This window comes from Lygodium microphyllum, chromosome 1 (assembly GCF_053477565.2).
Source record: "Lygodium microphyllum isolate KBCC chromosome 1, Lygodium_microphyllum_v1.1.10, whole genome shotgun sequence".
Lineage (NCBI taxonomy): Eukaryota > Viridiplantae > Streptophyta > Polypodiopsida > Schizaeales > Lygodiaceae > Lygodium > Lygodium microphyllum.
The window spans coordinates 53,597,107-53,669,195 of record NC_141135.1 but is presented as its reverse complement, the minus strand read 5'-3'; the positions used below and the strand labels follow the sequence as shown (position 1 = coordinate 53,669,195).

At 40.6% G+C, this 72,089-nt stretch overlaps 1 pseudogene; it reads left to right on the top strand.

The window, feature by feature from the left end:
* Nucleotides 1-49,640: 49,640 nt before the first annotated feature.
* LOC148041125 (asparagine--tRNA ligase, cytoplasmic 1 pseudogene) lies at nt 49,641-50,889 on the top strand (annotated as a pseudogene).
* Nucleotides 50,890-72,089: the final 21,200 nt, after the last annotated feature.

Genomic DNA, 72,089 nt, shown 5'->3' with positions numbered 1-72,089 from the left:
TTCCACACCTGGGATACACAGCAGTACGACATTGTAGGCCAGTTGTAACAGAGACTTTACCTCCTCTGCTCATGTAATAATATTGTCTACATTAGCAAGAGCAACACTATTCAATTGTACTTGGATATTGAAGTCTAATCCATGTAAAAATTATTGCAATTGTGCAATAAGTGAAATAGGAATAAGATTTGCAATTTGCAAAACACATAGTTCAATTTCTTGGCATAAGCTTGAGCATTCTCATGGGGCTTTTGAAATATCACACTGAGAACACACAACCAATATTTTCCACCGCTCTCAGGAACAAAATCTCTTTAGAAGGCTATAAAGAATAAGTTGACAGTGGTTATACTCTTAGCTTCCAAGCCGCTAGACCACAATGTTGCATCTCTTCCTTTCAAAGTCATATTAAAGAACATCGTAATATGTCCTTCATCCTAAATTCGGAAATTGAACTTTAATTTCTAGAACTCACTAATGGGAAGCTCTGCATCTTTCTCTGCTAACCCATTAAAAAAGGGTAGAGAGAAACCTAGGAGTTGCAAATGCGACGTTCCTACAAACATTGTAATCGATTGCACCATCATGACAACAGAGTTTTCTCTAGGGGTTTGTATCAGAGAGGGGTTATACTCCCATTTAAACTAGATTAACTTTTTAGGAAAGGGAAATGCTAGAGCTTCCTCCTCCCACTAACGAATTGACTAGGATATTGATTGGGTCAACAAGCCCCTCTTTCTCAAGGATATAGAACCACTACACTTAGGAGAATATATCCTAATGATTTTAGCTTGCAATTAGCCCTTTTAGCTCTTTCTTACCATTGAATCTCACCTTAATGGTGTCCATCAGGAAATAATGGATCTATTTTAATGTTCTTTGGCATATACTGAATAATTTGTCCCTATTAACCAAGATTCAAAGAAGGCCACTTATTAGTGGCTCCTAATAAATACACCACCTCTGTCGGGATCTAAAACGGGCCGACACTGGCTCTAGGGCTCTAGCCGGCCTCCTATGATCACTAAACCACCCTAATAGCCTTGCGGCCAGGAGCATCTGGAGGCTGTATACTACTCTAAATAAATAGCGCATTTGTATCGATTGCCCTTCTCGATTCCACTAGAGGGAATATATAAACATACAATTGATCAATACCTCAATTCACATACATAAAGTCCTCTCCCCACAATAGAATTTTATGGCTCCCACAACTCTCCTATACTCCAAGGATTGGCACAAGATGCACCATCTTACACATATCATAATGTAAACGTAACAATCTAGGAGATTGTATATATTCCTCACTTAATCCATTTCCTAAGATATTGCACTACCCTATATCAAAATGAAATCTTACACTCTCAATGTTGGTAGTCACCTAAATATACAATTGCAATGCATCTAAGAATTTATATTTTGATACCATATTTAGATTGCATATCCAGAGTGTATGGTGTTGGAAACTGCGAGGAAGACGAGAGATGAAAGGAAGAGAGGAGAGAAGAGAGATATGAGACATCGGAAGTGGAACCCCAAAAGTGTGTCAATTGAGCACACATGATAGGAATATATAGAGGGGACCTGGGGCACTATATATAGATAGACTATATATAGCTAACACCCCCGCTCAAATAAAGGTCCCTTACTATGGATGAAAAAACCCTTGGGGGCTCAAGGGAAAAACCCACAGCTCTATATAGGCCTACCATTATATTAATATTCAAAATATAAAATTACAAAGTTGAACTTACAAGAGCCTATTCATAGACATCAAAGGAGCTACATCACTCCTGAATTACAACAGCCTATTCAGAGGCATCAAAAGAGCTTTATTACTCCTAAATATACAACATGTAAAATAAGGATAAGCGACATCACTGCAAAAGATAAAATCTCCAAGAAATTCCTTCAACTGAACTTGGGATGTAAGTAGTATATCTGTCACACCAAAAGAAAAAAGTTACAGTGACATTAGAACAACACAAGGTCTAGAGAGATGGTTCGTGACGTCGCTCTATAGACAACATAACACATGTGGGGCCCCATGAACAGAATATAAATAAAACAATTTTTCATCAGCTAGAATATAGACACTCATCAGCTGGAAAGAATATAAAAGAAATAATGTGTGATCAACTGGAAAATAGACGCTCATTAGCTGGAAAGAATATAAACAAAATAATGTATCATCAGCTGGAATATAGACGCTCATCAGCTGGAAAGAATATAAACGAAATAATATGTCATCAACTGGAATTTAGATGCTCATTAGGAAAGAATATAAACGAAATAATGTGTCATCACGTGGAATATAGACCCTCATGAGCTGGAAAGAATATAAACGAAACAACGTATCATCAGCTAGAATATAGACGCTCATCAATGGAATAATGAACAAGGACGATGATGAAATATAAGCTATGAAACATATGAAACAATGACATGACAATGAATCCATAACATAAGACATGACATTGCTATTGTTGGTTCTTTTTGTAATGTCGATGCTATCTTGCGTATAATAGTAGGTCAGCATTTCAACATTAACATCATCTCGCTTATCAATAACAGAATAGGGTAGTGTTTCAACATCAACATCGTCTTGTTTAACAATGTCAGTATTGAGGAATAGGAATAGGATGTTCTAGAGAATCAAAAGGCGATGGCAGTAGGCTTCGCATTGTATCCATGAATAATGTGCATGCTTTTTCATGAAACACTAATTGGAGAGGAAAGACGGGCAACCGGTACTCTAAGAGAAAAGTACAGGCAAGCCGTTGAGTAATAGTGGGATGAAAGTGCTATATTTGGACGATGGGAGGAATTCAGCGTGACACCCAGCGTGATGAACATGCTTCTGTTCACTACTTGGGCATCTCTTATGCTTTGGCAACGAATTGATGAACACGCTTCTGTGACATCAGCGGATCCACTCAATCCCGCCCACAAGCATTGCTTCTCGAGTGTTCTCAGGCGGCCTACCATGACAAGAATTTTAGAACCAGAAATGTAAAAGCAGACGCTCAAAAGTAGGCACGGCACCACGAGGGGGGATTAAAAACAAAGAAATCCCCATCGACGTACAGAAAACGTATTTTCTTTTATTGCTAGGAGATCCACCCCGTGAGCACACCCCTAGGGGAAATATTTGACTGCTCTTACCTTACGTTACTGGTGATACATAGATACATCAGGTAAACTTGGTGTAGTAGTAACAGAAAACCTCCATCGCAAAGGGTCTGCTGTTATACAGAGGTGCACGGCAAATCAAACCGATCTCCTCAATGCGATTATGTCGTCAGCATCACAGGAGGTTTTGCAAACCCAATTGTCGTCGCTACTTCCATCTAGCCTCCGTTCCTCGCCCTTGCTCTTGTGCTTTCTTGCTTTCATTACTGTTAGATTCTGCCATCCTCTCTCTCTCTTCCATGAATGTCCTCTCTCTCGCTTCCATCAATTAAACCATGAGGCATAAAACATCTCTCTATTCCACAAAGCAAACCACGAGGCATAAAACATCTTAACAATCTCTCGCTCCTCCACGATTCAAATCATGAGGCATAAAACATCTAAACAATCAGATGGTGTGGGTAGAGAAAGCCTTTTAATAGCTTGACAAGAGATATGCAACACGAGCTGCATGAAGCATAACTCAAGCCTAATACCATGACGGGCTTCACTCATATCTCAAGCTTCATAACTTATAACAAAAGATGAAAAACTATTACCTCAGCTTGAAAACAATTACCATGATCGAAAGTGGCATGACCCATCAATAAAATTGACAAAATGTCATGAAACAAAGGTCTGCTAATGAGCAAAGAAATAAAATAATAAAGAAAATTTATCTTTTTGATGTTGTAGAACCTCGCTCTAATACCATGTTGGAAACTGTGAGGAAGACGAGAGATGAAAGGAAGAGAGGAGAGAAGAGAGATATGAGACACCAGAAGTGGAACCCCACAAGTGTGTCAACTGAGCACACATGATAGGAATATATAGAGGGGACCTGGGGCGCTATATATAGATAGACTATATATAGCTAACATATGGCACTCTATGCTCAATCAACTTAACTAAAAAACAACCAACATGAAAAGCACATACAATCTTTTCATTATTTTCTTTTTACTAATAGCATTGCGTTAACTAGTGCTACTGAATACTTTAGAACTTATATGAACCATGGCCTATATGCTAAGATATGCAAAGAAATCAATAACTTAATCAAATGTATTTTTATTTTAGTCTCACACCCCCTATTGTTTATCTTTAGATTAATTGCATAAATGTAGAGAGATTTTGTGATAATTTTTCATATAAATAAGTCTTAAAATACACACCTTCAATACATAAATAAAGGCAACCTAAGATAAAACATCATAATTTACCTTCATTATACATTCACAAACATTCTCCTAATTTTTTATGTGCAATTTTTTTAAAAAATTTCCTTCATTGGACTATTTTTCATGAAATTTTCTATTTATTTCAATATAAATTATTAAATTTTCTAACATTTTTTATATGTATGACTTATGTGAAGTATGATCCATCAGCATATTCATTTTCATGCCATATGAACATCGTGTGATCCCTAAAACCTAAGAACAATCTCATTTTCCATTAAATCCCGTGTTTTGAGTTTTGCGATCTCATTATTTTTAATATACGGAAAGGAGAATGAATGAGTTTTTGAAATTGCAGACATCATCTTTCAATCAGCTACAACCATATTTCCATTATATGTACTAATAATTTATCATAAAAAATTAAATACAATTTGCTTACTCAAAACTTTGTATATGTAGATCTTGTATTTCGAGACAATGGAGCCGTTGATGCAATTTTCCAAAAACTAATGCATCCAAATCACTCAATCTATAGCTGTTATGCTTCAAAATCATCATCCATCACTGATTCTTCAAATCAGCCCTCCCTCTCTCTCTCATAAACAACCATGTGAACAAGGAATAAAGATCAGGAGAGAAAAAGACTGAATTTTGATCTTGTTGATTATTACACTTTTCTTTCCAAGGATCAAAGTAATGGAGAGTGAGAAATTGATGCAACCTAAGTCTAGGAGGAGGAAGATGATAACAATTCAAAAAATGACATTTTGAAAATGGAGAAAGGGACACCAAAAAAATGCATCACTCTTCCTCCCTCCCCCCCCCCCCCCCCACGTTGTGTGAAATTTTGGTGACTTTTGGCCTTAAGCACGGTTAAGTCTCTAACCTACAAACTATTTAGTTTACATTTTTTACTATCACACTTGACCTGAAGTGGTTTTGATCTAGTTGGACAGGACCTCAGAATCATGATCTAAGTGGACAGGCGGCTTTTTCACATCAAAATCTATCATCTTGGCCTTTGTCATATGTTTTTCGGCTTTCAAATCCAGTAGCTACTTCATAATGCCAAACCTTATGGCCATTAAATGGAGGGTCAAATGAACTCTGATATTGATGAATGGACACTTGTGGTTGGATTCTCGATGTCGAAATGCATCTAGGATAACTCTAGCTCCTTGATCCATAACCATTTTCTTTTGCACCAAAAATGCATCTTTTATGGGTCTCGACCTTCTTTTACACTTAAATTTTGGCCTTAAAATCTGCTCTCATTTAGCACTCGAAAAGCTCAATAGCATTGTTTGGGGGTTGCCAAGGGGTCCTAGGTGTGTTGGATGAAAACATCCTGCCACAACACATGATTTAGCTAGACAACCACTGTGGTGGGGTTTTTATATTTATTTATACAAACCTTCATAGCAATTATCATTAAGAGTAGTACGACAAGTGTTAAGTGCATTCGATTGATGTAAGTGAAAGTACGTATAATTACTAAAAACTCATTATCAAATGGAAACAATATGTACAATAAAAAAGAATTACATTTCATTGAAGAAAAAAAAAGGCTCTGTAAATGGATTACAAGCTAGGTTCATCATAAGAAAATTTCAACTAGAATGACTCTAGTCCTATTTCCCTCTAATCCTCCTACCTAATTACATATATTTGTGCATGATAGTCATATGCTTTGCATGTACCATACATATGTATCCATCATCACACAAGCTTACTATGTAGGCCTCTATTACCTCTTGCAAGTCCTCTAGCACTGCATGTTGCTTCCACTTGTCATCTCCATAGCTCCATAGAATTTCATTTATAATTCGGGCAAACAATGCTTTGTGTATTAGAAGGTCTAAGCTCTTCTAATATTTCCTTATCTATCTAAGTGCCTTCACGTTGTAATTCCTCCTCCTTCTCGTCTATTGTCATAGCATTTGTGTTGTCAGAGGTCTTCTTTAGTGTCATTGGGGAGGTGGTGGCCTTGGTGCAACCATGAGGGCTAGTTGTTTTTGCTGAGGGGGTTGCTACTATGGTGCAGGAAGTCCTACAAATTGCTACATAGGAGTGGGGCCTTTACTCCTAAGCATTCACTCCATGAGACCTCATATGATGCAAGGAATGAAAATCTCTTATTTTAGTATTTCTCTCTCCTCTTTGCACCTTGTTCCTATGGCTCAATCTATGTGAGAGAGGGTTGGATTGAAGCGATAGATTTTGGGCGTGTGATGATGTTGAAGTGTTATGGAGCATAAAAAAAAGGTTGAGGATGCATCACAGAACATGGAAGAGTGTCAACGGCTTCTCAACATTTAAACATGTGCAGATTCGCATTAAATTAAACACGTAAGTACTCAATTTTACAATTTTATGATGAATTTGTTGCACATATAATGGAAAATGGTCTAGAATGTTTGAATATGATTCTAGTGCTTGAAAAAAAAGAATTCTTAGTTGTTTCTTACTGTTTGTATTATAAAAATGAAAATCAAGAAAACTTGCAATGTGAGAATTGTGGGATTTTGGAAAATTTGAGGGTTTTATGTGTTTTTATGGTTCTTTTGGTGTACACATGGAGTCATATGAAGCATAAAGTTGTATCTTGGTTCATGAAAGCTCTACATGTTTGAAAAGCAGAACAATAATTAATAAATAATAAGAAAAGTCAAGAAAAATTGAGAAAAATAGGTTTATATGGGACAAAATAGATTTTATGTGCTAGAAAATTATGAATGTATTCGTGAATGTATGGTGGGGCTAGGCTGTGAGGTTTAGTCTCAGTTTATCCTTGTTGTTATGTTAAAGTGTATATTTTTTGCTTTTTATTAAAGTGCATATTTTTTTCTTTTTATATTTGAAGGACACATGAAATATACTCCTTATATCCACCAACAAATGCAAAACCATAACAGTAGGAGAAAAGGGTTGTGAGGAGTTAAGAATCCATTGAAATTTGATTTTATGCATATCTTGACATATAGGATTCATTCATTTCAAATTTTTAAAGGAAGGATAGTAGCTCCAATCACTTTGGTGTTGCCTTAGCGACAATGACACACTCTATTAGAGTGAAGTCAGTAAAACAATTATTTGTGCACAATGCATGCTGTTTGATCTATAAGTTTACATGTTTTTGCACTTAAGAGCATTGACCTTTGCATTGTATTACATATACATGGTATCAAAAAAACAAATTCTAGATGCATTGCACTTGATTGTTATAATCATTGACCCGCGTTGAGAGTGTAAGGAGTCCCATATTGTAGAATAGTACGCTCGTTTGCTTTGGGGCTTGATTTGGTAAGGATTGAATTATCTAATGGAATGAATATAAAAAGATGACTATGTTTTGCATGTGCTTTATGTTGGAACGGTGCATCCTGGGGCTAATCCTCCTGGGGTGTAGTAGAGCCGTAGTGGGGCCACAACAATCAGTTGTGGGGGGGTGCCCCCTATGTATGTAATATGAGGTGCTAGTAAGACAGTGACCTGTTTGGGTACTCCAATTGCTTAGAGTTGGGAAGGGCAATACGTTTTCTAGTATTTAGAAATTTAAGCTACAAATGCATCCTTTGGTAAAATTAGTTCATAGTGGTTATACGCTCCTGGCTGCGAGGCTATTGGGGGGAGGGGGGTGTTTTGGTTGAGCATAGAGGCTAGAGCCCTAGAACCCGTGTCGAGCCCATTTTTTATCCTGAAATCCTTTATGTATTATCGCCAAACGGATAAGGGAAAAATTTTTCTTCTTTAAATTAATTATCCCCTCCTTCTCCCCCAGTTGATGTTGCACTCCAAACAGATAAGGGGAAAAATTTTCTTCTTTAAATTAATTATCCCCTCCTTCTCCCCCAGCTGATGTTGCACTCCAAACAGATAAGGGGAAAATTTTTCTTCTTTAAATTAATTATCCCCTCCTTCTCCCCCAGCCGACGTCGCGCTGGAGGGGAGGGAGGGAAGCCACAAGGAATGAGCAGCACGGTGGAGCTCATGAAGGCGCCGAAGCCATGCGTGCTGCCGCATAGACCTCCCCCTATTTAAATCGCTGCTAGGAGAGGCTCTGGGGAGGGCATCGTGAGGTAGAGAGAGTTATCACGCCGTGCTGCTGCCATTAATACCAGAAGGGAATGCAAGCAAAAAAAGGAGTGGAGGCGCTGAGTATCACTGTATGCCAGGCCATTGTCGATCTCTGCCATCGCAGTCCGCGTCCCACCTCGTCAGCATGCCGTCGAATCAGCTGTTTTTTCCCTCCCTGCCCACATGTAGAAGCTTCTAAAGGGCTTCATAAGCCCCATTTCACCCCCCCAAGGTCCTTGTTATTCCTTTGTTTTTTAAAAACCCCCCTAAGGACCCCTTAGACCCCCTTTCCCATAGCCTTTAAGGCTACCCCTTTTCCCCCTTGGAAACTTCCCCTTAGGCCTCTATAAGATTCCCCCCCCCCCCAAAATTCTCCTTGGACGGGCCTTTAAGAGGTCTTAGGCCTTTTTCCCCCCAAAAGTTTTTTTCCCTTAAAGGGCCTTATTTCCCACCCCTTAGCCCTTTTTCCTTTCCCCCCCCAAATTTCCCGTTGAAGCTCTATAAGCCCTTTTTCCACCAAAAGATGTTACCTTAAAGTCTCTTCCTTCCCGGATCTTAAATCCTTTTAAGAGCCCCCTTAGGCCATGCAAAAATAACCCATCTAGCTCTCCCATACCTTGTTTTTTTCTCCCACATGTAAAAAAAGAAAGAGAATGTTGAGGATCTTTTGACACCTTCCTTTCCCACTCAAAAGCCCTCGTAAGGGATTCTACACCTTTTATTCCCCGTTCGTGCAAGTCTTTATAAGGCCATTAAGTCTTTCCCATGGCTTTAATGGGTATTGCAAAAGGGAGCCACGGTGGAATTTCAAAAAAGGGTTGTAAAGCTGCATCCATGATGGAAGGACTGCATTTGCGATGCCTCCTAAGAAATCCCAAGGCACAGCCACAGGAGGGTCGTCTCCTAGCATCCACGTGGACATCTCACCCCAAGCCTAGGTTTTTCTTCCTAATTTTTATTTGGTATTGTTGTAATTCAATCATGCAAGGAAAATTGTTGGAAATAGGATACATTTTTTTCCTAAATGCTCACGGCGGAGGAATTTAGTCATTAATACTTTCAATAAAAAAAGCAAAATAAAGAAAGCATAAATGCATTTTTACCAAATAGCTTTATGCATTGCAATGAATTAAAATTAGATTAATGTCCATTAAAATAGTATACTTCGTTTAAGCATGGAAGTATAAACTGCATATCTCACTATTAACCCATATCCTCTTCGCAATGAATCATCATGGAAAGTGCTAGGAATCCTTAGGAAAGTGAAAAGCATGAAATGATTCTTACGATGCATTACTCTAGGAAATTATCGTTTGTCAACTGCATAAATTATCAAGTAAAAGGTTGCTTGTTTAGGATGAATTTTTTTCGCAAAGTTATAGGAAGATTAGTTGGAATTAACCTAACCTATGCCTGGCCTTAAATCCATAAGTTAGGGTTGAAAAATCAATTTATGCATAGACAACGAGTCATGTGGAAATGATAACGTAATTATCTTCTAGAGTTAAACAGATTGGCATAAACCTAAAACACCTAAACTGCAGAGTACTCGTTTAGAATGAGTTAAATTCCAAGAAATTCACTAGGAAATTAATATGTGACCTAATCGTACGTATTGCTAAAATTGAAACTCCTATACCCTAAATACTTGCCCACATTCACCGAATGTAGAGACAATGAAACATATTTGGGAAATGATCTAGGGTTTGTCCTTAAGAATCTTACAAGATGGAACTTGGAACCCTAGGACTGACGACGTCGGCCCAATGTAATTCGGAACAGATTATTTTGTAACTCCACTCCATGAGTGGAATAGTCTCATAGTTCAATGCGACACTTACGCAACAAGTGCGGAGTCATATGATCTTGTGATTGGATCACAAGGGAATGGCCGATTCTCGCAATGAGGTTGGTAGGTCCTTACGCAAGTTATCTTGCAAGATGATGAATAATCATCCTAATATAGTATCTTTCTTGAGTAAAGACAATTATTTGGAAGCAAAACACCAGTCGATAAACTGAAATAATCTATGAACTTAAGATTTGACCAAGTCGGGTTAATAAAGGTACACCCTAACCTAGGTTATAGGGGATCTTGCCAAGTCGCAAGCCATCCCGGGTCGAGTGCTGAACGCATTCGAGAGGAAGGATTCATTCCTTAGCAGTTTGCCAACAAAAACGACCAATGGATATGTTTGTGCTTGTTATAGATTTAAGAGCATTATTTGGCTTTGTTTGACCAATGAATTAAAAGATAAATGAATATCTAATACTTTAGGTTGAAGGCCTGAAGGGAGAGGCAGCTTCAGTTACCCCCGACTGCCTGCTTGACCCTAACCAAGGGGGTTGTTAACTGTGTCGGGAAAGTGGACCGAACCTGCCGCGAGAGGTCTCTCCGTTGAGCACTACTTGGAGCAGAAGGACGCTTGGGTGCCAGGGGGGCTCTCGTCGTAAATCCCTCGCCTTCCGCGCCCTGCACAAGAGGGTAACGTGACTCGGGATTGGATCTCGAGGCCCACATAGTAGTCTATGGGCAAAAACTTGGATTAGTGATCCCTGTGGATTGCTGGATAGCCTTCGGGCGGATTGTGGTTAAGCCTATGGACTGGAGTTTTTGTATTTCAAAGATAAATATGATAACCTGTTAATAAGGAACTTGTCTGATATTGTTTTTCTATGTCAAGTGATATGATTACATGAAAGAACCAGTGTCTAACGGGTTAATTAAAGAAGCTGATTGTTACATGTTCATCTAATGTGTTAGGTAATTAAATAACTGAAACAACCCAAGGAAAGTGAGGTGGATGTGGCCATAGGTCTGTCCTACGGATGGGTGGTCTCCGTTGGCTAGGAACTTTTCTCAAATCACGATGGACAACAGGAAGATTGTCAAAGAACACGAATAACAAAAGCGTTGACCTAGAGTTATGATTGATCCTGATTTACGTTGTTTTAGGGGAACGGAATGGGGCTATGCCTTATGGTAGAGAGGTTGAGCCTTGCATCCCTCTCGTTTTCCATTCTCCTTGAACCAAGTGCAGCGTGAATCTGCTTCGGACCTGGCGTTTCTGCGTAAAGTAGTTCGCTTGGGTCCGACGCTAGTTGCCGTTAGGAAATGACTAATAAGAAAAACCCTAATTCGGGTCGATCCTAAGTGGGAATGGCTGGAATACTTCTGCTATGTGGTAGACATGGAAAGCCCTAGATCGCAAACCCCGTAACATTCCTTGGGAGTGCCAAGCGGAGCTTTCTAGACATCCTTTCCGATGGATTGCTAAGACGTGTCCTTAAGATACAAGTGGACACATTACAGTTGGTATCATAGCCAACCAACAACAGAATTGTTTTTATGAAATCTCAATAAGATCAAGTAAAGCAAATGTTGATGTTCCAAATATTTTCTTACTTCTAATGTTGTCTTACAAAATTACGAAGCGTGAAACAAGTTCTTAGTGTTCCGAGTCATGTTTATGACTGCAATGCATTCTCCGCATTATCGACAAAGGGTTGAGATGATGAACATCCTAGTGCAAATCTATAATCCATCACTCTTGTACATGGAACAAAGATGGACGGGTGCCTTAGGAATCTACTATATAGCTGCCCATTGGTTTGCTTACCTACAAACCAACCTAAAGAGGATCAAGTGGTTGGAAGACCTGAAAGTCGTGAAGCTGTTCATTTTTGTGGAAGCTCACGTAAACTCAACTTTACATATTCGAGGTCGGAGGGTTGAGATGAACTCATATGTATATGAGGAAGTAAGCCGTGTGATCCCCGCTGACAGGATTAAAGTGTTGGGGCACCATGAGAAGAATGGATTCCAAAGGAAAGGATACCCTGAACTTCCAATGACTTACCAATTCCTGAAGATCCATGACCCGAAACCATACTATTATACAATTCCTATAGATAAATGTAATACAACATTGTTCTCCCCAAACTAAATGTAACAGTTGGCTTATCATCGCAAGAAATGTTGTATTCTGAAAGGGCTATGCCCATATAAATACAAATAAGACTTATTTTTATCAATGTCTGATTGTGCATGAGAATTGATAAAAAATTAAGTGGTTAGATTGCTTAGGTGATAGCGGAATTGAAGATGTAATATAAATCAATAACGTTTATCGTATAATAATGTTAAGAAACCTTTATCTAGGCACAACCCCAGGTACAGGTTCCTAGTTTGCCTCCTACATCAAGTATTGCTGTAATCCAGGAGAAGAAGTTTCTTCTCAAGCAGATTAAGCTGCCTGAATTTGACGGGAGAGGCAGGTCCATCCAAGCAGATGTTGAAATTTGGATTGAATCCATGGATGATTACTTTGAAGCAGCCGGTACTACACCCGCCAATCAGGCTACGCTCGCCAAGCTAAAGCTCACCGGCAAAGCCAGGCTTTTGTGGAAGCAATGGTGTAGGGATCAAGGGATCATGGAGGGATCCGTTACCTGTGAGAAGCTGAAGAAAGCCATGTAGGGAAGATACTTACGACCTGCATATCGCACGTAGAAAATGAATGAGTTCTACGAGCTAAAACAGCTGGGACTCACTCTTGATGTATACTATTCAAAATTTATCTCACTTCTTAAGTATGCGCCACATATGGACATGACACATCAGGTGTCCAAATTTTGTGATGCTTTATATCCCTGAGTAAATACCCTTCTCGAATCTATGCATCCGTCAGATCTTCAGGACGCACTCATTCAAGTTGTGCCTATAATTCAAGAGGTGCAGGCTAGACCAAGGGGTAACAAAACTTGGTCTTATAATGACCCAGACAGAGGATCATTCAGACCTCAAATGAAGAGAAATCAAGGTCATAATCAGGGACAAAGAAAGAAAGCAAGGACTAATAATGTCAACAACTTTGTTCCTACTCAAAGCAATGGCCGAAACCTCCATTGTTTCCATTGCAACGGGCCCGGTCACTTCAAGAGACAATGCCCCAAACTTGGAGGAGGACAGTGCCAAGCGCCTTTCCAAGGAACGGGCCATGGTCAAGGAGCCACTACCTGAGGCAGAGGAAGAACCGCTTGCGTTGCCAATAGGCCAATGTGTGAAGAAGAATAAGAAGAAGATCCGACCATGGAAGCAGAGTTTGAAAGGGCGACAGTCCATGCCACTCTACACAAGAAAGGGCCGAATTGCCAGTTCTCAGTGATTCAGACACCATCGGACTATCAAGGTAAAAGTTTCAAGACCTTGATTGATTGTGGCAGTACACATTCCTTTATCTCACCAGCTTGTGCAAAAAGACTAGGAATAGCCACAGTAGAAGCACCTATCTTGCTTGTGGAATTGGCAAATGGTCGTGAGGTTACTTGTACCAAGCAAAATGCTAAGGTGGAATTCTTTCTGGGAGGAAAGAAGACTTCGGTTATATTCAGAGTCATGAATTTAGGTATCCATGAGTGTCTACTCGGAATGGATTGGCTTAAGCCCAATGATGCCCACATTCATTGTGGAAAGGGCCAAGTTTCCTTTCGAAACTCTGAAAGGAAATTAGTCACAACTCAAGGTGAGGCAGGAGTGCTAAAAATCCAATTGGCCAAAGCATCTCAGATCATAAAAGGAGTCAGAAAAGGATCACCTGTCTACTTAATTAAGCTCAACAAGTTAGATTAGAAGCAAGAGTCTAGTGAAGGATTTTCTTGGCTAAAGGAATTTGCGGATATATTTCCTGAAGAGTTGACAAAATTCCCACCTCAAAGAGAAGTGGATCATGCAATTAAGCTAGTACCATGAGCTGCACCAATTGCAAAAAGACCTTATAGAATGTCTATACCGGAAGCAATTGAGCTGAAGGAACAACTCAAGGAACTGCTAGAACAGGGCTACATCCGTCCTAGCAGCTCACCATGGGGAGCTCCAGTACTGTTCCAGAAAAAGAAAGATGGAACACTGCGACTATGTATTGATTACCGAGGATTGAATCAATCAACGGTCAAAAACAAGTACCCTATTCCTAGAATAGATGAGTTTCTTGATCGACTTCAGGGTGCAAAGATCTTCTCCAAGATTGATCTCAGGTCGGGTTACTATCAGATAAGGATCAAGGAAGAAGATATCCCCAAGACGGCCTTCAATATGAGATATGGGCACTTTGAGTTCCTAGTTATGTCATTCGGACTTACCAATGCACCTGCCACATTCAACAGGTTAATACAAGATATCTTTAGGCCATATCTTGATGATTTCGTGCTTGTCTTCTTCGACGACACTTTAGTCTATTCCAAACAGGAAGAAGATCATGAATCCCAACTTCGGATTATTCTTGAGACAATGAGGGCACATAAGCTGTATGCTAAGATGAAGAAGTGTGAATTCTTCAAACGTCAGATTGAATATCTGGGATTCATAGTATCAGCAGAAGGAATCTCAGTGGATCTAGCAAGGTCAAAGATGTGCTAGAATGGACAATACCAACATCTGTCAAAGAAATACGCAGCTTTCTTGGATTGATAGGATGGTATAGGGTCTTCATAAAAAACTATGATTTGATTGTAGCACGTCTAACGGACTTACTGAATAAGCAAACAGCCATTGCATGGTCAACTCCCGAACAAAATAGCTTCGACAAATTGAAGCAAAGTTTGGTATCAACACCTATTCTAAAACTTCAGGACCTTAATAAAGAGTTTGAGGTAGTAAGTGATACTAGCACACTTGCCTTAGGATGTGTGCTCATGCAGGAAATCCATTCTGTAGCATACTCTTGAAGGAAACTGAAGAGTCATGAGAAAAATTATGCTACGCATGATCTAGAATTGCTAGCTGTCATCCATGCTCTAAAGCGTTGGAGACACTACCTATTGGGTAACAAGTTTACACTAGTAACTGACCATAAGAGTCTCAAGTGGATCTTTACCCAGAACGAGCTCAACATGAGGCAACGTGGGTACCTTGAAGAAGATTATGAAGAAAATTGGCTGAAGATTGGCCAATATTTGAGCACAACGAAGAAGGAGGAGTCTTGGATTGATGAAGAGTTTAAGCATATTAAGAGGAAATCTTATGACTTTTTTCTTAAAGAATGGCATCTATGGAAGCACACAAAGAAGAAGAAAGGAGTGCATGTCTAAGTTTTAGGTAACAAAAGATTGCAACAACAGGTAATGAAGGAATTTTATGAAAGCCTATGGGCTAGCCATAGAGGCATATGGGAAACCTTTAGTAAAGTTAAAGAAAAATATTGGTGGAAAAACATATATCGGGACATAGCACATTTTGTTGAAACATGTTATGTGTGTCAGATGTATTCTATGGTCAAGCATTGAGATGGGTTACAACCAACTTATCCTTTGTCTATACATTATAGATGGGTTATTGATCTTATAACTATGCCTACATGAATATGGAATATGAGATATTTAGTGCTTGCAAGAGAGGATCTAACCAATCAAGTTCAAGGTGAAACCTTAACAACCAAGACCACTCAAGCTGTTTGTCATTTTTTTCTTGAAGAAGTGTTTTGTAGATATGGTTATGTGGGTAAAGTAACTGTAGATAGAGGAGAGTTGGATGTTGATGAGACACACAATTTCTTTTCTCAATTGGGTATTAAGTTGGCTTTAACATTAGCCTACAACCTTGAAGGCAATGGGAAAAGTGAGAGAGGGCACCAACCTATTCTCAAAGCTCTAGCAAAGTCTTGTAGAGGAAAGATTAAAAAATGGCCTAAAATGCTACATTTTGCATTATGGGCTGACCAAACTACTCACAGTACAGTAACTGGCTATATGCCAGCTAAAGTTATGCATGGACAACAACCAATTATGCCAATTGAAGAATATATTCTCACATGGAGTCTTCTCCCTTGGGAGGAAGGCATCAGTAGAGAAGAGTTGTTGACTTTGCACATATGGCAGCTAGAAAGAAGGCTTGAAGATGTTCAAGCTGTTATTGAGAAGCTAAAGACAACAAGACTAAAGAACAAAAGAAGATTTGATAAGTGACATCGACAAGAGCGATTTAAGAAAATGACTGGGTGCTTTTCTGTGACAGTTGCCTAGACAATCAATATAGTACTTCTAGGAAGATGGTAAAGCGTTGGTTTGACCTGTATGTGGTAAAGGTCATTCATGACAATGCCACATATTCATTGGTTGAATTGGATGGGACAAGCATGAAGATACCCGTAGTAGCTGGAAAAAGAATCAAGCTCTTCAAATGAAGAGAAAGTTCAACATATGAGTTAGAATACTTGGATGTAATTCAAGAGCATGAAGACATAGAGGACGAAGAAGAGGCAGAACATGAAGACGTGTGACATGGCAAGAGATACTTCTTCTAACACTGCAGATCCGTAAGACTTTGGCACGTGCTAGAGGATGTGTAGGTTAGGAGGGGGTGGATGTCATGCCGCTACTCGCACACTGTGTAAAAAAATCTAGAGTGTGGCTTTCTTATTGATTTAGAGAGCCAATGACATTTTAGACATTAGTATTAGTGTCCATGGTTCAAAAATAGTAGCTTTTTTGACAAGTTTTAGCCAATTTTTGATATTCTAGATATTATCTCTTGTAAAAATCCATAAGACTATAGACAACTTCTAGATTAGGGTGACATGTAAAAGAAAGCATGTAGCTTTCAACCAATTTGAAAGGATTTTATGTAAAAATAGATATTAATGAAATCGTACGACGCACGATCGCTGTTTTCAGGCAGTGAATAGCACTTCGAAGGGGGAGATGAAGAAGGAGTGATCTAGTAGAATTTTGGGCAAGTGTGCTGGTATTTTACCCCCCTTTCAGAGCCCATGGAAGCATCAGATTGGCGATCTAAGTAGCATAGAGGAAGGAACTCAATTTGAAGCTCCCTTAAAGGAAGTCTCTTTGCCCTACAAGCCTGTAACTAACTCATAAGCTTTTGTCCCTAACAATCTACATTGAATGTAATCATTCAAAGTCGATTTATGCTATGGTATCATGTATGAATGATGGGATGCAGAGTTGTTTATGATACATGACAGCATATTGTACTTGATTTTATAATTTGTGACTACTCTTACAGTCAAGAAAACAAGCTTGATTTGAGATAATACTCTTGTGATATTTGCTAAGGACATGCAATTGGAAGCTCTATTAACATCTTCAAGAACTTGCCTTGAAACCTTCAACCCTTCTCTTATCTCTACCATCTCCAGAGTTTAAGCTCTTGAACCCCCATACATTCTTCTCTTTCAATCCCCTGTGATTGACCATGAAGTACCTCTTGAACCTTTAATCATTCACATTGTAATCTACTTATCTCTTGAAGACACATCTCCATCTATCTTGTCCGATTTTCTTGCCAAACCCCTGTGGTGACCTTCAACCCTACATGTTGCGACACCGTACCAAGAGTTGTCTTATGGAAAAATATGCAAGAATTAGGAATTTCAAGTGTACTCCACTTCCCCATCCTACCCCCACTACACTTTTTCACACTATCCATCTCCAAGCACTACCACTCCTATTGCAATGGCCAAGAATGCCTTCACGGATAAGACACATTTTAACAGGTCAAATTTCACTACTTGGTTGAATTTCATGCAACAAGTGCTTGAGTCTCAGGGTCTTTGGGACCTCATCATTTGTCTAGAGCCTATGTCGGCGGACCCTCGACTAGCTCACCCTGACTACATCTATCAATGGAGAGTCCGCAATGCTATAGCCAATGTTGAGCTAATGCAGGGATTGCTTCCTGAGTTCCACTCTCAGTTGCAGCACTTCCTGCTGCCGTCAGAGTGTTGGAGTCACCTTCTCGACCGCTATGCGGCTCGTGATCATACTCAATGCATCAATCTTGACTTTGAGCTTCAAGAGTTCTCTATTAAGGAAGGGGATGATCTCAAAGTCAAGCTGGCTAACTATAGGGGTGGTTACTTGCCGAGTTCGCCACTACTGGCTCTCCAAAGTTAGATGACGATCATGTTACATTCTTCTTGAATAAGTTGCTCGCAAAATACTTTGATTTCATTCAACATATCATCTCCCAACCTTGATTGCCAACCTTTTATGAGTTTGAGTGCCAGTTTTTTTTTACGCAAGGCCACATGATCAAGTCCATAAGAAATCCTCATCACAGCCTTATTCAAAGCAGAGGGGGTTGGTTGCCTCTTCTTCGGGAGGGAAAACCACTAGTGGCAAGAACTCACTAGATGAAAAGGCAAGCCAATCAAAGGGTGACTCCTCTTCCTCCGATGGAACCAAAGAATCAAGACCTATTTGGCAGTAACTCCCTAAGAAAAACCAGATTTGCACACACTACTAGAGAGCAAGCCATGTGGACGAGGAGTGTTGCTCCAAGGCCCAAGGTCTTCCACCTAAAAAGCCTCAGCAAACCGCTACGTCTTCACAATCCACTGGGGCTACGCCTTTCACTGTTGCTCCATCTGCTCCTCTAGCCCCCACAGTGAGTGCTGGACATGTGGCACCCGGACAGCCTCAACGGCCATCCTTCTCTACTCCTGAAGGATTGGTTGATTAGTCTGTAGGTTCTGATCCCGTTGCACTTCATGCATCTATCTCATCTTCCTCCCCACCTTGTTAGGCGTTCCCTTGGTAGAGACCTGCTATTTGACGTACGCGATGGTGGCCGCCTTAGACTAGAATGTCTATAGGTCCTTTCGGATACCCTAGGTGAGTCTAGCATTCATTTTTTGCACTCTTAGAGTCGGGCCCATAGGATTTTTGTCTCTATATTTTAAGTTTTCCGCTACATTTACTCACACACACATACACATTTGCATCTTTGCACTTGTTCCTTCAGTTAGCTTTTCATTTTTGTTTTGTTTTGTTTTTGGAGCATCTCACTACTTACCTCTGTGATTGCACACTTCGATCTCCTTTGCAGGTTTTGTTTTTCAGTATAGGGCTAACATGCAGGTTTGCCCAGTCCTACCTGGTTTGGAGACTTGGGATGCGCGTCATTCCTTCATGGTTTCATCATCCTTGGAGTTTTTCTCTTCTACTAGCATGGAGGCTTCCCCTCTCGAGGTAGATCATGCAGCATCTCTCTTGATGCTATCATGGCGGTGACTTCTACCTAGCTCTTCTAGCTGGGATGCTTCCTCGTCCTCTTCATTCCTTATGGTTCTCGGCACCACATGAAGACCGACATCATGCTCCTCTTCCTTCTTCGGCATCTATATCCAGGTTGAGAGGGGGTTCCTACCCTTCTTGCTATTCTACAGTCTTCATCACTTTATCTTCGACATCGGCTTCTTTCCCATGTTGTACCTTACCCTTTGCATTGCATGATTTCATCATCTTTGTACTAGGGCTCTTGGGTAAGTGAACAATTTTCCCATGAGGGACACTGTCCAAGTGGCACATGCTGCATGAGCATTCTTCAGCATGTAGCATACTTTGCATCTCATTGTGCAGAGCACCACTTGAGCGGATCCTAAGCTGTTTCCATCGGGCGGTTGTTGTTACCACACCACCATCCTTCTTCATCACATGGATACCTCATCACCTATTTTTCCTCATCATCGACACCTTGAGTGGCTGGGTTAGCTTGTACTGTTTTGTGATGTGTTAGGTGTACCCTCCCTACTCCCGTTCTTCTATGTCACTATTACTCAATCGGCCGCATCCCATAAAATTTACCACAATTATTCACAAAAGAAGCACACAAAAAGTTCAATGTGGTTCCATCCGCCTTTTAGGACTTGGTAGGCCATTGGGCAGCCAGGGAGCGATTCGAGAAAGTTTAGTAGAAACCCTAAATTTTGGGGTGCCCTTCCACATCTATAAGTAGATAGGCTACCCCCATTCAACAATCATCCTTGTTTTGCGGGTTACACTAGTCCACACACCCTCTGCTACTATTGGCACCCAGTTTCCAGCCTGTAGCCCACCTCCATCTACTATCCATCCATCATCGACTGCAACCACATCATCTTCAGCCTATCCATTGCTATAGGTGACAGCTCTCAGCTGCTAGCGACTACTCCAAACTATCCGAGACTACTATTCAGCCTGTTATCCATCATCTCCAGGGTCAGCCAACCTGCGTTTTCAGCATTACAGGCCTTGATACTCTCAGACACTATTTCAGCCTGCTATTTATAGTAGACTGTGCACAGTTTTTAACCCTCGATAAGTGATACACTACTGCATTTATCACTTTCCAGCCTCCAGCCTACTGCATTTTGGTGACCAGCCTACTGCCATTCCCTATTCAACACTCCTACACTCCGACTTGTGGTCAGAGACTTGGGATCTGCCTTTGGTAGACGTCACACTCTGACATTGCTCTGCCCTTGAGCACACTATACACTCTTACATTCATTTACATCATTCATTCACTTCGGAGTTGTGTTCTCTCTCTCCCTTCTTCTGTTTGTGTTTGAGTTTTGAGTTTTGTGTTTAGGGTTTGAGTTTTCCCCTCTGTGTTTGTGTCTATGTCTTTGTGTTTCTGTCGTGATCGTACACTCTGTGTGCCCTTAGTGCAAACCCTAGCACTCTTCTTAACACTAGTTACTACATCAACTCTTGATCCCTTCAATGGACTTGGATGGTGGTTTTGCATCAGAGAGGGAAGCTAACCTCTCCTATGGCATGGATAGGCTAGTCTAGTGCTTGATAGGTTTGTCCATGAGAGTTTTGGCATTCCTTGATTTTCTTTAGTGTGACATCTATTGTCCTTTAGTGTGTCTTGGCACGGAATGGAGAGATCCCTGTCCTACAGTAGTGGAGGTGTGATTCTCATGTATCCCTATGCCAAAGAGGGATGATTGTGAGAGGGCAGAAGTAGGGCATATTGGTACCTACCATACATTCATATTATGCATTGTGAAACTGATCTTTCTTTTTAGAAAAGGGTTATAGAGCTCTAGAATGTATAATTTATAATCATTTACAACAATTTGCCACATTGGGCTGGATTGCCCTTAAGCAAATTGAGACGAGTTGATACTTGATTGGGCCCAAAACAATGGCGCTTCTTGCAGTATTTCTTTTTATATCAATTCTAAAATACCTCTTGTACAACTAAGAATTGATTAAGCCAATCTTGTAGCAAGATTTGGAATAATAAGGTATCCTTTGTAATCAACAACCACCACCAAGGTCAACTTGCTCCTTGATCTTATGTACATCTGAGCATAGATTGAGTCAAGAATACTTGCATGCAGATTTCAATGAAAAATTGCATCAAGCCCGAATTTCCCTCGAATAATAAGCACATGTAAGTGCAAATTAGGTGTTGAGCACTTGCATGCAAGTCCCAGAGTCTAGGAATATCAAGCCCAAATTGCCCCCTAGTTGTTGCATGCAGGTTTTTCCAATTGTATCTCACCTAGTTGGCTATCCACCATTAACTGAATTTACAGTACCAACCTTCTTGAATCATTGAGGTTGGCATGCAAACATTCTAGTGTTGTCATGCAAACCCTAATTCTTATTGGCTACCTATCAATGCACAACAAACTACTCTATTTGATGTTGGGCTACCCAATGGAGGAGAAATCAACTACACTGCTGTAACACAAGTTTATGATGCTTTGTACACTTTGTAGAAGGCCCAAACAACATAGAAAATCAGCATTCTTCACCACAAATCTACACCAAATAGCTAGTAGAGTGTGGCCTCCTCTTTGCAGAATCTCTAGGTCCTCTCTTTTGGCTCTAATACTATGTGAGAGTGTATAATGGAAGAACATTAATACGGAGAGAGAAGGGAAGAGAGAGGTTGATGAAATACAAAGAATAGAATGAGAAATTTGCATTTGATTGAAATGAAATGCTGAATATAAACAAGGAGTTCATGCACGAAACCCAAAGCATGAATGAGTGCACTAGATTAGGCTGATGATGGAGAATGCATCAAATGATGGAGAGAGCTATGTTAGTAGATTAGTTAGCTCAAGGTGAATCTGTGCTGCAGAGGTTGTGGACTTTTTATAGTATTTTTTCTAGCATTTTTCGGTGCCCTTTTTAGGGCTAGGGAGCATTTAATGCTAGTCGATTGCATTTAATGCTCCCCCCATTTTATGCCTATATATTGCTAGGGCTCCTCCTCCTCTTCAGTACTTCAGCCATCATTTGTGGATTCTTTTGAGAAGAGAGGAGTCAGTGCCAGGGTGCTGACAAAGCCAGTGCCTCATTGTTGTATGTTGCTATCTTGTGTTCGATATGGATTCCGTTTCCGGGGCATACATTTGAGTTCTCATATGTATTTGAGTTTATTTTTTCTTGTCTTTTGTTTCAACAGTTTATTTCAGCATGTTGTTTATGCTTCCATTGCTGCACCACTTCTGACAAGCTATTAGATGATGGAGAATGTGAAGATCTGCAAAAGAGAATAATAAGCCATATGTGGGGGTCTACCTTAAATGGGAAGTTGGCCAACTTGACATACAAAATCTGACTGGTTCAATTGGTTTGAATGTCTAATTGTCCCAAATGGTTTGAGTAGTTAGATAGTTTGGTAGGTCCAACTATTCAATTGGACAATTGGTTTGATTGGACCATCTATTTGACTAGTAATGCAAGGGTGCCATCTTTGTCAAAACATATAAAATGATAGATAGACTAAATGTTAGAGCTCCTAATAGACTCATCTGGCTTTAACTAAGGTTCACAAGTTGTAGATGATTGTACATGATAGAAATGTGCACTAATAGCCAGCAATGTCCACTAATAGCTGCCTAGCTTGCAATTATGATATGGTGCTTTTGGGTGATGACATCATGGTGGGTTTGGTTGGTGATGTCAGCAATGATGTTAGCATAAGCTTTTTATGTTGCATGAGAGCATGGTCTTGTATAAGGAGAGAGACTTCTATGTATGCACTTACAACTAAATATTCCAAGGTAGACCAAATCCCTAACTTAACTCAAGTTAGCTAACTCTAGAACTAATTCTAGAAGTGGTGATACAACTCATTAATGCAGTCTTGTTCACACTACAACTAACAAAAACATTGGGCATTGCAAATAGAATTAGCAAATTCTAACACCTCTTATAGTGCTAATGTAGACATAGAAATACATGAAGATCAATCACCAAAGGGTAGCAAGCCCAAGGACTTTCAAAAAGCCTCAAATTTCTCATGAGGAAGTGCTTTGGTGAAAATGTTTGCAACATTCTCTTGTATAGGGACTTATATCAAACTGATCTCTTCTACATCTGACCATTAGAAAGAATGGGTGTAGAACCCTCCAAAGAAATCTATAGATCAGCCAACAATTTACATTAGCTATACACATTCCACTGTAGCGGTGAAGGTTGCCATGTATTTAGCCTTTATCTCCCATCCACGAAATAATAAAGCATATGACTAAGTACCTTGCAAATGTTTGAAGATCTGCTCGATAGCTCGCCAATGTATTATTTGTGGGCTGTGCATAAATGTGCTCACTTGAGATATTGCATATTGTATGCCAAGTCGTGTGTTTCAAAGATAAATAAGAGAGACTGTAAATTGTATCATTAAACATCTCTTCACCATTATGCGTGGACAGCTTGACTGTTGGCTCCATAGGAGTGCACATAGGCTTGCAATCTTGCATGTTAACCCTATGCAAAATCTTATCCACATACTGCAATTGTGACATGGTGATGCTGATCCAAGAAAATCACAAAAAAATATTTGTCTAACACTTTGTTGATTTTTTGTACATTTGGAGCTTTGAAATAAAGAAGAGGGTGGGAATAACCTCTTGGGACCGGTTTACCAAGGGGGGGTGAAGAGTAAAGATCAATGAAGAAAGGTGAAGGAAAAATGTATAATGTGAAAAAAAAAGATATGAAATGGATTTGGAGCCATCCAAAGGGCCTGTGAGGCTCATAATGTCATGACTTAGGAGACTTATAATAATTCAACCAAGTGGGACCCTTCTTGGAAGCGTTAGTGGAAGAAAAATCAGGCACATGATCTTGTAAGATTTTTAAAAAATAATTCGACTTTGATCCAAAAAAACTCTTCAATATGAAAGTTGTAGCGCGTGAGTAAAGTTTCAGCTGATATTTTTTTATAACTTTTTGGAGCTACGAGTTGGGAGATATGGCCAAAATGGTGGATGCCAACTTTTTCCAACTGCGGTGGAGAGCACCTCCCAATTTTATACACGCCCATACTTTCTTCTCCACACTTAACACTTCTATAAAACATCATTCATTAGACTCCCAACCCTTTTCCCTCTCTTATCCTCTCTCTCAAGCTAGTAAACCATTAGAATTCTCCTCCTAAATCACCCTCAAATCATCCTTAATTGTAGTAGTAATGTATGAACTCCCACTACTCTCTTTCTATTATTGCTAGATATGATCTTATTCTATGAAGATTCTCTATATTTTTTTTATAGGAGAGCTCTTGGACTCAAGCTATGGGGGGTAAAATGGAGACAAATCACCTATGATGGAGCTTGATTAAGTACAAATTGGTCAACAAAACATCTAGATGGAGCTTCAATATTGGTGGAACCACCTTAATGCAGCTTTGATGGTGTTAATTCCTATTATATCTTAACCTCCTCCCTAAACACCCTCAAGACCTATATAAAGAGGCCTTCTCCTTTGTAATTTGCAAGAAGAGAGAGAGCCAAGAGGCCTTCTTCAGCCCTATTGAGCCTTTCTCTCTCATGAGCTTATGCAGTTCATTCCCTTACTATAGCTCATGCATGCTCTACAGTGTAATAAGCCCATGATTTTGGTATCCATATTGTGTATATTGGTTATGTCTTGAGGGTTCTCCATCTCTTGTGCCCTCTTAGGTTTTATTGATTCATCTATCTCTTGTAGTTCTCTCTCTCTCTCTCTCTCTCTCTCTCTCTCTCTCTCTCTCTCTCAGTTTTCCTCTCTTCTCCCTCACAAGCTCCTCTCCCTCTTGCATAGCATCCTAGTCCGCTCTTCCATGACTAGGTGGTGCCCTTACCTCATTCACTTTGTGGTAGAAGGGAGTTTGGCATAGTATAGAGGCTACCATACCGAATTTCCTTCGTCATAAATTGGTGCCCCCACTAAGGACATTCTCATCCACAATTCTCTACCTCCTTATGCGGGACGATACAACACATAGTGGTGTATCCTCTACAAGAAGTGCTCCAAGTGGCTCTTTTCCAATGCCTTCACCAACTCTTTTTGAAGCTGGTCGAAGTCCACGACTCTCACAATGGTCTCCCAAGGAAGGCCAAGAAAGGAAGTATGTCTATCGGATGAGGGCACGTATGCAGGTAAAAGGTATTCACCTTAGAAATTCCATTCTCTCACAATAGAAAAAATCATGTTGCCATCAATTACTAGGTTCTAATAATTGTGGTGAGTGTTTTGCAAACAAAGTGAAGGCCCTTCCGGGAGGTCCTCGTCTTCAAATCATCAAATCCCTCTCTCTCTCTACATCAAAGGAGGACAACTATGCATGAATGGTGTAGAGTTTTGTAGAGGTGCAAAGTATGAAGACTACCTTCAACTATTGCTAGCTCGAAGGTTGGGTGTGGTTGAAAAGGTAGCCATCACACCTTATCAAATATATGTCACCGAAGAATGGACACATTAAGGCAAGAACAATCATTGGTGAGCAAATTCTCTGTATAGCAAAGTTGGTGGGCTCCAAAAAGAAACACTCTCGGGAAAATCCTTTATAATTCAAGAAAGTGCATTCCCTCTACTCCCTTAAGTAATCTCCACTGATGAATAATAATAATGGCCTGAATTTCTACACCTTCCACTCTGTACAAAACATCCGAGCTAATGTATACATCAGTAGGAAGATTTTCTTCCAGCAATGTCTTGTCATGTACTTTGGGGCTGAAAGATTAAGGGAGATTCTTGTATCACCAGAACCTATAATCTTCCCAATGCTAGACTACAATTCATCCTTCAATGTACATGTCTTTATCTTGTTATAATAGTTTCTCATGAATCACCATGACTTGTATGGACCTATCCGTCCACTTGCTATGCAAACTGGGCATATTTTAGCCAGCACAAAGCTTAGATTCCAATGCATTATTAGAAGCATACTTGGGCCTAGACGTCTTGCTGAAATCAACTCATCTGTGAACCCATTCATCCTTCCCCTCATAAAATACAACTTAAGTCTAGACATGTTCATCTTTGTACTCTACTAAAGCAACATGGCATTTCCAAGCTTCTTTGGGCGCAATGGGAAAAATGCAGTGGATTTTTTGGACAACCTTGAGATGGCCTTCCTTGTCTCTGGGAGGGATGATGAAGCATTAAAGTTGAGAGCTTTTCCTTTGGTGCTCAAGGAAGAAGCTAGAATGTGGTTCCAAACTCTAAATCCAGCCCAAAGAGCTGAATGGGAGGGATTGAAGGTAGCTTTCTTACAGAGATTTCAACAAACTAACTCTGCTAAAGAGTTATGGAAACGGCTTTTGGCCCTCCATCAAAGTGATCCTTATGGTTATGCAACTTATGAGGAAGGGTTTTTGAAGCTTTGGGAGCATTGGTCAGACTCACTGAACCCTGGAGAGAGCTCCAAACTGCCTTCAAAAGGATCGATTTATTTAAGGTTTGTATCCCTTGCTCAAGGAGAAGGTAAAGGTGAAATTTCCAAAAACTTTTAAAGATGCTTTGAGAATCACTAGGGAAAAGAATCGAAAGATTCTCTACCAAGCCCAAGCTAGCCAAGCAGTTTTGGGAAACAACATCACAACTATGGAGGCCTCTCAAGCTCCCCCAAATGTATCCAACCCACCAAGCCTTGTTAGAGGTCAAGAAGACATGATCCAACAAATAAACAATCTTACTAATCAACTAGAGGGTTTGAGAGTGAATCTTGTGCAAGGTGCAAGAAGACCTATCAAGGGGAATGGTGGGAATCGACCATAAATGCGGCGACAAGCAAGGGAGATGTTGTGTTACAACTGTGGAGAAAATGAACATGGCATGTATAATTGTCCTTAGCCTAGAAGATATGATCACCCTGCCAGAGGTCCTCGACAACAAGTAAGCCCTCCTCGTACTAGGACTCAAGAGCAAGAGCAGTCACGACGTGCAATTTTACAACCACCTTATATTCAAGTTGAAACCCCTACTATTCAGCCAAATGTTAATGTCATAAAAATAGAGGAGGTGGTCAGGGATAGAAGGCTCTAAGAAGAAATAGCGAGGTAAGATGAAGGTAGATGTAGTAGAGACCATGCCTATCAAGCGGGTACGTGTCCAAACTGAGGCAAGAAAGGAAGCAATCAATGAGGCAAGTACATCACGGGTACCTAAAGATGAAGGGAAGAAGAGAAAGACTCGAGCTAGGTCTAAAATTGATATCTCCGACTTCCCTTTGGATTCTCGGACACAACCTTATGATCTAGTAGCATATGTGAGCTCTCAAGGGCCAAAAAATTACTTGGCCACAACTACTTCATGTCTCTCCAAAGCTACGATGACAATGGTAAAAAATGGTAAGCACAAGGGCAAGGCAAGGTAAAATGGTTAGTGCAATCAAGGCATATGGCCTCAAAGATATAGTGCCTTTAGTGGAGGCTCAAATCAAAGGTGAACGGATTCGAAAAACATACATCGATAATGGAGGAGAGGTTTGTGTCATGACAAAAAAGCTTATGCATCAATTAGGTTTAGAAGTAATGGAATCCTCAACCTTTAGGGCAAAGATGGCCAACAATGATGCGGTCACATGTGTGGGTGTAGTGAAAGCTTTGAGAGTTTCTGTTTTTGGAATCACTGCAGCAATGGATGTTTATGTGATGCCAGTAAAAGGAGAATGATATCCCCTCATCCTAGGGAGACCTTGGATTATGGGCATCAGAGCTAGGAAAGAGGGCAATAGGAGATCTAGAGTTGAGGCCAGGTAAAGTGGATAGCCGATCAAAAGGGGGTTTACAACTTGAAGAGTGGGCGTCAAGAGAACCTTGAACTAGAAACGTCTGCCAATGAGTGGAGCTCAAGTGGATGTTCCTCATCGGTAGAAGAGGAAGAGAGTTCAAGTGGAGAGAGTGATAGCACTCTCGAAGTTATGGGCATCACCTACCTCATCAGAAGACCACCCAAGAATCCAAGGAGAAGATGTGTGGGATGCTAGCCTAGAGAAGATGATATCCAAGGATATAAAGGATAAAGAAAGGGAGGGTTATGTGAATGTTCGCAAGAAACATGTATCATTGTTTATTTTTTATTATACTCACGTTACAGGTGTTACTGCAGTGAAGCATCACATCCAACTCAAAGAAGGAAGCAAACCTATAGTACAATGATTGAGAAGACTGGGAGTTGTGCAACAGGATGCACTGTTGATGGAGGTGAAGAGACTCTTGAATGCAGGATTCATATACCCAGTGGAAGATTCAAAATGGGTCTCCCCAGTAGTAGTGAGGCCAAAGAAAAATGGTAAGTGGCGAGTATGCATAGATTACAAGCCACTAAATGCTACAACAAAGAGGGACCACTTCCCTCTCCCATTTCAGGATGAAATCTTGAATGAAGTAGCGAGACATGAGCGGTATACGGTGTGTGATGACTACTCTGGCTACTTCTAGATTCGCATTGCAAAGGAGGATCAAAAGAAGACCACTTTCATCACACCATGGGGCTGTTTGCCTTTCGGGTCATGCCCTTTGGTCTCACAAATGCCCCAGCAACCTTTCAACGATTCATGAATATGGTATTCCAACCTTACTTTGGTAAGTCCATAAGGGTTTTCATAGATGACTTTTGTATTTACAGCTCAAGGAACATATATCTACGCAAGGTTGATAAAGGATTTACTCACTTAGCTAGGTTGGGTGGACAACTAAATAAGGATAAATGTCACATTGGGGAAAGCAAGGTTACACTACTAGGGCATGTAGTGTCAGTTGAAGGAATTGAGGTAGATCTAAATAAGGTAGAAACATTTCTAGCTCTACCTTCCCCAACCTCCATCAAACAATTAGTCTCCTTCTTACAAAAGCTAAGATATTTGGGTAGATTTATACACTTACTCTCTCACGCCATATATCCTCTACAGCAAAACTGACACACCAAGAAACACTTGTATGGAGTGAACAAAGTGAAAGACATTTTAAGGAGATAAAGAAAATGTTGGGGTCACTTCCTATAATCCTCTAGCCTTGTTGGGAAGAAACATTCTTTGTAAACCCTAGTGTGGCAGAAGAGGCCATTCGTGCTGCTCTCCTACAAAAAGATAAAAAAACATCATTCATGAGGCCTGTGTATTTTGCCAGTCACCTCATGAAAGCCTCAGAGAAGGCTTACACCTCCATGGAACAACTAGTCTTGGCCCTCATGTTTGCAGAAATCAAATTTCGGCCATATTTGCTTCCAAAGAGGTTTGTGATCATCATTGTGGAGGATATGTTTCCCTATGCACTACAACATATGGAAATCTCTGACAAAATAGCAAAGTGGGTGGTCTGACTTCAAGAGTTTGATTATACAGTGCAGGTTGAAAAAACAACTCGGGCATGCTTGGCTGATATTTTGACAAACATGTGCTATGAGAAAAATCTGAGGGTGAAAAGAAAGAACCTTCCACCACCCCCATCCATAAAGACTCTTGTAGATGCTTATAGCCTCTACTTTGATGGTGCATACAAGAGAACTAAGGATAAGGCAGTCGCAGGCATCGTTGTTTTCTCTCCTTTAGGAGAGAAAATCTATGGTCAAGGAATCATATTGGAAGGTGTCCACTCTAACAATGAGGCAGAATATCAAGATTTAATTCGTGGTCTTTGTTAGTGTCTTAGTAACTTAATCGAGAGATTGAATGCTTTTGGAGACTCCATGCTATTGGTAAGGCAGATGCAAGGTACATGGGCATGCAAAAATACAAACCTCTCTAGTAAAATGAGAGAGGCCAAATCTCTTATGAGAAGATTTAGGGAGGCACAAGTACATCATGTGCCAAGAGACCAGAACAAAGATGCCGACCATCTAGCATCATCAAAGCTAAATGAGTCAATGGTGGGAGCAGTGGCTATCAAATCCCCACTTCGACAAGGCAAGGAAGACTTAGAAGATATTTCTACATCTCTTAGAGCAAGGAGAAGCTCCTAAACACCTGACTAAGGGAGAAAGAGAGTGGCTAGCTCGGAAGGCTACAAGATATCGCATGGTAAATGATAATTTGTATTGTCTTGGTAAGGATGGTGTGCTTAGAAAAGTGCCTTCAAAATGGAAAATTGAAGAAATGTTAAAAGCTTTCCATGATGATGTGTGTGGAGGCCACTTTGCACATGACATCACAAGTAGAAAGGTTCTACAAGCCGGCTTTACTTGGTCCAAGTCTACACCGAGATGTCAAATATTGGTGTCAAACATGTGAAGAATGTCAGAAATCAGGACCACGACAGCTCATAGTAGAACCCCAAACCCTAATCAAGGTCTATGGACCCTTTGAGAAGTGGGAAATTGATGCCATAGGGCCTCTATCACACACTCCATCAGGAAAAGAGTATATTATAATGGGGGAGATTACATGACTAGATGGGCCGAGGCTATGCGAACTAGAAGAATCACTGCTAAGGAAGTGAGTAAATTCATCTTTGACCACATTTGTTTTAGGTTTGGTACCCCTCTTGAAATACTATCAGATAGAGGACCAGGGTTTAGAGCTAATGTGGTGGGTGAACTTATGCAAAAACTAAATTTTCAACAACGATACTCTACCCCTTACTACCCTCAATGTAATGGATTAGTGGAAAATGTAAATGGAATGATTTCTAAAGTCATCAGCAAACAGGTACATTCAAGGCCCTGGGATTGGGACAAGCACCTTACTGGAGCTCTATGGGCTTACAGAACCTCCTTCAAAACCATGTTAGGGTTCACACCTTTTCATCTATTTTATGGACAAGATACTCTTTTGCCTATTGAGGTGAAATTAGCTAGTCTTTGGGTATTAGGTGGCAGAGTAGGCTCTCAAAAGGAGAAGTTACATCAAAGATTACTGGACCTAGAGAGGCTACAATTGGATTGTGAAGAAGCCATCAACCACTACTCCTAGGAAGCTGAGAAGCATATAGAAAAGTTCAACAAGAAGCTAACAGATAAAAACATCAAGGAGGGATCTTTAGTACTTCGATATGACAATCGCTTTGATAAAAGAAAGGATGGCAAGTTTCTCTATCGGTGGGAGAGACCATTCTGGGTCACAAAAAATTCAACAATGGCTCCTACAAAATTCAAGACATTGAGGGAAAAGTGCACAAGACCAGGGTAAATGGATGGCGCTTAAAACCCTATCATATCAGGGTGGGGTCAGCTCAAGATACCAAAGAGTGTCTAGAGGCACAAATACCTCTAGCCAGGTTGGGGGGGCTATATGATCCGAGAAAATCACAAAAAAAAAAAATTTCTAACACTTTTTTGATTTTTTGTATATTTGGAGCTTTGAAATAAAGAAGAGGGCCTTGGGAAATCCAAGAAATCACTGGATGGAAATATTTCATGGACCGGTTTACCAAGGGGAGGTGAAGAGTAAAGATCAATGGAGAAAGGTGAAGGGAAAATGTATAATGTGAAAAGAAAAGATATGAAATGGATTTGGAGCCATCCAAAGGGCATGTGAGGCTCATAATGTCATGACTTTGGAGCCTTATGATAATTCAACCAAGTGGAACCCTTCTTGGAAGCATTAGTGGAAGAAAAATCAGGCACATGATCTTGTAAGATTTTTTAAAAATACTTTCAATTTGATCTAAAAAAACTTTTCAACATAAAAGGTGTAGCGCCTGAGCTGAAGTTTTGACTGGTATTTTATTATAATTTTTTGGAGCTACGAGTCAGGAGATATGGCCAAAATGGTGGATACCAACTTTTTCCAACTGCAGTGGAGACCACCTTCCAATTTTATACACACCCATACTTTCTTCTTCACACTTAACACTTTCATAAAACATCATTCATTAGATTCCCAACACTTTTCCCTCTCTTCTTCTTTCTTTCAAGCTAGTAAACCATTAGAATTCCGCTCCTAAATCACCCTCAAATCATCCTTAATTGTAGTAGTAATTTATGAACTTTTATTACTCTCTTTCTATTATTGCTAGATATGATCTTATTCTATGAAGATTCTCTATATTTTTTTATAGGAGAGCTCTTGGAATCAAGCTATGGGGGGGAGAATGGAGACAACTCACCTATGATGGAGCTTGATTAAGTACAAATTGGTCAACAAAACATCTAGATGGAGCTTCCACATTGGTGGAACTGCCTTAATGCAGCTCTGGTGGTGTTAATTCCTATTATATCTTAACCTCCTCCCTAAACACCCTCAAGGCCTATATAAAGAGGCATTCTCCTTTGTAATTTTCAAGAAGAGAGAGAGCCAAGAGGCCCTCTTCAGCCCTATTGAGCCTTTCTCTCTTAGGAGCTTATGCAGTTCATTCCCTTACTATAGCTCATGCATGCTCTACAGTGTAATAAGCCCATGTTTTTGGTGTCCATATTGTGTATATTGGTTATGTCTTGAGGGTTCTCCATCTCTTGTGCCCTCTTAAGTTTTATTGATTCATCTATCTTTTGTAGTTCTCTCTCTCTCTCTCTCTCTCTCTCTCTCTCTCTCTCTCTCTCTCTCTCTCTCTCTCTCTCTTAGTTTTCCTGTCTTCTCCCTCACAAGCTCCTCTCCCTCTTGCATAGCATCCTAGTCCACTCTTCCATGACTAGGTGGTACCCTTACCTCATTCACTTTGTGGTAGAAGGGAGTTTGGCATAGTATAGAAGCTGCCATACCGAATTTCCTTCGTCAATGCCATGCTGATTTTGGATCAATTGAATCCCCAAATAGTAGTGTAAACAACCCATATCTAACATAGCAAAAGTATGTTTCAGTTTAGCCTTGAAATTTGAAATTTTATGCTCTTTTGGTCTGGTCAGTAGCATATCATATACATATAAAATGATAACCAATAGGTCATCCCCTTCATTCTTAGTGTAGAGATTGGGTGTAGTTGGACTATTTATGAACCCAATGCTAGCCACAAATAAGCATCAATTTAGTGTACCATGCATAAGGAGCTTGTCTTAAACCATAAAGAGCTTTATGCAACTTGCAAACCATGTGCTTTTTGCCTTTCACCACAAACCTTGGAGGTTTGACACAAGCATCCTCATGTAGGTCACCATTCAAGATGTTGTATTGATGTCCAACTGATGTACTTTCCATCCATAATTTGCAGCCATTGCAATAATATATCTAACTATACTCATATGGGATGTAGGAGCAAATGTCTCCTCGTAATCAATGCCTTTTTTTTGGGCATATTCATTGGCTAACAAACATGCTTTGTACTTGTCTATCGTATCATCAGCCTTGCGCTTTAGTTTATATACCCATTTGATTCTAATGGCTTTATTGCCATGGGGCAACTCAACAAGATTCCATGTATGATTGGTGGAAATAGAATCCAATTCTTCTTGCATAGCATTTATCCAATGCACATCTTGCTAGGATTATTCAAAGGAAATAGGCTCTTCATCATCTCATAATGAGATCATCAATGCATTTTTGTCACAATGATCATCTGCTTTCGAAAAATCAGGCAAATGAGCCCCTTTGCAGGATGTGTTGAATGTTTAGTAGCCTTTCAAGTGTTTGAGGTAAGGAAGCATCCATTTTACTGTCTTTGAGAGTTTGTAACAACCATTTGGAGACTATTTTGGCTGCATTTATAGCAGCCCTTTCTTGTTGTATTGCATATTCCACTATTAGAGGAAAATCGTCATCAAAACCATGTTGTTCGGAAGCATCTAATGCAGCAATTTGCAATAGCTTATTGCAATAAATCTTTTCAGTCTATTTCAGCATGCTTCAACCCCAAAGAAAGTGGTAGGAGGCCTTCAAATATATCGCCTGAGTCATAGTGCTTGGCATTTCAAATTAATCATGTGATAAGGCTGCATTTCAACAAAGATCATATCCCTACCGACAAGCACTTTTGTCATGAGTGTATCATATAAACGATAGCCTTTGCTTTGTGAACTATAGCTAATAAAAATACATTTTATGGCCTTGTCATCGAGCTTGCCATGAAGCTCCTTCGGTACATGGGCATAAGCTTTGTATCCAAACACTCCAAAGTAATCAACTTTTGGTTTCTTGCTATGCCATGCCTCAAAAGGTGTGATAGTCTTCAGTGCGTAAATCACCCTTGCTCTTAAGCATTCATTTGGTCATCTCCATGAGAGTGCAATTCTTTCCTTTAGCCACTTCATTGTTTTGATGTGTCATCCTCACAATGGCTTGATGTGTGATGCCATGCTTAAGAAAAAATGCCTCGAATGCATGAGCCATATACTCCCCTCCCCTCTATCCATGTGTAGAGTCTGCACCTTTTTTCGGCTTCCAATTTTGCAACCAAATATTTGAAATGCATAAATACATCTAATTTTTCATTCAATCCATATACCCAAGTGTACCTAGAGTTGTCATGGATAAATGTAACAAACTACAAGTGACCACTAAGTGCTCTAGTGCTAATAGGATCACACACGTCAAAGTGTATGAGCTGCAATTTTTAGACCACACACATTGCACCATCCTTTTTAAAAACAATTTTATGCATTTTTTCGAGAATGTAACCCTTACAAGCATGGGGAGGTGGAGTATCCAAAGTAGGCAAAGCATCAAACACCTTTGAAGAGTCGTGAGATTGCCAAAGCTCATGTGACCATAGCTGGCATGCCAAAGCTCAACATTCTACATAGCGGGCGTAAGAGTGCTAATTGCTAGAGCATCATGAGAACATCGGTCCTATGTATCAACCAAAAATAGGTCCTTATACAAGGTACCTGACAATCGAAGAGCAAAGTTCGTGTCTCTATCTTTGACAATGCACTTTTTACCTTCAAAGATGACCTAAAATTCTTGCTCATTAAAAGTTAAAATGGACAATAAGTTCTTTATGATACCAAGTGCAAACAAAACATCAAGAAACATGAAATATGAACCATCGATAGCTATGATCAACATTGAACCAATGCCACATACATCATAATTGTTGTTATTAGCACATGTAACACACTTCCTTGTAGGGGTTGAATGCAAAGATGTGAATAAGCAGTTCCATGAAGTGACGTGCATAGATTTCCCACTATCAAAATATCAAGTATGCTATGTTTCAGTAGCATTAAATGCACTATTAGCCATGGATGTGTCATAATTGCATGTCAAGAAAGCATAGTCCTCCTCTACAAAGTTAGTTGTAGGATCCCTCTTGAATAGCCAAGCCGGAGTCATTTTTTTTCTCCTTGGCTAACCTTTTCCTCTGTTCATCAATGTAATGTCTTGGTTTCTTACAGTGCTTTGCCCTTGCTCCCAACTCAACAAAAGTAGAGGTTGCTACACCCACCATCCCTCTCCCCCCTCCCCCCCTCCCAAAAAAAGAAGAAGATAAATTCAATGAGTTGTGGAATCCAAGATAAGACTTAGGGAGCGACTTCAAAGTGACATTCTTCATTTTTGAATCCATAATAACCCCATCAATATTCAATAGGTGCTTATAGTGTCATGCTGCTATGTGCACACAGTGTGAAAAACTCTAGAGTGCGGTTTTCTTATTGATCTAGAGAGTGAATGCCATATTAGTCACATTAATATCAGTGTTTGTAGTGTGGATGATCCAAAAATATTAGATTTTTGAACAAGTTTAGCCAATTTTTAATATTTTGGATATTATCTCTTGTAAAAATCCAAAAATTATAGATAACTTCTACAATAGGATGATATGTAAAAGAAAGCATATAGCTTTCAACCATTTTGGGAGGATTTTACGTAAAAAGAGGGATTGGCAAAATCGTGCGACGCGTGATCGCAGTTTTCAAGCAGTGAATAGCACTTCGAACTAGGAGATGAAGGAGTGATTTGGAAAAATTTAGGAAGGTGTCTTTGTATTTTACCCCCCTTTCGGAGCCAATGGAAGCATCAGATTAGCGGCCTGAGCAGCATAGAGGAAGGTATTGTTTTATGCATGTTTTGTCTACAAGAGATTTATCTTCTCATAATGCAGAAATAAATTGACAAGCTTCACCTTTGTGAGTATTCTTCTACATATTCTATTTCTTTGAGTTCCTTCTCTTCCCTCTACTCCTCTCCATGAATCTCCCTTCACCACCCTGCTGTCTCTTACCCCCGTGGTAAACTTTTGACCCCAAACACTTCGATGGTGGTGAACTCGACGTGAAAGTCGGCAACAAGTGTGTAAACATGGGCAATTCTTCAAGTTCAAGTGGTGGTGGTGATGCTTTACAATAGATGATTGCTTTGTTGCAGTAACAACAACAACATCAATTGTTGTTACAAGAGCAGATGCAAACTTGGCAAGAAGTAGACAGAATTGATTTCTTAGATGTGAATGCATTGCAGACAGTGGGACAAGAATTGAAGCAATTTAAGGGTCAAAATGCTTTGGCCTTCATCTGCTTGTATGAAGAAAAGATGTTTCATGGGGTACCGTAGTATGCATGGAGTCGGTATTTCTCTTGTTTGGCCATACATGCTTTGGACGATCGGATTGATGAGTTACATAGAAGAGATGCTGATTGGACAACTTTTAAGAAAGCTTTGAGAGAAGAGTTTTTCTTGGAAGATGTAGGATTTGTAACTAAAAAGAAATTCATAGATTGGATTGAAAAGCCCAATAAAGGGTTGGTTGCTACAGCTTTTCTCTACAAATTTGAAAGTTGATATGCGTAGTTGGATGCCAATGAGCAACATCATTGGAGAGTTAGAAAATTGATTGTTTTTGAAGGCTACAGATCCTATCTTATAGGAGAAGCCGACTGATCATTTAGAAGATGCCTCTTCTGAAACATGACTGAAATCAAATTGGGCTAATGTAACTGAAGCAGTACATATGTTGGTAAAGAGAGAGTGGATAAAATAAAGATGGGATACAAGCACCACACCTGCTAGTGCTCAGAAGGGGGCTGAAATTGCAGCCAAGGCGCCTATAGCTATGGTGGAATAACTTGCTATACTTGTTGGATCGGCATCTTAAAGGTGATGTTGTGGATGAATTAATCAAAGGCATGCATGATTTGAGGTCGGATTTGACAGAAATCTATATAAAGGTCGAAAAGTTGAACGCTAAGGTAGAAGAGAAGGCTTGGGAAATAGCCCAAAGGCCATACAAAGAAGGATACAAGAGGATATGCATTTGGCGTGATAGTTTACAGCATGAAAAGCAAGACTATATACCTACGGTGAGGTGGAAGCAAAAATATTAGTCTTTTGGAAAGATGGAAAAATACATGAATAGAAACTGGTCTTCCAATAGAGCCAAATTTTGTAAATGGTGGCATACAGAAGAGGTTAGAAGATATGGATACAAGGACATCATTTGTTGCCATAGATGTAGTCACATATGGGTTGAGAATTGAAAGGGTTGATGGAGCTTGTAAAGAGGCATGGCTGAAGCAAAAACTCGCGTTTGGCTGCAAGCATTAGATTGCATGGAAAAGGGCAAAACAACAAAGTATTAATTGGCTCATACAAGTCAAAGTATACAAGGGAGAACAAGATGGAGTGCACCAATGGATTCATTTTTAGCCTATGCTTATTTGGTTGAGGTTCATAATCAAGAAGCTCTTGTGGAAGAAAAGAGAAGAAGAGACGAGGACACTGCTGGTCCTTCCTCTTCAGGCCCATCTAAACGCATAACACGAAGTAAAATGAAGTAGCAGAAAGAGGCTGAAAAAGCCATACTGGAGCATATTATGAAGGATGCATCTCAAGAGAAGAAACAAGAAGGGAAGAAAAGGGGCAAGTAGCCTGATTACAAGTTACAATTGGATCTTGAGATCGTCACAAACCTTAAAAAGGTCTTGGAAGATCACATACTTGGCAATAGAGTGGAATTCACACTTGGTGAAGTTCTTAGAATCGTGAAGCGTGAATTTCATAATGCAATCATTGATATGTTGAAATGAAAAAGACAGTTTGATGGTGAAGTTTTGCAAGCATTGATGCAAGTTGACAAAGACATAGAGAAAAAACTTCATAGGGAATATGATGATGCATGTAATGTTGATTTGGAGTAGGTTGACGTTGAAAATGGGTTAAATGGGAGTGACAAGTGTAGACAACAAGCTTGTTGCTAAAATTGGTCTTATGGGCAACATTAAGCATAGAGAGAAGGCTATGTATAATGTGGATGTCCATCAACAAGCACATGAAGAAGAGATGCTCATTTTATTCCAAACAGTCATTATTCATGAATACATTAGGCTCATGCTACAACAGAGACAGTTGTTAAAGTGAGAGAAAGAGAGACGCCTTGCATAGCTCTCTTGGATCATGGTTCTGAAATCAATGTTATGGTATGCAATTTGTATGATAATGGAGGTTGGCTGATTGATGTAGATTCGAGAAGGTGTATGCAAGCAACATCAGGGGATCTTTATGTGGCTTGTCCGAATGTACCCATGACTATTGGAGATGTTAGGGATGAATATCATTTTTTGTGCAGGATACATGTAGTTATCCTGTGATTTTGGGGGCAGCTCGATATTTCGAAATCAAGGTTGGATATAAAAGCCTTGGATGATGGTTCTTCATATGCTTGGATTCGAAGTAAAGACAATACAAAGACATTACAATTTCTCACTATTTGTGTGAATCATCCCTGCAATTGGGATAGGCTACAGGATAATCCTATGCCACCTAATGCAAGAGAGTTTAAGGGTTTTTAGACAGCATTGTTGTAAGTGGAGGCTATGGCAGTGCCTATAGGAAGATAATTATGCTGCCAAGAAAGGGGGAAATTGTGTTTGTGCTTGGATTGCAGGAATGGACAACATGTAGTCTTGGAAGTTTAAAGAATATTTCAGCCATGTGCAAGGTTGAAAAGAAATATGTAGGATGGGCTGAAAAGACCTGAAGACATATGGTTTGATGGCTGCAAATGAAGGTATTTTAGGGCTATTTTCAGGCCTGGTTGATGTTGATACAATGGCTGAAATTTCTGCAACAATTAACGCTGAAAATAGGGCAAAAAAAGAGGTTATTCAAGAGTTTGCTAAGCATGAACATGAGAATATAGAAGAGGAAGAGGTAGAAGATGAAGACATTGACATGGCAGAGGATACTTTTTCTGACATTGCAGATCCATTAGACTTTGGCAGATGTCAGAAGATGTGCAGGTTAAGAGGGGTTGAATGTTACATGCACACAGTGTGAAAAACTCTAGAGTGCGGCTTCCTTATTGATCTAGAGAGTGAATGCCATATTAGTCACATTAATGTTAGTGTTTGTAGTGTAGATGGCCCAAAAATATTAGTTCTGGAATAGGATGACGTGTAAAAGAAAGCATGTAGCTTTCAGCCATTTTGGGAGGATTTTATGTAAAAAGAGAGATTGGCAAAATCGTGCGATGCGCGATCACAGTTTTGAGGCAGTGAATAGCACTCCGAACTGGGAGACAGAGTGATCTGACAAAATTCTGGTCAGTTGTCTTGGTATTTTACAACACTTTCGAAGCCAATGGAAGCATCAGATTGGCAGCTCGAGTAGCATAGAGGAAGGTATTATTTTATGCATGTTTTTGTTTACAAGAGATTTATCTTCTCATAATATAGAAATAAATTGATAGGCTTCACCTCTGTGAGTATTCTTCTACATCTTCTATTTCTTTGAGCCCCTTCTCTTCCCTCTACTCCTCCCCCTGAATCTCCCTTCACCCTGTTGTCTCTTACCCCCTGTGGTAGACTTTTGACACCAAATGCTTTGACAACGGATATCCTGCAAGTGTGTAAGGTGATCAATCATGTTGTCATCCTCATCTATATGTGCGTTAGCTAGTCCTCTGTGTAAGTAAGAGATTCTAGCTTCATTAGAGTTGCGAACATGCACTTCAAAATAGCCCAAGCAGCTTTCGAGGTCTTGATGAGAGCGTATATGATGTATGATGGGTCTCTTCACCAACAAGGCAATCAGTGACTTGTGCATTTGTGGAGTCCCATCTCCTTTGATCTAGTGGAGGAGAAGTAGGGGCAGCAGCTGGAGCAACAACAGGAGTAGCTGATTATTCTCTAGCACCATGTTGAGGTGTTTGAAGAGCAAGCTCACTTGGTCTCGGTAAATCACTTGTAACATAATCCCGAAAATCCTTTGCAAGAAGGAGATTGTGCACCATAAAACTCCTTGGAGGATAATGGAAGCCATCTAGCTTGTCCTCTTGTGTGAGGACTCCCAAAATGTTGCTTTGATATTGGGTTTTGTGATTTGATATTGCTATAAGTTTGCACAAATTGAGTAGCCAATCACTTCGAAGTTGAAGTGTGAAAAGTGCACTTGAGTACCAAAATTCCAATAATCGATACTAAAGCAAGTGCAAAACTATCAAAATTGTCTCTCTTCTTGAAAAACATGCCCAAACTGCAATTTATAGCAATTTAGTAATGTACAATGGTATAAGCCTCGATATGCGTGTCCAACATTAAATGTAGCAACTTAATGTTGAAAATTCCCAAATTTTCAATGAAGCTTTTAAATTTATAGATATTTCTTTATCCAATGTCACATAAATAACAATATAATGTATATGCCATACGTGTTCAGTGCTGTGGGATGTGTACCATGCAAAAGCCCCAAATCTTGATTTTTTTTTTGAGAAATTTTAGAGATTTATACTTATAGCTTGAAATCTAATGGAGTGTTGCCTTTGGATGTATATCAACAGCAACTAGCAACTTCAAGGCAAACTAGGATGTGGGTCGTATGCGCAAGAATAAAAAAAGCTCCGAATTTCTCACACCAATGTTGAAGATGTTGTGCAATCTTTGCAATTTCGGTAAGAGATTCACGCATGGGAGCTCAAATTGGACAAAGCCCCTACATTTTCTCGAAGAAATTTCAAGAAATTTTAGAAATTGAAAAATCAGTTGAAAATCTTTAAATTTCTTAGCATTGAGTGTAAGAAATTGAAAATTTTTGAAATTGGGAATGAGATGTGTAAGATGAATGAGAAATTGCAAAAGTTTTTGAAAACCCCCGAATTCAAAAAAATTAGGGGTTTTGCATTTTTTCTTTCCAAATTAGGAGAAAATGGTTGGCAGGGTTGAGAAAATGGCAAGCAAGATTGAGAAAATGGCGGGTAGGGTTGAGAATATCACAAATAGGGCTGAGAGAGGCCATGTATATATAGGGTTGCATATAAGACTGTGTACAGGACAATGCGTAGGATGAAAACATCAATATCACCTCCTCCAAAACAACTTCTCTTCCAAAACAATAACTCCTCTTCCTTCATTGGTTGAGTAGACTTCACATGGGTGGCATTGGTTGAGCACTAGAGAGATGGACCCCACCTATCTAGCTCTGATACCAAATGTTGGAAATGTGTGTGTGTGTGTGTGTGTGTGTGTGTGTGTGTGTGTGTGTGTGTGTGTGTGTCTCTCTCTCTCTATGCCTGTGTGTGAGCAATAGTAAACATGGAATGGGGGATGGGGTCAAGGAATGGGGACGACAGGGGATGGAATGGCATACATAAATAGCAAAATGTATACATGTGATGTGGTGGGTGGATGTGTGGATGAATGTATACTACTAAAGAACATAATACATACGCATGTGCATGCATGCATACATGTATTTTCCATTGTAGAAAAATTGCATGTGTAATGTGGGCTGATTTGAAATGACTTCATACAAGAGTATGCTAATTTTGTATGTGTATGTGCAATAAAAGGGGAAGTCCTTGGAAGAATTCTAAAAAACTCACCCATAAAAAAAACCCACAAAAGAATCATTCCCCTTAAGACCCCACCAAGCAAAACCCCCCCCCAAAAGAGGAACCTTAATAGGGGACGTGACAAGGGGACGAGGTAGGGGATGGTTGAGATGGGGGAACAATTGTTATGGATAGGACAGCAGACATTATGTGTATGTGTGATAAAAGGGAAAGTCCTTGGAAGAAGTTTGAAAAACTCGCCCATACAAACAAACCCACAAAAGAACCACCCCCCTAAAGACCCCACTAAGCAAAACTCCCCCAAAAAAGGTCCGCTAATAGGGGAGGTGACAAGGGGATGGGGCAGAGGACCGTCGAGATGGGGGGACGACTACTATGGACATGACAAGGGATAGCCCCTATCCCATTTCGGTGTCCCCTTCAGCACATTCATTTGGGATGGCCATTCTGGGGACATGGGACGGCCGTTCCTTGTTCCTATGGCATGAGCTGAAAAAAAAATAGATTGTACTTGGTGAACTGAAGGTGATAAAGTACAACCTTAGGTCTAAGGTAGACCAAACCCCTAACTTAACCCAAGTTAAAACTCTAGAACTACCTCTAGAAGTGGTAACACAACTTATTAATGTAGTTGTGTTCACACTACAAGCCAAACAACTAAAACATTGGGCATTGCCCATAGAATTAGCGAATTCTAGTAGACTCTCTTGAGAGTCATTTCTTGGATGGCCACGTCAACAGTGCCACGTGGTAGGCTTCCACGTAGCAGCAGTCAGACAGTCCACAGTTGTCTATGTTTAATGCAACCAACCTAATTATTGCTGGGCATTATTTTTAGCCTTTAAATAGGCTCAATTTCTAGCAGTCTTGACACATCGTCTCTGATAAAATTTAGCTTGATGACTGTAGAGATTGCTCTCGGGGCTGATGGAGATCGAGATCCTCGAGGTAGAGATATACATAGATGTTTTCTCTGGACTTATGTATAATTGTGCATCCTTATACAGCATTCTTCATTGCAGATTTTTTGCGTTTCACTATCTCTTTCTCTCTCTCTCTCTTTTCTCTCTATTCACTCTTTGTCATGGTCATTTACTTCCACATTGCTTCACTCTGACATGGTATTAGAGCATTGAAGGACTAACGTATCTGAAGAGGAGTTTTTAGTGTGACACAAGGCTGCGTTTTCAACGTTCAAGTGCGAGCAGGTGAGCTGGGCATCAGAACAAGGCTGAGGTGAGTGTGGGCATGCGGGAAAAGAGAAGATTTGCTGAAGCTACTACTGTTTTTGTTGTTAAAGAAGGAAGAAGGTATAAAGGAAACTGCTAGGGTTTGCACTGAGGACAGAGAGAGTGTATGACCACGACAGAAACACAAAGAGACAGACACAGACACAAAGGGCAAAACTCAAACCCTAAGCGCAAAACTCAAAAACTCAAACCCTAAAGGCAAAACTCAAAACTCAAACACAAAAACTCAAACACAAACAGAAGTAGGGAGAGAGAGAACACAACTCTGAAGTGAATGAATGCTGTAAATGAATGTAAGAGTGTACAGTGTGCTCAAGGGCAGAGCAATATCAGAGTGTGATGTCCACCAAAGACAAATACCAAGTCAGTGACCACCAGTCGGATTGTAGGAGTGTTGAATATGAATGGCAGCAGGCTGGTCACCAAAATGCAACAGTCTGGAGGCTGAAAACTGGTAAACGCAGTAGTGTACCACTGATCGGAGGCTGGAATTTGTGCATAGTCTGTTGTCAACTGTAGGCTAAAATAGTGTTTGAGAGTGTTAGGGCCTGTAATGCTGAAAATGCAGGCTGGTTGACCTTGGAGATGATGGACAACAGGCTGAATAGCAGTTTGGATCAGTCGCCAATAGCTGAGAGCTGTCACCTACAGCAATGGACAGGTTGAAGATAATGTGGTTATAGTCGATGATGGCTAGACAGCAGATTGAGGCGGTCTGCAGGCTGGAAACTGGGTGCCAACAGCAATAGAGGGTGTGTGGACTGGTGTAACATGCAAACAAGGATAATGGCTGAATGGGGGCGGCTTGTCTATTTATAGATGTGGAAGGGTGTCCCAAAAATTAGGGTTTCCACTAAACTCTCTCGAATCGCTCCCCGTTTTAGGGTTTCCACTAAACTCTCTCAAACTACTCCCCATTTTAGGGTTTTACTCTAAAAGTGCATTTTTAGTGTGTTTTGGGCTGTTTAAGAGGCTGACCAACAAGTAATGCATATTTTAGCTCAACAAAAGGCTGTGTTTTTGGCATTCAAGTGAGATTTTACCTTTCCATCGACTCAGGCGGGTGAAGAAGAAACGAGACGAGCAAACCTCAGTCCTAGCAGGCTATATTTATATAGTTAGAGGGGGCTGCTTTTTGTGTTTTGTGCAGGCATTGTAGGTGAAGATGTCTTCTGAGGCCGAGATAGATTTTCAGGCGATCATGGACTGGAAGGTGTCCATCCTACCGGCTCTTCCTTGAGATCAAAAGCTCGATGGTGAGAACTACCACATTTGGTTGGTCAGGATGCTTGCCATATTGGAGTCCTATGATTTGGTAGAGCTTGTTACGGAGGCTATCAATCGTTCTTCGTGAGACAAGTACAAACTCTCTTCCAATGAGAAGGTGGAGTTGGCAAAGGCTCAGGCACATTGGGATAAACTCAATGCACGCATTCGCTCGTTTTTATTTCTCTCATGTACTATAGTTGTTATCTCTCATATAGAGCATTTGACAGTGGCTAGGGAGATATGACTGGAGTTGGATTAGATGTATAATCGGATGACCATCATGAAATGAGTTTCTTTGGAAGTGAAAATGAGGACTATGAGTGTCAACAAGTCATCATCCATGCAAGAGCATATCAACTAGCTAAGGTAGCTTCAAATGCAGGTTCAAAATGCAGGGAAGGTGATCACTTCTGAAGACATGGCAATAACTCTCCTTTCACAATTACCACCTCGCTTCAGTGGTCTTTATTTTGCCTTGATTGCTTCAGGGTGGTCTGAGACTCTTCGGTGGGAAGAGTTGGTTTCTATGGTCTTGAACCAAGAGGAGCAACTCAAAGGAACCAATGCTTCAAAATCTAAAGCTTTGATTGGTAAATCCTCTTAGAAGAAGGGGAAGGACCAAAAGAAGAAGAAGGAAGACAAATCTAAGAAGGACAAAGATAAGGAGTCTACTTGTTACATTTGTTGTAAAATAGGTCAATGGAAGAAGGATTGCCCTAACAAGGAGAAGAAGGAGAAGGAGAAGAAGGAGAAATCTTCAAAGGATTCCGGAGTGGCAGCTGCTCCCTCATCAGCTGCATTTCTCCATTTGGAGGTGGTTGAGGATTCAACCCTGCCGGCTTCTGATGCTACGTTGATGGTCCCATTTACTCAGGAGTGGATTGTTGACAATGGTGTCTCTAGGCACATGACCCCTTCTTTGCAAGTGTTTCTCATTTGCGGCCTTCTCACGGTTAAATTCTTATTGGCAATAGTTCATCTATTCCTATTTAGGGATGACACAACATGCATCTTATTCCAGATGGGTGTGGTGATGTCCATGCTTCTGAGGTACTTTATGTATCGGCTTTGGGGTATCATCTTTTCTCGGTGCACAAGATTTGTGCCCTTGGCCTCTTGATCATATTAGATGTGGATTCTTGATCGAGGGATCGCAAGCGGTTCTTTCTTCAAGTTATGAGGAGAATGGAGTCTACAAGTTGCGGTCTTCTTTTGTATTGACTTCTCTTCTTCTTACCTCCCAAACTCAGTCTGCTTTGGCATGCTCGGTTTGGTCACCTCAATTATGAACACCTTCGGAAGGTGTCTAAGGACCGGTTTGTTGTTTGAGATTTTCCATATATTGTGGTGAGTCAGCAACCTTGTGTATCCTGCATTTGTGGGAAGCAGACTCGTATTGTTGTTCCTAGCAAGGCTTCGAGGTAGTCTTCAACACCCTTGGATCTTGCTTCCACTAATCTGTTTGGACCAATGCAGACGGAATCCCTTCGAGGGAGTTTGTATTTCATGCTCATTGTAGATGATTAGAGTAGGATGACATGGACCTATTTCTTGAAGTTGAAGTCGGAGGCTTTCTCCAACTTCATGGATTGGTTGCTCTTTCAGGAGAACTGATCGGGGCAGAAGCTGAAGACCTTTTGATCGGATAAGGGTGGAGAATTTGTTTCTAATGAGTTTTCTCGGTTTCATGCAAATCGTGGCATACACCAGGAGTTTGCCAAAAGAAAAGACCCTTAGGAGAATGGCATTTTGCAGCAGAAGAATTGCAGTGTGATCAAGATGGCCTAAGTATCGTTAGACACCTCAGTGTCTATGGGCTGAGGCTGTGGCTACTTCAGTTTACATCCTTAATCATTTCCCTAATTTTGCTATTGTTGGTATGACTTCTTTTGAGGCATACTTTAGATCAAAGCATAATCTTTCTTATTTTAAGGTTTTTGGATGTGATGCTTATGTTCACATCTTGAAGCTCGCAATCTCAAGGGTAGTGATTGTATGATCCTATTAAGCGGGATGTCTACACGAGCCATGATGTTCGGTTTGTGGAGGTTCTAGCCCTAGAGGGGGGTTTGGATCACCTTGTACTTGGAGATCTTGGTGATAGCTAGTGGCTTTTCCTCTCGAGCCTGTGTCTCTTGAGGACTCTTCTTCGGATGAGGAGCCTACTTCCTAGCCACCAGATTCACTGCTTGGTCCTCCATTGACGATGGACCTTCCAGAAACTTTAGTAGATGGAGAGCGCCAAGGCGAGATTCGGCCTCCTCCTCGTTGGGCCCGTGACATGCTCCAAGATTTAAGGATCGAGGGGGTCCCTGAGGAGTGGCAACCGCTAGATGGACCGCACAGGTCATGGCGGCACTAAGCACATATTATGGAGCTTGTTTGCTCTAACTATTGTTTGATGTCTTGTGTTATGCAGGATAGAGAGCCTACATCATTGAAGGAGGTTTTACAGTTTGATCATTGGCAGAAGGAAATGGAAGCCGAGTTGGAAGCTATTGAGTGAAATGGCACTTGGTACCTTGTGCCTCATCCCTCTCATAAGAAGGTGATTGGTGTCAAATGGGTCCTCAAGACCAAGTACCATAGTTATGGCTCTTTGGACAAGCACAAGGATCGACTTGTTGCTAATGTTTTGCATAGCGCCCATGTGTTGATTTCCATGATACTTTTGCCCCTACTGCTCACATGGTGACTATTCGAGCTATTCTTGCCTTGGCTAGTCATAGGAGATGGCTTGTTTTTCTATTGGATGTGAAATCGGCCTTCTTGAATGGTGATTTGAAGGAGGAGATCTATGTAGAGCAGCCTCTTGGATTTGGTTCCTCAGATGGGAAGGTTTACAGGTTGAAGAAGGCCTTGTATGGCCTAAAATATGCTTTGCATGCTTGGAACGAGAAGATTGATTTATTTCTCCATGCCAAGTTGGGATATCAACGCTCTAGGGCCAGTCCGTAGCTTTATGTGCACACTTCTGAGGGTGGTCGTGTGTTGTTTGTTTTGTATGTTGATGACTTGATTGTTATAGGTGATCATGCCTAGCAAGTTGAAGAGACAAAGGCAACCCTACATTGGAAGTTCAAGATGATGGATTTAGGACTTCTCCATTTCTTTTTGGGCCATGAGATTTATTAGCCTCAGAGGGGGATTTTCATCTCTTAGTATAGATATGTATAGGAGCTCTTGGTGACTTTTAAGATGGAGGATTCTCCATCCATTTCTACTCCTATGGATGTGAACTCGAAGGCCATTTCACACAAAGATTCTTCTTTGGTAGATGCTACCCGCTAGTGTCAGCTGATTGGATCATTGATTTGGCTCCTCAGCACACGGGTTGATCTACATTTTGCTGTAGGTCTCTTGGCTGGGTTCATGAGTGCACCTTAGCAGGTGCATTGGCAGGCTGCTCAGAGGATACTTTGGTTTCTGAGGGGGACCTCCGACCTTGGGGTTTTCTATCTAGTACGTACAAGTGCTTCTGATCTTGGTCTTGTAGGTTGGAGTGATTTGGATTGGGTTGGTGATGTGGACCAATGGCGGTCTACTATAGGTTATTGTTTTACCTTGGGTGCTGGTGCTATCTCTTGGAGTAGCAAGAAGCAGCCCACGGTAGCCCTATCTTCGATAGAGGCAGAGTATCGGGCCGTGTCTTCTACCACATGTGAGAGTGTGTGGCTTTAGCATTTGTTGGAGGAGCTTGGATGCCCCCAGACTCGTCCTACTATTTTGCGGTGCGACAATGAGAGTTGCATTGCCTTGGCACAGAATCTCGTATTCCATGCCTGGACGAAGCACATAGAGATCTAATATCACTTCATCAAGGAGAAGCTTGTGGATGAGACCATCAATGTGGAATACTGTAATACTGAAGACAAACTTGCAGATTTGCTTATGAAGGCACTTTCCCAGGCTTTACTTTATGAACATTCCAGATCCCTCCATCTGCTGCCTTGTCCAGGATCTGAGAGGGGGTGTTGAGAGTCATTTCTTGGATGGCCATGTTAGCAGTGCAACGTAGCATGCTGCCGTGTGGCAGCAGTCGAACAGTCCACGGCTACATTAAATGCAGCCGACTTGACTATTTCTAGGCATTATTTTCAGCCTTTAAATAGGCTGAGTTTCCAGTAGTCTTGACACATTGTCTTTGACAGACTTCAGCCTGCTGATTGTGGAGATTGCTCTTGGGGCTAACGGAGATCAAGATCCTAGAGGTGGAGACATACACATATTTTCTTTGCACCCGCGTATAATTCTGCATCCTTATACAGCATTCTTCACTGTAGTTTTTCTGTGTTTCACTGTCTCTTTTTCTCTCTCTTCTCTCTCTGTTCACTCTTTGTCACAGTCATTTGTTTCCGCATTGCTTCACTTTGACAGACTGGAGGCACTACTGTTGGTCATCATTTTGCCAGTACCCTAATGGCATTGTATTGTACATCTCGTACTTCATCTCATGGATTCCACTACTATTTATTCTAAGTCCTTATGTTCACGCTTTCTCTTTTTGGATTCTAATCATTTGCACATTCTCACACCCAAAATAAGTGTCACTATTTGGGTGTGATAGGCTATTCTAGAGAGAAACTGGGTGAATTGGCTCTTGTATTTTAGATAAACTATCTACTCATAATGCAAATTAAATTTCCACTTCAAGAATGCACATTGATTATAAGTGGAAGAACATGCACATGTATTCTGAATCAAGTCGTGTCTTTCTTTGAGTTCGTATTTTTGTTGTGATGGTGATAAACTGCTACTTTGGGCTATGGATGAACAAACATAGTTTCAAAGAAATCATTAGCATTTGCAGAATCTCTTACTTGGGACCAATTTCAGTCAGAAATGTGTGTATAGTTTCGGATTTTTTGTACATTATGAGAATGTTAATAACTTATAAACAAGAATTTTCATAATTTCTAGATTTTTGTTAGGTAGTGATATGAGACTAATATGCTTTTTACTTGAACTTTTTATGGTTAGTAGTACAATGTTGATATTTTCAGACTTGAAATGCTTACTAGCTTTTGCTGACTACTCATCACTGCAAGAGAATGATGTTCTTTGTCTTGTTAGGTGACACAATGGGAAATGATGACATACTTTCTTATGAGCTTCATGAACTTTCTGTAGATGGGGATGAATGCTTGCAATCAAAGTACTCTAAACAGGTTTTGATCAAATCAATGTTGGGATGCAAAGATCGTGGTGTTGGCCTGATCGGTCAACATATGGTTATAGGAGGTTGGGTTAATGGTCGGGAGCAGGGCAAGGGTACATTTGCCTTTCTTGAAGTGAATGATGGATCATGCCCTGCCAATCTCCAAGTTTGTATACATGCCACTTACAACATTCTTTCGCTATAAAGGATGAGAGGGGAAATTCACAGAGAGAAACTTCACACACACACACACACACAGAGAAAAAAAAGGGGGGGGGGGGGGGGGGGGGGGGGGGGGGGAAGAAGAGAATATCCAACACAATTGTGGTAAATAGATCTGAGCATGTATCTAATTATGTTTCAGGTTCTCGTTGAGGCATCTGTAGCCAACAGGAACATGTATTTTGGTTGCGGGGGAGTTGAAGAAACCACCTGAGGAAGCAAAGCGGGTGGTGCTCGTACTAATACGGTATGGGAGCCAAGAGCGAACCTGTGGTAATTTTTCTTGGGCACTGGAGTCTGGTTTGGAATCATTTGTTGCTCATACCCTCTGTTGTTATGCATGCAGATTTCAGCAGTTGCACGGATATGGAATGCTCTTGGATTTGCTATTCATACATTTTTCCAGCAGCATGGCTTTCTGTATGTTCATACACCTATCATTACAACAAGTGACTGTGAAGGAGCTGGGGAGATGTTCCAAGTCACAGCCCTATTCAGTGAGGCAGAAGAGAGGGAAAATGAAGCTAAAGTTAATCCATCACCTTCAGACGCTGAGCTAGAAGCTGCTAAGAATGATGTACTGGTTGAAGGTGAAGCTGTGAGAGAGTTAAAAAAGGAAGGCAAGAAGAATGCTACTGCAGCCGCTGTTCAGAAGCTCAATAAAGGAAAGGAACGGTTGGCGCTGCAAGCTGAAGCCTGGCCTTCCAATGAAGGAGGGACACATTGATTACTCTTCTGACTTTTTTGCAAGGCAAGCTTATCTCACAGTATCTGGTCAGCTGCAGGTAGAGACCTATGCTTGTGGGCTCAGCAATGTCTACACGTTCGGCCCTACTTTTAGAGCTGAAAATTCTCATACAACTCGCCATTTAGCAGAGTTCTGGATGATTGAGCCAGAAATCGCTTTTGCTGATATTGAGGTAATGCAGAATGAGCATTTCTGGTTTTGATTGCTAAGGCCTTATTTAAAGTGGAAGGAGGGTCTGCCGGAAATCATCAAATGTGCTGGTATTGCACGGATTAATGCTTTCCCTTTCAAAGTTGCTGCTATCGAATACCTGATAAGAGCATCAAGAAAGCACCATGATTACATTATTTAGCATTGCAACAATTTTCTAGCAATGCTTTTCTATGAAGAAATTTAAAGAAGTTTTTTAACTTGATATTAAAGGTTGGTCAAACTTCTAGTAGACACAAACGAACATGATGATATATCTGTCAGAGTGCAGTGGTGCAAAAGCATATGACTGAGACTAAGAGATAGAGTGAACATGGAGAGAAGAGAGAGAGAGAGAGAGAGAGAGAGAGAGAGAGAAGAACACAGATTTGCAATAGAGTGCAGTGGTGCGGAAGCATATGACTGAGACTAAGAGATAAGAGTGAACATGGAGAGAAGAGAGAGAGAGAAAGAGACAGAAGAACACAGATTTGCAATAGGAAGTGCGGAAGCGTATGACCGAGACTAAGAGATAGAGTGAACATGGAGAGAAGAGAGAGAGAAAGAAACAGAAGAACACAGATTTGCAATAGGAAGAATGTTGAATAAGGAATACAGATATGTACACCTTGATGCTGCCACCTTGCTGTACATGTTGAAGTCTGCAGCAGTCTGCACGATCTTAGCCTGTAATCTACGATCAGAAGTATCTGAATGTGTGCTAAACATTTGCTATTTATAGCAGTAAATATGGGCCAACCTAAATAGCAGTTGGCTTGCCAAATCTGGTCGACCTATGCTAGATTTGGCAGACTGCATAAAAACTTGTGGAAAAAGGGAAAAAACTTGCACGCCATCACTATCAAAAATGGCAAATTGCCATGTTATCATTGTGATTTGGTCTACAATAAATGCGACTACTAACATGGCCCGTCTGACTGTTGCGTGTGTAAAACTGTCCTATGCTACAAACTGCTTTCAAATGCATGAACACGTGTGTCTAGGGGATGAGCACCCCCTCAGATATTGGGCATGGCATGAGGCTGAGGGATCTGGAATGTTGTCTGAGTAAAGCTTGGGGAAGCGCCTTAATAAACAAGTATGCCAAGTTGTCCTCTGTCTTGTAGGAAACCACATTGATAGTCGCATCCATAAGCTTCTCCCAAATGAAATGGTATTGGATCTCAATGTGCTTCATTCTAGCATGAAACATTGGATTCCAGGCCAAGGCTATGCCGACTTTCATTGTTGCAATGAAGTGTAGTAGGACTTGTTGACTGGCAGCCAAGCTCATCCAATAACCTTTGAAGCCACGCTGTCTCGAATGTGGTGGAAGATGTTGCTCGATACCTTGTCTCAATTGAAGATAAGGCAACCATGGGTTTCTTCTTACTGCTCCATGAAACAACACTTGCACCCAAGGTAAAGCAATAACCGGTCATGGATCTCTTGTGGTCCACATCACCATCCCAATTTGAATCGCTTCAACTTGTAAGCACAAGACTTGAGCCATTTGTACCTGTTGGATACAAGATCTTGAGATCGGGGGTTTCCCTTAGGAACCGCAAAACCCTCAAAGCAGCCTATCAATGTATCTCTTTGGGCTTAGTCATGAACTTGCCAAAGGTGAATCAACATAGGTCGTGGCCTTCCAGTTTCGATCCATAGGAGTCGATAGAAACTTGCATCTTGCCATCTCAAACGTAGGTAAGAGCTCTTGCACATACCACTATTGGGAGATGAAGATCCCCGATTGAGTTTGATAGATTTCAAGCTCTAAGAAGTAATGGAAAAATCCCATGTTTGTTATCTCGAACTTCTCGCGAAGTTCCGCCTTGGTTGCCTCGACCATCTGTACATGATCACTCGTCAAAATCAAATCATCCACATAGAGCATAAACAAAGTATGTGTCCCCTCTAAAATGTAGACATAAAGTCAGGGATCGGCCATGGAGCGCCCATATCTCAATCGTTGTTGGAGGAATGAGTCTATCTTCTCATTCCAAGCACATTGAGCCTATTTGAGGCCATAGAGGGCCTGTTTTAACATGTATATTTGTCCATTGGATGAGGAAAATCTAGGAGGTTGCTCAACATAGATCTCCTCCTAATCACCATTGGGGAAGGTAGACTTTACATCTTTGTGATAAACCAGCTAGTTGCTATGACTGGCTAAGGCAAGAATAGCTCTAATGGTAGCCATCCGAGCTGTAGGTGCAAAGGTGTCATGGAAATCCACCCTTGGACATTGTGTGTAACCCTTTGCAATGAGCTGCGCCTTGTGCTTATCTAGAGTACGATCCCTATGATATTTTGAAACGAGCCTTCCTCCTCGGATAGGGGGGCAGATAATCTAATTTAGTACTAATTACAACAAGCATAAAATTCAAATAAACCAAAAATGTGCACTTTACCACTTTAATCTTGGACATTGAATATCTTGTTGGTCCCAAACTTGGCGTCTCTTACGGTATTTCTTTATCTTATATTACAAATACAAGATGACAATTGAGATCCTCTGATCTCCTCTGCTAATCCAAGTGCCTCTTGTCAAAATTGACTAGTAAGTTTCCAAACCAATGTGTCCCTTGGTTTGCTAGGGGATGGTCTTCACCTTGCTCCTTGAAAGACAAATTCAACCCCAAGTCTCATATTGACTAGCTAGCCTCTTGGATCTTCTTGAAGTTCCTCAATTTCAGCAGTTGGAATTCAATTCCTAGATGCTTAAGTTTGAGCATACATCCCCCCTCTTATATGTTGTCATTTGCTCCTGGAGGGCTCTAAATTGTTGTCACTTGCTGTAGGATTGATCCATGGTGGTTGTAAATCACATCAACCATCTCTACTTGCTCTCTAACAATCTCCTTCTTTCTCACAATGGCTAGAATAGACTCCGCCAGTCCCTAAAAACATTTTTTCCTCTTGTATGGGCAAGTTTTGTCAAGTGGTAGCCTTCTAATCTCATTTTTTAGCATTATCCAACTTATTAAATTAATTTTTAGAATATTAATTTTAAAATTAATTTACTAATTATTCTAGTGTCCATAAAATTAATTTCACTAGCCAATAATTAAATTGGCTAGGCCAAATTGTCTCCCAAGTATCAATGAGCAATTATTGACTCTTAAATTGGCATCAATTAATTAATTAATGCCTAGTCTCTAATGTGGCCATTAATATTAGTGGCCAATAAATTGGTCTAGGCCCAAATTTGACACTGGGTACTACCTAGTATATGTTAGACATAACTTCTTACAACTTTTGCCTTTGACACCCGCTACATCATTGGGATCCTTGATCCGTTACCATGAAATAACTACCATGTGTATCATATGTGCTAAACAACCCCTTGCACATTAGATTAATACCTTAATCAAATGTTATCAGTAAGATTCAAAATTTCATGTCCTCTTAACAAAAACAACCCTTCCCTCCCCAACCCCCCCCCCCCCCCCCAAAAAAAAAGTAAAATCCTTGCATTCATCCTCGACTGCATTGCATTGTGCCAAAGAAAAAGCATAGTGCATTGAAATTTCCATAAGGCATCATAGTCACAACATTGACCATTGTTGTCTAACCATGCCACATGCCATAAATATTGTTGAAAATTTCGAGCTAGCATAAACATGACATAAATCTGAAAAACAATCGAGAACTATTGCTAGAAATCCATTCAATACATCCATAAGTCAAATTGATTCCAAAAGTGATCATAAACGGTTCTCAAGCTAATCAAAAACTGAGTTGAAACGGACCAAAATTTGATCTCAAAATTGAGGCAAAAGCTCATGCCCAACTGATCATGAACTGATCCCAAATTGATGTAAAAGTATAATCTCAGAGATGTGGTAACAACCATACTCATTTGTATACAGTGCAGTACCTTGGATGCATGTTGAATACATTCGAGATCCTATATATGAGAGCTGTCCACAACTAGAGAAGTGGAAGTGCTACCTCCCCCTTGAGCATCAGGCAATGGTTTGGACCCTTGCTTTGTTGAATCTTATTGAGCTCGAACTAAAGTCGGCTATAACTGAAAGGCATCTCGGTAAAGTTGCAACAACTAAATATGAACTACCAAGTCGTCCTCTTCCATCCACTTTGCATCTATTGGTGAAACAATGCTGAAGCTTCACCAAGAATTTTATGGAAACTTTACCTCTTTTATTCTCCTTGAGCATTGCGATATTTTATACTTTCACATTGTTGCAATTTGAACTTAACTAATATGCAATATTGCATCCAGTTGACTAGCTCCTCATGTGTATTTGACATGCTAGGAGCACCAAATACATAAGGAAACATTCTTGTTTGCATACTCTTTAGACCATTGCAATGTGATTGTGCATGGGAATTTGCATAGTACCAGTCATATCAATATACATTTTCCCATACATTGCATGCAATACTAGCTGTATTTTTCCTCATGACCAACACTATACAAAGCATTTGCATGACCAACATTAATACCACGAGTCCCAAACATAGTGGGCTGCATATAGACGTTGCCAAACTTGCCACTTTGTGCCCTAGCATCATGCCAACATTGTTATACATAAGGTTATGCATATTACCAGCCATACCCAAATACATTGGTGTTAGAAGATGCGGATCTAAGCATGACACAAGCTATGGTGGATGAAAGATGAAGACCAAACTTAAATGACATGGATAAGTAGAGACAAACTATTACACAAGTGAATTAGGTTCCAAGATGGAAGCTCGGACTCGTAAACACAATCTTGTGTAGGATCAACAATGACAAGACAGTTAATTAAAAGTACAAAGCATCATGACATTGCATTCATTTCATATATAAGTGATAGTCAAGTACAATGCTTTATAGAGTTTTGGTTGTTCCACTTTCCTCACTGTGCATATGGGATTTAGGACAGCTCTTCCTGGAGCATACATTATTTGTTTATTTCTCAACACCCCCCCTCAAATCATGAGTCTCTACCCTTGCTCGCTTCCCCCCTTGCATGTGTACATGGACTAGGAGACTAGCTCTTTGGCAGTCTAGTCAAGTTAAGGCTTGAAACTTTACATCTTGGTAGGGTTTTTACATCCACTATGGGAACCAAATTCCTTAGAACAATCTATCAAAGTTGTTGATGGTAGCAAAAGTATCTTTTTCTTCTTCTTCATTCATGAATTGACCTTGGTGGTGATCGATTTGCATATGTTGTGCTCTTTTTTTGTGAAAACACTCACTAGCAATATGGCTAGTCTTACCATAATAATGACATTGCATCTGACTTCTATTGTCGGTGTTGAATCCTCGACCTCTTCCTTTGGGTCCAGTAGCTTCTTTGGTGTATAGGAGATTTTCCCTTGAGTTGGTCTCTTTTACATCTTTGCTTTTAAATTTGCTTTCTCCATCAAGCAGTGAGTGCTCAATATCTTTGAGTGAGATACTGGGAACATTACTTAGAGTGGACACAAGGTTCTCATATGGATCCTTGTTTACACTTGCAAGCAGTACGGCTATTGCTTCGTCTTCATCAATATTCTGCGGGCACTTCCAAAATCTCTGACCGTCATATCAAATGGGCTTCCTTTATTCAAAGTTTTCATCCTATCATTCAATACCAACCTGGAAAAGAAAATGTAGTGGCTGATGTATTGAGTAGAAGACCCGCCATTCATAATATTTCTGTCATATCATTTGATTCTTTGATTGCTATGAAATATACATATCACCAGGATATTACTTTTCATTCTGATTGGAATAAATTAGTTCAAAATAATTTCATTCCTGTTGATTCATTGTCATATAATGATGGATTTATGTTTTATGAAAAGAGACTGTGTGTTACTATTCCATTCCGATCTTTTGTTTTGAATGAAATTCATTGTCCCCCATATCAAGGTCATAGATGTATCATATCTACATTACGTATGTTAACTGAAGATTTTTATTGGCCGCATATGGATGCAGATGTATCTAATTTCGTTTCTGAATGTTTGATTTGTCAAAGAGCTAAGAGACATCATGGTAAACAATATGGATTACTCATGCCTTTGTCTATTCCATCTAAACCTTGGGAACAAATTTCTATGGATTTCATAACTGGTTCTAATCATGATATGATTTGGACAGTTGTAGATAGATTTAGTAAACAAGCATATTTCATTCCATGTAAGAAAACTTTAACAGCATCACAAGCAACACAATTATTTTTGAAAACGGTTTTTACTAACCATGGATTGCCAAAAGTTATCATTTCAGATCATGATTCTAGATTTTGTAACAATTTTTGGATTACACTGTTTGCTAATCTAGGCACAAAGATTGATTTCTCATCTGCATTTCATCCAGAAACTAATGGACAAACAGAAGCCACAAACAACACCATTCTAGATCTTTTACGTGCATATACTATCTCTAAACCTCAGACATGGGACACTCATTTGCATTTATTATAGTTTGCATATAACAATACACCGCACACATCTACAAAGAAAGCACTGTTTGAAGTCATTTATGGATATAGATTATCTACACCTGTTGCATCTTTGTCTACTAGAATTCAGAGTGCTGATGATATTGCTAGTATGCATAACGGTATTTTTGATGAGGTTAAAGATATGATTGCTAAAGCCCAGCAATCATATACCAAACAAGCCAACAAGAAAAGACAAGCCATGAATTTCAAAGTTGATGATTATGTTTGGCTGAGAATAGAAAAACGTAGACTGCAAAGTGTAGATAGACATCCAGTTGTCAAATTAGCTCCTAGATTTTATGGACCATTTAGAATCATTCATAAAATTAATGATAATGCATTCAAGTTAGAATTACCATCTCATTGGAAAATTCACAATACATTTCATATTATTTTATTGAGACCATTTCAAGGCCAATTACCTGTCCACCCTCTTTATGAAAACCCACCTTTATTAGAAGAAGAGACTGAAATACTTGAACCAGAAGCTATCATAGACACTGACTTTATGACCACTAGAATTGGCCGAAGGTATTCTAGATATCTAGTTAAATTTAAGAACCATCCTGTAGAGGAAGCACAATGGATGCACGCTAGAGACTTAAATGCTTTCCCCACTCTGTTAGCTCCACATTGAGCTAATAGCAATTGAGGTCAATTGCTATCCCACCCTAGGGGTATGATGCTAGGAGGCATATTTCACGGTGGATTCCGTGCCACGGTGGATTCGTGAGGTTTTACGGTGGATTCCGTAAACTTTGATGACCGGGGCTCATACACAAAGTGGATTCTTTGTGTGAGAAGTTGATGGGGATGCCTGTCCTTTTCGAGCGTTTCATTAATTTAGTGTGTACATGGGTGTTTCCATAGCGGGTGATTCCGCAAAATGCATATTAAATTAATAAACGTTTATGAGTTTAGAGTGCGCACTCGTAATAAATTAAGGTTAGGATTTATTTCTAACCAGTTGATTTATTTATGTAGCTGAAGACTGCTAGGTATTCACTTTTGTCGGTTTAATTGTATTATTTTACTAACGATTGTGAATGTTTCAGTTGATGTGTAGAGATAGCAGCAATGGCGGAGGAAAGCATTGGAGTCTAGCGAGTATTCGACTTATGGATTATATTTTGATAGGCGTCACGCCTATATTTTGTCATGTCTATTGAGGCATCGATTATTTATTATTATTTTGTATGCATCTATGCGCACGGATATGTTATTTCTATTTGGACATTGAGATTGGGCGTGCCAGACTCTATGGGCACCGTCCATTAGCTTTATCTCCTATTTTTGTAAAAGCAAACTCAAAAGCTAAAAGCTTGTCATATTTTTGTAAATTGGGCTATTATTGAGCATGAAGATGGAAATATACATAAAATACATGCTTTCTGAAGCGCTCACACAAGGCATGGGGGGAGATTGAACCCAATTGGTCTCTTGCTCTTGTCGTTCATGTTTTTTACATTGTATTTTGTGCAAAAAGGTAGAGTTCATTGTTCTTGGGGACCTTCCGGGATTCACTACGTGAGCATACTGCGACCGATCTGCGCACCTATTTCTCAGTGATTAAAATCATTGTTGATGACTTCAGTGAGAAGAACCTATGAAGAATGTCAAATTTTGAAGCTTTGGCTATGGCTTCTTGGATTAGGGTTTAGACACAAGTCTGGTTTTTTATTGATTTCATGAGCTACAGTGAATCATTTCCAAAAGTTTTTTTATGGCAGTGTAGCTCACTTCAAGATCTTTAGAACCCCTATGGTCTCGGCATGAATCACATTGTGTGGAGAGAGAATCAAGTGTTTAAACGAAACTAGACGTAGATCAGCCAGTGTCTTCCAATTTCTACAACGGTGAGCAACTGAGGAGCCAATGTCTCACTATAATGTGCCAGGTAGGAGCGCTTGAAGTTCACGAATGTTTTCCTAGAAGAGACCTTGGAAAGATATGGCCTCTATGTGGAGATACAACTCCTCCAAGTTAGGTGGGTGCTACGGTCCACAGACACAGATATGGCAGCAACTTCAAAAAATAGGCAATGCTGAGGCAATAGTTGCCCAATGTCAATGATTGAGGTGCAAGAGAGGAGCTTTGGAAGCAGGAAACACTTCTCTAGAAGGAAGTCCAAAGAAATTTGGCCTGTGGGGAGAGATATAAAAGCTTCAAGCTGATAGGGTATTATTGGCTATGGCTACCATGGAAGCTTTATTGAAGGTAGATTTGCAAATGAAGTTGGAGATTCGATCCAACACTTGGGAAGAGATGGAGATGAGCTAAGCCATGCCCGAGTGGGCTCTGATACCGTGTTAGAATATGTGGATCTAGAGCATGACACAAGCTATGGTGGATGAAAGATGAAGACCAAACTCATAATGACATGGACAAGTAGAGACAAATTGTTACACAAGTGAATTAGGTTCCAAGATGGAAGCTTGGACTCATAAACACAATCTTGTGTAGGATCGATAATGACAAGACATTTAACTGAAAGTACAAAGCATCATGACATTGTATTCATTTCATATATAAGTGATAGTCAAGTACAATGCTCTATAGAGTTTGGGTTGTTCCACTTTCCTCAGTGTGCATATGGGATTCAGGACAACTCTTCCTGGAGCATACATCAATTGTCTATTTTTCAACAACTAGGCCTTTCTGCACACTAGGCATTGGTTGCTACATACCATAAGGAGTAGTGTCATACATCCCCATATGCGGTCTTTGACCCACCATATCATGGAAACTAGTGCCATTACCAAAGTATCCTAGCTGCCCAATCATTGCATGCATGTCTTGCTATCCAAAAAGCATTGGATTGGCACTTCCAAGTTGGCCTTGCATATGCATCTCTTGCCCCATAGGTACCAATACCAACTGTTTTTCTTCATTAGTATCTTTGGGAGTTTCAAATGAAGGGTTTGGCATTACCTTCGGTGCACCTTGTTATCCCGAGGGTGTAGAAGATGTCTACTTCTTCTTGCTTTTACTGTTCTTATTCAGAGCATTCAAAAATGAGGTAATAGAGGATCCTTTGCCAATTCAACAAAGAGATTTGTTGTTGTCCATCTGATATTTCAGCTAGTCATCAAATTCCTCTTCAATTTGTTGGTCATCAGCCTCATTATACCTTGAAGGCCTCACAACTTGCCCAACAACAATTTGAGCTTGCTGCCCACGGTTTGAGCCTTGTCCAAGATCACGCATTGCATTGTCTTCATTCCCATGTGAATGTTCATTGTCACCATGTGGTGATATTTTTTGAAGTTGCTTTCCTTATTTATTTATATAAACATTTTATTTTTCTTTTTTGTAGTTGATGTTACTTTTTAACCCCAGAGTTCTCTTAGATTAAGCCGAGATTTTTGCATGGCCAGAAGAGGCAGCCATTGGGAAAAATTGGACTAATGGTTTGTCTGAGCCTTGGGACCAGGTTACATAGGCACTGAAGAATAGAATGCGAGTGGTTTGGGACCGCGTGCTTAGCCATTGGAGATGGTGCATGACAATGAGCTTGGCCAAGACAGAAGATGCACATGTGAGAATGCCCACGGAACAAAAGTCACTGTAACCGAACCACATTACTTTTTGATGTGGTTGCAATTATAAAAGTTTCTCAGCACAACTTGAGGAATGCAGGGGTCACCATCCCGAAATTTTAGGGAGTTACTATTTTTGGACCCTAAAATCTGTTTGCGTCATTATCTTTGTTTTTGCATAAGGATTAATTCTCTGTTTTGTGTCGAGGTCAAATTTTGCACCGATCATGTAGAATTTTAGACCGGAAGGTTTAAACACAAAAATTGTTACATGTATGCCATGTGGCACAAATTCCCAAAAGAGAGAGAGAGAGAGTATTTTAAAAAAACGTAATAGGCATGAGGGGTAGATTTGAGAGTGAAGTTTTGAGGATTTGAGGGCAGATTGTTGCAAGTACATCAACTATGGAGAGTATTTTTTTGTCTTTGACTCATGTACGGAGGTAGAGCTTGCTTCCTCTGGTCAAGTCTCTCTCTATTCTCAGAGGAAATGCTTTGCATGATGGGCTAATTCCATCGAATGTATAGTTCTGTGTTTTCTTTGCACTTTTGTTGAGGAAAGAGCCTCACTGTCTAAGTTCAGGAGCAGTTGATGGCTTCTCCAATGCACGAACTAAAGAAAGTGATGACCATACCACATAGAGACAGGGTTTTTCAGCTATGACTTAGTGCTGTTTGTGGGACAATTTTATTGCTGGAATGATGTTAGGGTAAAAAGGATGTAGTTTTGGATATGATGGACAGTAAAAACAGTAAATACAAAGTTTTGCAGACTGCAATTCTGCACGTGAATCGTTGAGTTATGGTCACAGAAAGTGTTTTCTTAAAAGGGATGTTGTTTTGGATATGCTGGATAGCAGAAACAATAAATACAAAGTTCTGCAGACTGCAATTCTGCACATGAATTATTGAGTTATGGTCATAGAAAAACTGTTCATAGGTTATGTATTTTGGAACATTTCATTTTTTGTAACTTTCCATCATTTAATTAATAAAGAAATACTAAGAGGGGCGTCAGTCTTCGCGGCAAATCTGGTGTTGAGCGAGGGAGTGAGGTCTCTGTTTGTGTGTGTGTGTGAAAAGACCAAGTATTAATTGAAGGAACTACCACTTTATGTGAGTCATAGACCAGTTTCAGTTCATACGAAGAGGCATCATCACTACTTGATTGCATCTCACTGTATGAAAACATATTGTTGTAATTTCTCAGCTGAGAGCAAAAATTAGCATTAACACAAAGCTTCGTCTTACAATTAGGTGCCTCAGGTCCACCAAATCAAGGGATTGAAAGGTATCACAGTAATGAAACCATGAAAGCAAACCTTCCTTCTCGTAGAGGGTGGTAGATAACCTGATTTAGCACTAATTACAACAAGCATAAAATTCACATAAACTGAAAATGCACACTTTATCACTTTGATCTTGGACATTGGACACCTTGTTGGCCCTAAAACCGACGTCCCTTGTGGTATTTATTTATATTATATTGCAAATGGAGGAAGTACAGCTGAGATCCTCCAATCTCCCGTGCTAATCCAAGTTCCTTGTTGTCAAAACTAATCAGCAAGCCTCCAAATCAAATTGCCCCTTGGTTTGCTTGGGGATTGGCCTTTACCCTGCTCCTTGAAATACTAATTCAACCCCAAATCTCATATTGGCTAGCTGGCCTCTTGAATCTTCCTAAAATCTCTCAATTTGAGCTACTGAAATTCAAGTACTAGGCCCTCAATTTTGAGCAAGTATCTCGAGGTGCTTGTTAAAACTCTACTTTTTGTTGTAAATTAGGGTTTATAGCAAATATTGATTGAGGTCTCTTCCTATGATGGCTCAAACTATCTGAAAATGCTGAGATAACTTAAGAAATGGTTGGGAAATGAGAGAGAATAATGCAGAGAGAGAAATTTCAGAGTTTTATCACGAGAAACATTGAAAAACTGCTACTACCTTGCTCAAACAGCCATGGAACCTATCACCTACAACTTAGGTATGCTACAAAAACTGATACCCCCTCCTGTATACTGTCACTTACACCAAAAGGACCTTGGCTATTGCCACTTGCTCCTAGAGGGCTCCAAATTGCTCTCACTTGTTGTAGAACTGATCGTTGGTGGTTGCAAATCATATTAGTATTACTAGCCTCTCCTTGCTCTCTAATAGTCTCCTTTTCTCTCCCAATGGCCAGAATATACTCTAGTAGAGACTAAAAACATTTTTTCCACTTGCACAGGCAAGTGTTGCCAAGTGGCAGCTTTGTAATCCCATTTTCTAGCATTATCCAACTTATTAAATTAAGTCTGAAAATTAATTTAAATAATCTTATTAGCCAATGAATAAATTCGCTAAGCCAAATTGTCTTCCAAGTATCCGTGAGTAGTTATTAGCCCTTGGATTGAAATTAATTAATTAATTAATTAATTAATGCTAAGTCTCTAATGTCACCGTTGACATTAGTGGCCAATATATTGATCTAGGTCTAAATCTGACATTGGATACCACCTAGTACATGTTAGTTATAACTTATTATAACTTTTACCTTTGATACCCAATGCATTATTCTAGTCCTTGGCATGCTATCATGAAATAACCGCCATGTGCATCACATGTGCTAAACAATCTTGTATATTTAATTAATATCTTAATCAAATGTTATCAGTAAGATTATAGGATCTCAAAATTTCACGTTCTTGTTAAATATTTGGTATTGAAGATCCATTTGACACCAATCACCTGTCTATTAACAAGCCGAGGCACAGGATTCCAAGTGCCATTCTGCTCAATAGCATTCAACTCTTGCTCCATAGCCTTCTTCCAATGCGGTGACCACAAAGCCTCCTTCATGGAGATAGGCTCTTAGAATGTGCTGGTTCCTCTAAGAATGCCGGCCATTTTGCGGATGCCACTCCTCAAGAACCTCCTCAATCCTTGTATCACAGAGTAAATTACGTACCCAACGAGGAGGAGGACGGACCTCTCCCTGTCACTCTCCATTTATTGAAGTTTGTGAAATATCCACCAATAGTGGCTCAAGTGGGGTGGTCGGTGGTGAAGTAGAATCCTCATCTGAAGAAGAAGCATCCCCAAGAGACATTGTTTAAAAGGGAACAGCCTTTCCACCCAAATATCTTAGGGATCTCCAAGTATTGTGTGCTTCTCACCTCTAGCTCCACAAATCACACATTGTGACTCGTGTAGACATCTTGCTTAACGAGATCATACAAACGGTAGGATTGGGATTGCAAGCTATGGCCCACAAACATCTGTTTCTTTGAAGCCACTTCAAACTTGTCCTAGAGAGTCTTTGGGACATAAACATAGGTGTCACATCCAAAGGTCTTGAAATAAGAAACATCTAGCTTGGCTCCAAAATAAGCCTCATAAGGGATCATACTGACCATGGTTTATGTAGGTGACCGATTGAGAATGCGGACAGTAGTAGTCACAGACTCAACCCATAGATAAAGCATATAGACACTGAGGTATCTGACGATGCTCCATCATGGTGTGAGCCATCTTGATCACATCCTTGTTCTTCTGCTCTAATGTGCAGTTCTCTTAAGGTGTGTTTGTGTTTGCAAACTCTTGGTGAATACTACGATCTACACAAAATCTAGTTAGAGATGAACTCTTTTCCCTTGTTTGACCGCAAGGTCTTCAACTTCAAGCTTGATTGGTTTTCCTCACAAAGCAACCAATCCTTGAAGTTGGAGAAGGCCTTTAACTTTAGCATCAAGAAGTACAGCCTTGGGAACTTGCTAAAATCGTCAACAATAAGCATGAAATACAAACTCCCCTTAAGGGTCTCGGTCCCCATAGGTCCACAAAGATCTGTAGAAACAAGTTCCATTGAAGACCGCCTCAAAGCCTTGTTGGGAATGGTATCATGATGCTGTTTTTTACAAATACAGGATACACAAGGATGTTGACTCGCCACTATATTTGGGAAACCTCGGACAAATTGCCCACTAGATGCCTTTTGAAGGTAGTCATAATTAGGGTGGCCAAACCAAGTATACCAAAGCTCAGACTATGTTTGTGAAGTAAGAAGAAGAGGAGTCAAGGCACTCATTTCGAAGGTAGTCATAATCGGGGTAGCCAAACCAAGCATGCCAAAGCTTGGACTCTGTTTGTGAAGTAAGAAGAAGAGAAGCCAAGGCAAAAGGAGATCTCAATTTGTTGACTCCATTCTTCTCATAACTTGTAGAAAGCACATTTTTTAATCCAGGTCCAGAATCCTAAAAGAATTTATATTAAACTCAACCAACAGGCACAAGAGTACAAATCTTGTGCATAGAAAGAAAATGGTAATCTGAGCCTGACACATAAAGCACTTTGGATATATGATTACCACCTTGTCCTTTTGGAATCAGCTGCATGTCACCCCTACCATGTATGAAAATAGAAGAGCTATCTCGAATGAGAATTTGCCAATGCAAAGGCTGTAAATGGGCAACACTTGCAGAAGAAGGAGTTGTGTATCGAGAGGCATCACTGCCAACAATCCATTCATGGGGGTGTGGGGCCATCAACGTAGCATCATAAGCATTTGGAGTCGATGTCCGAACCACCTCAAATTGGAGTAAAGCAACTATGAGGGAGCGGCTACCACTTCGGAATCCTTTGAAGCCTTTTTTTCTTGGTGTTCTTCTTATCATTGTTAAAGCGACTTAGTAATTGTTACGTTGCAAGCTCTCCCCCCTCGCTCTGTCAGATCACACCTGCCTCCTAGATCGATCGCGCGTGACCCCCCTCAACTCTGTTTTATCACATCTCTCTCACTCCGCCTAATCGCGGCCACCCCCCAGACCAAGCGCGCCATCAGCAACTCACCACACTGAGCCCTTTGTCAAGAATGTGGGAGAGAAGGAAGGAGTCTCGCTTGAAGCTTTCTTGCTTGCACAATGGGGGAAGACACACAAGGGTGGAGGCTGAAAACAGTTTTCCTCTTCTTAGTTGTGTAAGCCAAAAGAACTCAAGTACAAAGAAATAGAAGAACCCTCTATATGGGTCTCAAACCAAACTCAACTAACTAAGGTGGCATACTAACTGAGCCACGAACTAGAGTAGATAAGGATAGATATCATGTAGCTATTATTCATGGGCGGTGTACCAACCGTGTCTGCAACTGACAAGTCGGTGACATAAATACACAACGGTCACCCTGGCGTATCACGAGTGGAGCTCGATATCTCAACACTCCCCCTCGAGCTCAATCCCAATTCCTACACACCAAGCAGGTCTCTGAACTTGCGCAGCTTCTCTGCACCCAATGCCTTCGTGAATATGTCAGCTACCTGATCCTCTGTGCTGACATAAACTAGATCAATAAGACCTAGTAAAACCCTCTCTCGCACATAGTGATAATGCACCTCAATGTGCTTTGTTCTAGCATGATAGACTGGGTTATTTGCCAAGTGTATACTACTCATGTTGTCACAATAAATGACAACTGGTCCATCTGTAGACTGATGCATATCATAAAGTAGCTTATGCAACCAAGCTACCTCACATGCAGCCATTGCTGCACCCCTGTACTCAGCCTCTGTGCTCGACAAGGCAACTGTAGGTTGTTTCTTGCTGCTTCAAGTGACTGCAGCACTCCCAAAAGAGAACACATATCCACTGGTAGATCGTCTATCAGAAATACTACCAGCCCAATCAGCATCAGTGTATCCATGCAACTGTATCTGAACCCCAGTATCATAAAATAGTCCATACTGCAATGTGGACTTCACATACCTGAGTATGTGTCTAGCCGCATCCAAATGTGGTTTCCTTGGAGCCTGCATAAACTGACTTACCAATCCAACAGCATAGCTCAAATCTGGCTTGGTAATAGTCATATAAATCAAACTTCCTACTATGCGTCTGTACATAGTAGGGTCTTCTAGAAGCTCACCTGCATCTGTGCTCAACTTCACATTCTGCTCCAAAGGAACTGAAATAGGCTTACAGCCTGTCATCCCATATTTGGACAGCATGTCCAATCCATACTGCCTCTGCAAGAGCTGTATCCCACTTGGTGATCTAATCACCTCAATGCCCAAGAAATAACGCAGCTCTCCCAAATCCTTCATCTCAAACTTCTGCTTCAATAGCATTTTCACATGAAGGATATCTTCATCACTGTCACCTGTCATAATCAAATCATCAACATAAATGACAAGTAGCATAATACCTTTCTCTGTTTTTCTCACATAAAGTGAGAAATTTGCCTTGGAAATCTGAAAGCCAATAGTGACAAGATACTGTCCTATCTTGTCAGACCATGCTCTAGGTGCTTGCTTCAAGCCATAGAAGGCTTTCTTCAACCTGCAAACAAACTCAGGATGAACAGCATGCACATAACCTGGTGGCTGCTCCATATAGACCTCTTCTTGTAAATCACCATGCAAGAAGGCATTCTTTACATCCATCTGATGTAAAGACCATCCCTTTGATGCAGCCATAGCAATGACCGCTCTTACGGTTGCCATCCTTGCAACCGGACTGAATGTTTCTTCATAGTCAATACCATATGTTTGTGCATACCCCTTGACTACTAATCTTGCCTTGTATCTGTTCACAGAACCATCTGCATTGTGCTTCACCTTATAAACCCACTTACAGCCAATTACATTTTTACCTTTAGGCAAAGGTACCAATTCCCATGTAGCATTAGCTTCCAAGGCATCCATTTCTTCATCCATGGCTTTCTCCCATTTTTCTTTTCCCATGGCTTCCTCAAAAGAAGTGGATTATGGTTCCTGTATCACTTTGACCATATATGCATAGTGAATGGTTGTAAATCCATCATATTTCAGCCTATCCACAGGATACCTAGCTCTCGTAGACCTGCGCAAAGTAGGTTCACTCCCAGATGCTCTCAAAACATCCCTGGTCTTCCTTACTCCAGGTGTAACAATAGAAGGAATACCCAACTCATCATCAATGCTCTGTTCTGAGCCACTGGATTCACCATCCACATAAGAGTGACCTACATTCACATCAAACATAGGCTGATCAACCTTCCCTTTTCCTTTTCGTGATACATGCATACCACTATCTAAATTACTTTGAGAAGATTCTCCTGATCTCAATCTGCCTGTCCATGGCAAAGAATGTGAACCACTGCTAGAGGACGCTCCAGGTCCACTAATATTTTGTGACTGCTGCTGTGAATTCTGTGCAGCATTACCATTTTGTGCATCTACATCATCAATCACATTTACTGGTTTATACCAGCTACTCATCTCATAAAAAACAACATCTCTGCTCACTGTAAACTTATGAGTAGAAGGGTTATAGCATCTATACCCTTTTTGCTGCACAGAGTAACCAATAAAGATGCACTTCTCAGCTTTTGGATCCAACTTGGATCTCAACTCATCTGGCACATGTACATAGGCAATGCAACCAAAAATTTTCAAATGAGAAATATCTAGTTTCCTACCAGTATACCTCTCCTCTGGAGTCATTCCATGTATTGCTGCAGTGGGAGTCCTGTTCATTATGTAGATTGCTGTAGCAAGTGCTTCAGCCCAATAAAAATCTGGCAAGTCTTTTTCATTGAGCATGGCACGAGATACCTCTCCAATATGCCTGCTTTTCCTTTCTGCAATTCCATTTTGTTGTGGGGTATGACTGCATGAATATTGCTGCTTTATGCCATGCTCCTGCAGGAACCTTGCAAACTCATTTGAGAGGTACTCTCCCCCTCCATCTGACCTTAGGCATTTTATCTGCAGGCCTGTTTTTTTTTCAACCATCGCTTTAAGAGTTTTGAAATGCCCAAAAACTTCACTTTTCTTTTTCATAAAATACACCCAAACTTTTCTGCTATAGTCATCAATAAAACTGACAAAATAATGACAGCCTCCAAGAGATGCAGCTTTAGTTGTCCACACATCAGAGTGGATTAATTCCAATGGCTTCTTACTCTCTTGAACATGTCTAGGAAATGGTTTCCTTGCCTGTTTTCCAAATTGACAGGCTTCACATACCTTATGCATTTCTGCAACCTTGAATTTCGGCAAACCTGCAATAATATTTCGGGCCTGCATTGATTTAAGTCGCTGTACATTAACATGACCAATGCGTTTATGCCAGATATCAATATCTGCAACTACACCGGTCCCATGTGCAAACATTGCTGCACTCAATTCAGACATGTCTGCATCCAATGTAAACATTCTGCCCTTCTTCTTTCCTTTTGCTATCAAGCGACCTTTATTTTTCATATCCTCAACAAAGCATCCATGAGGATTAAATCTGACCTGCAAGCCCTGTTCAACCATTTGACCAACAGAAACCAAATTCTTGGTGATATTCGGGACATGAAATACATCGGACATGTATTTCTTTTTCCCATCCTGCATAGACAAGGGAATTTTTCCAATCTGCACAATAGGATGTGCAGTATCATCAGCAATCTCCACAAATCTTGGTTTTTCCATTTTCCTTGTATCCTCCATCCATTCTGCATGACCTATCATGTGGTTTGATGCACCTGAGTCAACATACCATACATCATTGCTTTCTTCTACATTTGTCACAGAATTGTTCATGTGCTGCACCATAAACAGATGCTCATTTCTATCATCACCCTGTCTACTAGAGGATGCATAATTTCCTTGTTGCAGTTTTCCATTCATGATGTCATTCTGCTTTTTATAGCAGTCTTTAGCCATATGACCCATTTTACCACAATAGTAGCATTCAACATTACTGTTTGCATTTTGGCCTCTTTGCCATCCACCACGACCTCTTTGGCTCCCCCTGCCTCTAGAGTTACCACGTCCTCCTCCATAGGACTGGTTTTCTTGAGTTTGCCGCATATTCTGATTTCTACCATGGCCTCCATATCGGCCTCCTCTACCTCTACCTCTACCTCTTCCAGCATTTGAGTAGAAGACAGCTTCTTTTGAAGTTCCTCCTAAAGAAGATGCACCACCATTTCTTTGCTCCTCAGAAATTAGAAGAGCAATCAGCTCCTCAAAATCAAGAAATCTTTCACGAACTGAAATGGATGTCCGAAATTGTGCATAATCCTTTCCTAGACCATTCAAGGTCACAGAAACTAAATCATCATCTTCCACTGGTGACCCAATGGAAGCAAGTGCATCTGCAATCTTCTTCACCTTCATGTGGTAGTCGTTGATGCTCATATTTTCTCTTTGCACATTGTGCAACTCTTGCTTGAGCTGCATTTTCCTGGCTTGCGTATTTGTGCTATACATTTTTGACAAAGTATCCCATGCCTCCTTTGGCGTACTTGCATCCTGAATATGCACAATCATAGAGTCTGAAATGCTGATAGAAATGCTGATAGCCATTACAGAAGACTGCAAAAAATTATGTCACTGCAAAAACCACAGCTTCACCCTCACAAGGGAAAATCTGCAAAACTGGCGAAAGTGGTATTTGACCACACAGTCACTTCCTAGTGACGATTTTGCATCAACAGGCAACAGGGATGATTCTGTAACTCCCAATGTCTCTGCGCACAAGCATACAATGCAATTTTTATAGTAACTATTCACCGACCTGTAGAACAGTGGCTGCACAGCATAAAACTGAGCCTTTTCTTGAGTGCGTGCAGAAAACTTCCGCCTCCAAAACAGGCCCCGAAATCGCCTCAAATAAAAAAAACAAGGTCGCCGAGGGCTAAAGCCCTCGCCCGCAGCATATACTGCCCTCTTGCTTCACCGCGAAGGGCGTCTCAACCTGAGACAATGCACTCCTGCACTTTCAGACTGTGCTATCTGCAGAGATCTGCTCCCAAAACAGAAGATGAAAGCAACACTGCTCCTCTTACTAGAACACCGCGAGCTTGGCTTGCTTTCTTGAGCTCCTTACCACGAACAAGGCTCTGATACCATGTCAAGAATGTGGGAGAGAAGGAAGGAGTCTCGCTTGAAGCTTTCTTGCTTGCACAATGGGGGAAGACACACAAGGGTGGAGGCTGAAAACAGTTTTCCTCTTCTTAGTTGTGTAAGCCAAAAGAACTCAAGTACAAAGAAATAGAAGAACCCTCTATATGGGTCTCAAACCAAACTCAACTAACTAAGGTGGCATACTAACTGAGCCACGAACTAGAGTAGATAAGGATAGCTATCATGTAGCTATTATTCATGGGTGGTGTACCAACCGCGTCTGCAACTGACAAGTCGGTGACATAAATACACAACGGTCACCCTGGTGTATCACGAGTGGAGCTCGATATCTCAACACCCTTGCCCCAACGATTTGCAACTGCCCACCCCCATCTGCCGTTCCCTCCCCCCCCCCCCCCCCCTGGCTGTTTCCCCCCAACATGTCTGTCCTGCCTGGCCTTTTGCGATTGCCCCCTCCCCCCACCAAGCCTTTCTCACCATTGATCTTTCGCTAGGCCTCCTTCCCACTGAAAGACATCAGTTTCCTCCCCCTCTTCCTCCCCAAACAAGGTAGTAGCGCGACGTGATTGGTTGTTCTTGCAGAAGGGATGCGCAATGAAAACCTTTGGTTAGACGCTGGCGCACTCAGCAAGTGCCCCCCAATCAAACATCTTGTGGGTTGTCCTCTTTGAGAAGCAGCTCTTAGCCATCCCAGATAAGGAGCTGGAGCTAAAGGAAACAACGATTTATGGTCAGGTAGTAGGACATTCTCCAGCCAGGGCCCAGCTTTGGGGTTGGCTTCACTCCATGCTATGCATCGGCACAGAGCAGATCGTGGAGGCGGTTCTAATGGGCCAAGGGATTTTCATGGTTTGGCTTAGTTTGGCGGACACAGCTTGCGAGTTACTTACCAGTTCACCATATGCGTCCACGAAGGGGATCATATACATGGTTCGCTGGTACAGTGGCTTTACTGTGGAGGCATTTGCACTCCATAACAGGTTTCTTTGGCACCTGGTCACCCTTATTTTCCCTGACCTGGCGATAGAGTATCACCAGCTCGTGGTAGACTTTGGACGTCTCTTCGGCACTGTCCTTCCTGTGTCTTTTGTATATGTAGTGACAGCAACAAGAGTCCCAAAGTTACAGGTGGCAGTGAAAGAGGTCAAGAATATCCCTGAGGTCCTAGAGAATGAGGTGGGCGGGCACTCTCTTTAGGCAACAGGTCATTGTGAATGGGAAACCAGGGCAATGCCTACGCTGCCATGACTTTAGGCATCAAGCAGCAGTTTGTATGCGCTTTGATGCCAAGGCGGCTCCGCCGACAGGCCCATAGGTGGACGCTAACAGCTTCACATAGGTCTAGAGATG